This window comes from Corella eumyota, chromosome 7, assembly GCF_963082875.1.
Source record: "Corella eumyota chromosome 7, kaCorEumy4.1, whole genome shotgun sequence".
NCBI lineage: Eukaryota > Metazoa > Chordata > Ascidiacea > Phlebobranchia > Corellidae > Corella > Corella eumyota.
Window position 1 is genome coordinate 12,113,423 of NC_137496.1, and position 58,462 is coordinate 12,171,884.

The following is a 58,462-nucleotide window of genomic DNA, read 5'->3' on the forward strand; positions in this document are numbered from 1 at the left end:
GTGTTAAAAAGTTTAAATTATTTCTAACAGGCAGTAAACCCAAACTTTGCGGTACAAGATTTAAGAAACAAACCTAATGTTCAACCCGCACAAAACCACCGAAACCCTGAACCCCATATTGTTCAAAAGCAAGCTCCTAATGTTGTTCAAAATCGAGCTCCTAATGCTCAAAACCAAGGAAATGTAAACTATCAAAACCTAAACAACCAACCAGCAGCTAACATGGTACAAGACCATGTAAACATGAATGCTAACCCTAACATTAACGCCAACCAGAACTACAACCCACAGTTAAACCATGCTAGCAATGTTAACAGTCATCTTAATGAAAATGTAAACCCAAATGGAGCTTATTTAAACCAAAACAATGGTGTACCTAACAGGCCAAAAACAGTAGGTAAGTGTAAACTATGGTAAAATGAAAAATTTAATTATTTGGTTTATAAATTACAGCTTCTTTGGTTTATAAATTACAACGTAATCAAATATAATTGGTGGAAAATTTTTAATTTGCGGCAAACGAAATCAGTCTGTTTAAAGCATGACAGAAAATTTCTATTTTTAGCTTTTTTAAATCATTAAAACTTTGTGGAAAATCATAAAAACTTAAAAACTTTGTGTTTGTGGAAACATGAATGTCATCGAGTTATTGCTGATAGATTCACCAATCAACCTGATAAAGATTGGTTTGGAGTTGCTTTGGACAAGGTTGGTTTACATTGGACTAAAACCAAGCAATACATTGTTTGTATTTAAAATCAAAGTTAATTTACAAGATACATTTAAATATGGTTTATTAACTGTGGTATAAACTTAATGTAACATAATATTATTTACACACAGAATGTTAAAGACAATTTGTCGGAGATGGAAAGCAAACTCCCAGCCGAACCTTACTTTGTTGACTTTCTACGTGAAGCCCCAGAGCCTACAGGTGAGTGTTTATAACATTTTTATCTATTGAGATGTTTATTTATTTTAGCTAATGCTTATGTGATTATTTTTAATACAACTCGTTTACTTATGGTATTGCTTTAATTTAAACTTTCTAAATACAACAAGCTTCCTTTTCCTTATTACTACATCTATCTTACAACATTTAGTAAGTCTCTGCAGTAATTTTCGGTCACATTTTGATCTCTTACTGATAACGGTATTACAATAAATGGAATAACAATAATCACATAATGGCATGACAGTGATATTATTATGACATCATAGCAATATTATAAAGGCGACACACTACTATTAATATAAAACAGGTGAGGAGTGAGATGATGCGGAGTTAGAAGCCCCAAAAATTTATGAACCGATCGAGTCATTTGATCAACTGGAGGAGAAGTTAAAGATGTACGAGGAACAATATAACGAGACCATCCGAGGATCAAAAATGGACCTTGTCTTCTTTAAGGTATTTGTGTTTGTTTGTGATGTCATAAGAATGTAAATGTAGTTGAAACAATGGGCTTTTATGATAAAATTATCTTTAGGATGCTTTGGTCCACTTGGTGAAAATATCTCGAATTATTCGCACACCACGTGGCAACTGTTTATTGGTCGGCGTTGGAGGATCGGGAAAGCAATCTCTCACCCGATTGGCTACTTATATTGCTGGCTACAAGTGTTTCCAAATTACTCTAACAAGGACTTACAATGTGGGAAATCTCATAGAAGATCTAAAGGTAAAACATTTTCAAAATCTTAAAAGTTGTGTTAGGTTATAATCTTTATTAGAAATTTGTGGTGCTTGATACATTTGTTTCTGTGTTGTAACTAAGGGTATGGTAATGCTCTTATTATGTTCTGTTTAACACTTATGTTTGCATTAGATCCTGTACCGAATAGCTGGCAAGGAAGGCAAAGGAGTTACTTTCATTTTCACTGATAATGAAATCAAGGATGAAGGTTTCCTGGAGTATATGAACAACGTCCTTGCTTCAGGAGAGGTTGGTGTCTTTATTATGTTTTTGTGATTTGAACTATGATAATAAAAACATGATATTTTTATTGTTACCTCCGCTTCAAATTAACTTGTTTGTTTTGTAATTAAAATCCTTAAATTTGTTACTAATTTGGTCTTAAAATATTAATGAACACCACAGGTTTCCAACTTGTTTGCAAGAGATGAAATCGATGAAATCACTCAAGAGCTAATCTCTGTGATGAAGGAAGAATACCCCAGGAGGCCTCCAACTAACGAGAACTTGTACGAATATTTCTTGTCTCGAGTTCGATCCAACTTACACGTTGTTCTCTGTTTCTCTCCAGTCGGGGAAAAGTTCCAGAATCGTGCTCTCAAATTTCCTGGTGAGTTATGATGTCATAATTGCTCATTAGTATATTCTTTTAATTTTAGGTGTACACTCACGAACTTTTTGTTGTAGGTTGCTAACGATAATACTTTTATTTAAATGCTAATATTACCCTGTGCAGCTCTTATTTCTGGTTGTACAATGGATTGGTTTCTAAGATGGCCTCGTGATGCTCTTATACAAGTTGCTCAATATTTTCTTTCAAGTTTCAAGATTGAATGTGAGGACAACACCTGAGAAATGTGTTGAATACTTTGATAGATACAGGAGAGCGTGTCACGTCACTCCAAAGTCTTATCTCTCCTTTCTTTCTGGCTACAAAACTATCTACAGGTTGGTAGAAATGATGAAAAAGTGTATTGGCTCTTAGTTGTGTGGAACTTGTTTAAATTAAAATAATTTAAAATCATTTTTTAATCACCTGTCTTTTTAAAACTATAATGAAGGGTAATAAATCTATAAAACAACTGACAACATTTTTTTTAATTAGGACAAAACTGGATGAGATCTCTGTCCTAGCATCCAGGATGAAGACTGGATTACTGGAGTTGGTGGAGGCGGAGAAGTCGGTCAACGAGCTTTCCAAAGAGTTGGAAGTTAAGGAAAAGTATCTCGCTGTGGCTTCCAAGGAGGCTGATCAGGTTTTTTGTTGTTGTATTGACATAGATTTGTGTTTAAAAGCTTCAAGAACTAATTGTAAATGAAAAGGGGTTGCATATTGAATATATTTTATCGATTTAACTTTTCAAATCTAACCTAATAATTGTTAAAAACTGTTTTTAATTAGGATAAAACCAATTTATATTTGCTTTATTATGTTTTTAGGTGTTGAAAATTGTGACCTCGAAGGCATCAGCTGCCGAGAAGGTTAAAGCCGAGGTTCAAAAGGTCAAGGACAAAGCTCAACATATCGTCGATACAATCGCCGTTGACAAAACAGCTGCTGAGGCAAAACTTGAAGCAGCTAGACCGGCACTAGAGGCAGCAGAGTCTGCATTACAAACCATCAAACCGGCTGATATTGCGACTGTTCGTAAACTTGGAAAACCTCCTCATTTGATCATGAGGATCATGGATTGTGTGCTGATATTATTCCAGAAGAGAGTGAACCCAACGGAACAAGATCCAGATCGACCGTGTGTGAAACCTTCGTGGGCTGAAGCGCTAAAGATGATGAACAACTCTGGTTTCCTGGGCTCCCTACTTAACTTCTCCAAGGTTTACTTTAAATACTTTATTGTAGAACTTTGATAAGGTCAATACATCCCTTTATTCATTCTTCATTATATTAAACCTGATGAACTTAATTTTAATACCACTTATAGATTTAGAGTTTAATGACTACTTATTTGACTTGTTCATTTATTAAAAATCGATTTTTAAGTGTTATATCATTTAAAACCTTTATGACATCACAGGACTCCATCACAGAAGAAATGGTAGAGCTGTTAGCTCCATATTTGGACATGGACGATTACAACTTTGATTCGGCGAAGAAAGTTTGTGGAAACGTTGCCGGACTTTGCTCGTGGACTCAAGCTATGTCCTTCTTTTATGGGATTAACAAAGAGGTTTTGCCTCTGAAGGTACGATTATTATTGGGACTATTTGATGACTAAAAACACACTTAAAATAAGTAAAAATTCAATTGTAAACTTTTAAATTGGTTAACAATAGCGATTTTTATTTTTTTACTTTCTGCTTAACCTAATCAGTTATTAATGTTTTTAATTATGATTATAAAACAAACAACTACTGTTACTTGCAGGCTAACCTCGTGGTTCAAGAAGCAAGATTACAAACAGCAATGACAGATTTAAACGAGGCCCAGGCGACATTGGATGAGAAGGAGGCAGAGTTACAAGAAGTACAAGCTCAATATGATAAAGCAATCTCACACAAACAAGAACTCATTGACGATGCAGAGGCTTGTAAGAGAAAGATGGTGAATGCAAGCGCTCTTATTGAGGGTCTAGGTGGTGAGAAGGTAAGACATTGTTGTTATTTGTATTATAACATCACAATGCAACTCCATTATGGTCTTATAGGTTCGTTGGACGGCGGCAGGGAAGACATTCCAGGCACAGATCACAAGGTTGATTGGGGATGTCCTTCTAGCAACTGGGTTTCTCTCTTACTCTGGACCTTTTAATCAGGACTTCAGGAACCTCCTTCAGACTGCCTGGAAGAAGGAGATGTCAACAAATAAGATTCCTTACTCTGATGTGAGTGTTGTAGAAGTTGTAACCTACTCCTGTTTATTTACTTTAAACAAAATTTTAATACATTCAGGACATCAACCTGATTAGTATGCTGGTTGATAATGCCACGATTGGAGATTGGAACTTGCAAGGTTTACCCAACGATGATCTTTCTGTGCAGAACGGGATCATTGTAACCAGGGCAACAAGGTCAGTAAACATTGGAAACTTCATCTTGTTTATCAATTTGTTCAAATTATATTAAATGTGATTTAAATGATGTCGTTTTCATAGGTTTGAAATTTAGTTTTGTAAACTATTTTTATTTACTTTAGATATCCTCTGTTAATTGATCCACAAGGTCAAGGAAAGATCTGGATTCGAAACAAGGAGAAATCAAATGAGCTTCAAATTACGACTTTAAATCACAAATATTTCAGAACCCATCTTGAAGATGCTCTTTCACTTGGAAGGTTTAACTTTACGTTTGTTGTTTTAAATAGTTTTGTATTTGGGTCTTTACTCTGCATTGTATAAAACCAATAAAAACTTCACTCCTATGTTTTATGCTGAACTCTCTTTTTTTATTATTTTATTTAAACTAAAAGTTATAAGTGCAAATTTGCTATTTAGACCCCTCCTTATAGAAGATGTTGGCGAAGAATTGGACCCAGCTCTGGACAACGTTCTCGAGCAAAACTTTATTAAGTCTGGATCAACTTTTAAGGTAAATATTGGGTTATCTGGCTACATTGTGAATATATAACATGTAATTAATGTTCAACTTAATATGTTATAGGTGAAAGTAGGAGACAAAGAAGTCGATGTAATGAAGGGATTTAAACTTTACATCACAACCAAGCTGGCCAACCCTGTTTACACGCCAGAGATATATGCAAGAACCTCGATTATCGACTTCACTGTAACCATGAAAGGATTGGAGGATCAACTACTTGGAAGAGTCATTCTTACTGAGAAACAGGTTATTTTCACATGTCTTACAATATTGTGTAATAATATAAATTTGAGGTAAGATTTAAAATATAAGTAATAGAACATTTATTTCAATCTTTGTTTAGGAATTGGAGTCGGAGCGAGTAGCTCTTATGGAAGAGGTGACAGCCAATAAAAGGAAGATGAAGGAGTTGGAGGACAATCTTCTTTTTAGACTGACTTCAACCGAGGGATCGCTCGTCGAAGATGAATCTCTCATCCAAGTGCTCAAGGTAAGTGTAATGCTCTCAGCGATGATGTCATGAGGAATGACGTCATTGGTAAAATTATGAAGTTATGTTGCCTTTATGTTTTACTTAATTTGACCAATCTTTTCAGATCACCAAAACGACAGCAGAGGAAGTGTCAGACAAACTGACGATTGCAGCGGACACTGAGATCAAGATCAACACGGCTCGGGAGGAGTTTAGACCGGTGGCCACTAGAGGCTCTATACTCTACTTCCTCATTGTTGAGATGAGTTTGGTCAACGTCATGTACCAGGTATGTGATGTCATAATTACACAGAGTAACAAATGTTTTTTTTTTATTAACGTTTTGACATCACATTTACAGACATCTTTGAGGCAATTTCTTCAATTGTTTGACTTGGCGTTGGCACGATCGGGGAAATCCCCTATTCCGAGCAAGCGAATCATGAACATCATTGATTACCTGACATTTGATGTGTTTAAATACACGACCAGGGGCTTGTATGAAGAACACAAGTTTCTGTATGTCTTGTTGCTCACTTTAAAGGTGGCTCTCAACCTTAATCAGATCTCATATGTCGAGTTCCAATGCTTTATTAAAGGTAAGATCAAAGTATTAACATCATAATGCTTTAAATAATCGATATTGCTCACTAGGTGGAGCCTCACTGGAGTTAAACGCGGTTGAAGCCAAACCTAAGAAGTGGATTCTGGATATGACTTGGCTCAACTTGGTCCAACTCAGCAAACTCCCACAATTTTCACAAATTATCAACCAGATCAGTCGAAATGACAAGGTGAGTTTAGAACACATCAGTTCATTGAATTCAATACCTCAGTTCTAAATCGTCATTACTTATTGCTTTAATTATGACATCATACAGGGATGGAAGGCTTGGTTCGATGACGAGGCTCCTGAAGAAGCCACGATCCCTGAAGGTTACAGCTCCTCCTTGGACACGTTCCGGAAGTTGCTCCTCATCAGAGCCTGGTGTCCTGACCGTGTTACTGCTCAGGTTGGTATTGGTTAAGAATTGAAATATTGGCTTCCATGTAAAATGTTTTGTGCTTAACAGGCTCGCCACTTCATCGCCTCAACCATGGGCTTGAAATACACTGAAGCTGTGTTGTTGGATTATGAGATGCTGTTGGTAGAATCAGACAAAGCTTCCCCCATGGTTTGCTTCCTTACCATGGGATCTGATCCGACCGATAACATTGAGAGACTGGGCAGAGGAAAGGGAATACGTAAGTAAGATATTATATTCATCAATCAAATACAATCTAATTATATTGATTGACAGCTGTGCGAGCTTTATCGATGGGCCAAGGTCAAGAAGTTCATGCACGAAGGTTGTTGACTCAGAGTTTCCAAGATGGAGGTTGGTTGTTGTTACAAAACTGCCATCTTGGTATTCCTTCATGGAGGAACTACTTGAACAGGTATTATGACGTCATTATTGTGTGACGTATGACAGACAGCGTTATAATAACTTAATTGTGTTAATTTAGCTGCAAACAAACGAGAGCATCAACGATCAATACAGAACTTGGATCACAGCCGAAGTTCATCCCAAGTTCCCCATCAACTTGCTCCAATCTAGCATCAAGTACACCAACGAGCCTCCTCAGGGAGTTAAAGCTGGGTTGAAGAGGACATATGCTGCCATGACTCAGGTAAGGTGCTGACTCGGCATGAGTTCATACTGTTTATAGCGCCCAACTCTAAGGCGCTACAGCATGATATCACTGAGGATCGAACTCAGGACCTTATGTAGTGTAGGGAGTATTCTGACCACTACACCACGCTGCCGGTAAATCTAAATTTTAACTTTTTTAATCTAATTATTAACTCTCTATTTGATTGGTTACAGGAATTTCTTGATATCTCGAACATGCCACAGTGGAAGCCAATGTTGTACAACGTAGCATTCCTCTACACCACCGTCCAGGAACGTCGCAAGTTCGGACCTCTAGGTTGGAACATCCCGTACGAGTACAACCAGGCCGACTTCACCACCAGTGTTCAATTCGTACAAAACCACCTCGATGACCTCGACATCAAGAAGGTATTTATCTTATAATGACGTCATGTCGTGACGTAATATATGACGTGTTGTTATGTTAAAGGGAGTGTCGTGGAACACAGTTCGTTACATGCTTGGAGAGATTCAGTTTGGTGGAAGGGTGACTGACGACTTGGACAAACATTTACTCAACACTTACTGCAAGGTCTGGTTTGGGGATCATATCTTTACCGACAAGTTCTGCTTCTATAAAGGTTCGTGACGTCATACTGACGTAGTGGTGATTTAGTTTTAACTTTTAAATTTGAAATTCAGGTTACAATGTGCCGAAAGGAAAAACAATTCAAGAATTCCGAGATTACATCGATCATCTCCCTCTAGTGGACACTCCTGAAGTGATGGGACTTCATCCGAATGCTGACATCACTTACCAGGTACGTCATCAGCGTGACGTCAGTAACATTTTAGAATTACAAACAAATATTTAACTTGAAATGTTTTAGACAAATTTCTCGAACTTGGCGCTTGCTACGATTGTGAGCATCCAACCAAAGGAGTCGTCAGGTGGCGCTGGAGAGACAAGAGAGAGCGTGGTGTTCCGCCAGGCTGACGAGATGTTGGAGAAACTTCCCGCCAACTTCCTTCCTCATGAGGTCCGAGGAAGGTTGCAGAAGATGGGAGCCATCCAGCCGATGAACATCTTCCTCCGACAGGAACTGGATCGGATGCAGAAGGTTGGTGTGACCTTGGGGCTAATTAAGGGGTGAACGTCTGCTTGTTAAAGTTGATTGAGGATAAACGTTGAAACTTGTTGCAGGTGATAACGATCGTACGAACGACCTTGACTGACCTGAAACTTGCGATTGACGGGACGATCATCATGAGTGAAAACTTGAGGGATGCTTTGGATCAAATGTTTGATGCCAGGATCCCTAAAGCGTGGCAGAAGGTAAACTCCCTTATTTTAATTTATTTTTGGTCCAAATATTTGATGATGATTATTTCTCGTAGATCTCCTGGGAGTGTTCGACCTTGGGTTTCTGGTTCACTGAATTACTGGAACGCCACGCTCAATTCTTCTCCTGGATCTTTGATGGTCGACCCAACCAGTTCTGGATGACCGGCTTCTTCAATCCGCAGGTATTGTGACGTCATCTACATTGATGACGACATTTATTCGATAACATACTGGTCACATATGGCTTTAACGCCACTGACTCAGCAATTTTTTTGATGACGTAACCTTGAACAACAATTATGACGTAGGGTTTCTTGACGGCGATGAGACAGGAAGTGACGCGTGCTCACACAGCGAAAGGTTGGGCGCTGGATGGCGTTATTCTCTATAATGAGGTCACAAAGATGATGAAGGAAGACATCACTGGCCCTCCTCCAGCAGATATAGGTGACGTCATGGATTACTTTGATAACATCATATTTATCTATTACATTAGTGATATATATTAGTTAGTTTAGCAATTTTTATTTTAGAAATTTCTGACGTTATAACTAAGGTCAGACAATTATTTTCTAACTATATATTGGTTACTTAATGACGTAATTATGACGTCACAGGTGGAGTGTACGTGTACGGATTGTTCCTGGATGGAGCGGGATGGGATCGAAGAAACGTGAAGTTGGTGGAACCTCCTCCTAAAGTCCTCTTCACATCGATGCCAGTGGTTCACGTATACGCGATCAACACTAGCACGAGCAACCCGGTTAAAACAAATTTGTTCTCGTGTCCGGTCTACAAGAAGCCGAGAAGAACCGATCTGACGTATGTGTTCCCTCTCTTGTTGAGGACCACTCAACCCCCTGAACATTGGACGCTCAGGGGGGTCGCTATCCTCTGCGACACCAAGTAGAAGTGTGTTAACGGTGTCAGAATGTGTCAAAGTGTTACCACCTTTTGGCAAAATTGTGTTGCCTTGTAGTTGTGTTTAAATTGAATAAATTTTGTAGTTTTAGTAGTGTGTGTGTGGTTATATTTGTGTGTGTCATGGTTGTGTGAATGTGTGTGAATATGTGTGCCAGTAGAAGTGTTCTTATTTGAAGTTTTTATTTAGATATTAAGTGAAGTCGTTATTACTTGTGTATTTGATGAGTGGTTTGCTGTTTTCAGTAGTTAATAAAATTATATATTTTAAAACATTGTTCAATTCAGGTTTGTCTGAATCTTAGGTCGTTGAGGATAATATAATTTATAAAATTAAGAAAATAAAAACATCTATGGCTGTAAATTATAAATAACATTTTTAACGTTAATTTTCTTACCCCGTCTTTTTTCTTGCCATGTGCATGTGAGATCGCTATAGTAGACTTCTATTTTATTAACCCTGTGTTTTTCTTGCCCTGCGCTTGATACGCTACATTTAACTTGTTTACTTTTTGGTTGAGAACGATAAGTACAACCTGACAACACGATGTTATTCACAAATGTTTGAAAGGGTTGAATTACTTAGTATAATACATTTGACGCTATGTTAGAAACTTCTAGAATGCACATAGTTGTGATAAATAAGCAACAAAAATAGTTTTTTTAACTTGTATTAATTAGGCCTAATAATAATAAGCAATAAAATTGGAAATCGTAGTCAGATGATTTGGTTTCCTTTACTTCAACATTATTAAGACGTTCTGTGTGCTAATTCTTTATTAAATTTACAGAATTTAATATCACATACTATAATGTATTAGGGTTGTCCCTGTAAATTACTAACTTGTTTGTTCAGTACACAATAGATCTTGTGACTCTCGACAGCAATATTTGCTACCAGAGTTTATTGTATTTGTGAAAAGTTTAAGTTAAGTTTCTTAATATTGGAAGAAGGGAGATTTTTATAATTCAGATATCTTTAAATTTTAAAAATATTTAAGTTAATCAATTCGTATGCCAAAAGTGAATATTTTATGCAATGAAGTTTAAAGAAAAGGAAAACAAACTTGCTGCTGAGTTAAAAAAACTTTGTGTAGAAACACAAGATGGAAGGTGGAAGGAAAATAAACCACAAGAATCAGCAAAAATTCTCCACAAAATGGGGTTGCTTTATAAGAAGAAAAGTCCTGATAAATTGAGCTTGATCAGAAGTTGTGCACTTTTAAATTCAGCTATAGTAAGAAATCCTTCAAATGTTGAAATAATTAAGAATGATCTGGATAATCTTTGCTCACATTTGCTTAAAATATCAAAAGCAGATCAACCTTTGACAAGTTTAAGAAACCTTTCTGCAAAAGTTGCTGAAAAAGTTAAAAAACTGAGAGAAAATACTGAAAATAAATTGTCACAGTTAGAACATATTCCATTTGAAATATCAGAAGCAAAATTAAAACAACTAGAATGTGCTAAAATACAAACAGTTTGTGCTATACAAGATGATATAGCCAATCAATACACTTCTATCATGCAATTTATAGCTGAAAAGTGTGTCAAAATCATGGGAAAATCTCCATGTAAATTTGCCATAGCTGGAATGGGGTCTCTTGCACGAAAGGAAATAACTCCTTACTCTGATTTTGAGCACATTATTTTGCTGGATGACAACAAGAAATTGGATAACAACAGTCTGGAATATTTTAGATGGTTTTCTGTTATTTTTCATTGTGTTCTCATAAATTTAGGAGAAACTATTATTCCATGTGTTGCAATTCCATCTTTAAATGATTATTACAATATTAAAAATGGTGACTGGTTTTTTGACAATTTTACAAAACGAGGAATTTCTTTTGATGGAATGATGCCACATGCTTGCAAGTTTCCACTAGGAAGACAAGACGGTACCACAAACAAGCCATGGTTAACAGAACTAATTCAACCTGTTAGTGAAATGATCAAGTATCTTGACTCTGATGTGGATTTAAAGAATGGTTTTCACTTAGCTGATGTGTTGAAACGAACATGTTTTGTTTATGGAGATGAAGAAATTCACAAGCAATATTGTGATCTGGTCAAACAAAAACTTCAAATGAAAGATAGTTTCGAAATCAAATCAGTTTTAGTTCAAGAGTTAAATAAAATAGATTTTATGTCAAAAAATGGTGCATTGAGCATGAACAATCAAGAGTTTAAGATAAAACAAGCTCTGTATAGAACTTTACTAATATTTTTAACACTTATTTGTGATTATCACAAATTTCTTACCACTGGATTTGAAGCAATAAATGAGTTAGAAAAACTAGAAATAATTGATTTAAGGACTTTCCATCATCTTAAGTATGCTCTGTCTGTTGCTTGTGAAGCTAGACTAAAAATATATGGAAAAAAACTAGGTCAAGATGATTATATTAATAAAGGGAAAACTTTTCAAGGTTTAAATGACTTTAACCCAGCTCAAAATTTAATTACAACTGTTGGAGCAGCAAGTCTTGTTCGATATTTTGAAATTTTACTAAACTTACCAGCACAAATTCAAGTAAAACAAGCAGAAAATAAGTTTTTGAGTAAAATCCACATTTCAGATCATCAAATTTTAAGTTTAGAATATTGGTGCAGTTTACAAATTTTACGTCAAAACAAACAAATTATATCAGAATGGGAGAAAAGAAAATCTTTAAACTGGTTAAAAAATGACAACCATGGGCTTGAAATTAAATATTATGTTTGTAAAGCTTATGTTGGTGAAGAGAAGTTTAAAGTTGCACTAGAGTTGCTTGAACAAATAAGACCTCATCTTCAACCTGGACATAAGATATATCTTAATTGTTTTCAATTAACAATAGAATGTCTGTATTATTTAAAGGAATATGCACAAATAGAAACAATATCCCTACCATTTCTCCAACGATTCCCAATACCAAACCAGGATATCAGATTACAGCTTGTAATACTTGATAAATGTGCCCAATTACAACTTGAACTTAACAAACCAAAAGTTGCACTTTTAACTTTTTTACAACATTTAAAAATCGATAAAAACTCCCTTGTAGAATCGCTAGATGAAATGTCAAGTATTTATCGAGGTATGGGATTATGCTATTGGAGTCTTGGTAAATATGAACAAGCAATATTACAATTCAACAAAGCACAAACTCTACTCAACACACTAACGGTTAAGCCAACATTATCACAACATTATATTTATCTTGGTTTACACTTATGCTACAAAGCTTTGGGTAAACTAGATGAAGCCTTAAAGTATGGTAAACTAGCTAACGAAATATATCAACAATCTAGTGAAATTAAAGAACAGAATCGCCATGTAGTTGTTCCAAATGAGGGGAAAAAGCTAAAAACAACTGAATCACAAAAGAGTGAAATAGGAGTTGCTCAAAACGTATTCGAAGATAAACTAGATGTAAGTTTAATAACATTAAATGTTGTTATTTAAGGAAGCTACCTTGAAGTGTCTTGATGTTTACCATTTTATTGATTTGTATAACCCTTAGTAAAATATATTTTGTCAGTAATCCTTTTTGATATCTACCTTGACATTTACCCTTGCTTTTTATTGAATCTGCATTAAGCAACATTTTAATAACTTTATATTTTATTCCTAGATCAAAATATATGACAACGTATTTTTATCTCATACAAGGACTCATTTCCATGATTCAGATTTAGATAGTGGATATGCGAGTGTAAGTAAAATGTTTTTTAAGACAATTTAATTTGATTTTTTGTGTAGGTTAAACTTTTACTAGATAACGACATGCAAAAACTTTTACGCAAAAATATGCTTAAGTAATAACATAAAAAACTTTGTAAACTAATTTGATCACTAAACCTTGGTATTAAATTTTTTGTTTTGTTAAAGGAAGAAGAATTACCATGCGAAGAACTGGAAGATGAAGCAAAGAATAATTTGGGTTGGTTTGGTCAATATTAACTTTAGTTTTTAGATATAAAAAAATGACTTGACCTTGCAAAGATGTAGTTAATTTCTTTTTTAACGCATTTTTTGTTAATTCTGTTTTTAACTCAAATTATTCCAACCCATTTTTTTTATTACATCAATCAAATTGTATATAATATTGTTATAAAGACACTGCAAGCAAGGTGATTGGTGTAAAAGGAGGCAGAGTTGAAGTATCAGGATGTTACATTGATATTCCTGAAGGTGCACTTAATGAGGATGTTCAAATTACTGTGCATGTTGTTTATTGTAATGATGTTGTTCCCCCCACCAAGGTATCGCTTTTACAAAATATATTTATTTTTATATTGAGTTTATTATTGTTTGTTTGTTTAAATACCATGACATTTGTTTAGGAAAATGCAAAATATTTGTTGACTCCAGAATTTGCATGCTTGCCTCATGGATTAAAGTTTAAGGTCCCAGTTACTCTGTCTCTTTCCACCCCATTTTACTCAACAACTGGAACCTGTGTTGTTACGGTAATTTATTTATTTGGGTGTTTTCAATATTTATAATAACATATGTACTTGAGTAATTTTCCAATATACTAGTTGTAACTATTTCTTTATTATCATGTTTATTATTTTAGCCTCAAGTAAGTAAAGATGGACTAGGTTGGGAAAATCTTGCCGAAGTTATTTTAGGAGATTCTCGGTCAATTCAGTTTCAAGTTGACCATTTATCTTGGTAACTATTAAAAATATGTTATTTAACAAAACTATATTTGTTATACATTTTTTTGTGTTAACTTGTAATTTTTAATGTTTAAGGCACCAGGTCCTAAAATCTTGGATCAATGGATTGAGTCAGTATTTCAGAAATCCAGAAAAAAAACAAATATTTGAATGTTACCATGAACCACCAAAATTGAATTTAAGTTTGTTTGTTATGAACAGAGAAAAAGTGATGACATCAAATGGAAATCTTGTTTTTTTTGTACATGTCCCAGTAAGGTAAACCTTTTAACAAAATTTAAAACTTGACAAAAATTTGAATTCTGCATCTTTGTATTTAGACAAAAGGACGAAGTGTTGTTTGAAATTTCTTATGAAGATTATAAATCTTTCTCGAAAATCTATGAAAGTACAGACTGTCAATTTGATGTAATCAAAGCAAAGCCGAAACCAGGATTTGAAAATAAAAATCCATCGGGTGAAATATTTACTTATTCGGCCACAAATCTGACAACTCAAAAAGTTAAAAAAGGCGACTTTGAATTTCCTCAAATCCCAAATCGACCAGGTTGGTATCCCACTTTGCATAAAGATCACAAATGAATTTTCTAAAAATAATATTTTTGTTAATATTTGTTTGTTGCACAGCCAATGAAATGAATTTTCCTTTTCAGCTCTAAAATTTAACCAGCCAGAAAACTCGAATTCTGAGCCTAAAAAAGAAACTCAGGGTTTCGATAAATGGACCAGCCCTGTGGAAGTATTAGTTTATTTAAAAAAAATTATTTTTATATAAAACTGTACTTAAGTGTATCTCATAATGGAAGACTAATTGTTTTTATAGGTGCAAAAACAAGTTTTGACACTTTAATGCAAAGTTTTTAATGTTTAGGTTGAAAGTTTTCCATCTACTTCCGATGGATCCCCTCAAACCTCTCATAAATCTCCTCAAGGTATGTTTTGTGTTTAAAGTTTTGTGTTTTTTAAGTAAGTTTTTTCAATCAAGTAGTCCCTTGAGAATATAAATATACTGTTTTAAGCTTCAACATCTGATGGAGTCCAACCACAAAAAACTGAGCCTGGAACAGAAGCTCAAGCTCGAGGTTCTAAGGAACAGATCAGCGATGTGAAAGTCAAAGTAAATTTAAAAATAAACTTTTAAAGTTTAAAACTGTTCTCTAAAGAATCTGCTTATGAAAATTGGGCTGTGTACAGATGCAAATACATGCTTGCTAATTAAATATATATTTTCATGGATTTTAAAGATAATATCTTAATATTTAGGATGAAAATCTTCCATCTACTTCGACTGAACATTCTTATATTCATAAACCTGTCAAAGGTCAGTTTTGTGTTTAAACCATCTCCTTATTTTTGTTTTAAAAGATGCTTGTGCTTTACCGGCCGTGTGGTGTAGTGGTAAGAACACTTGCTACACCACACATGAAGTCGTGGGTTCAATCCCCACTGATTTCATGCTGTAGCGCCCTTGAGTAAGGTGCTATAAACGATATGAACTCCTGCTGAGCCAACACTTAATCAGCAGCTTAATTATGGGGCAATGATAATCTATAATATTTCATACTGCCACAGGCAACTCGAGACTGGGTCGGAGTAACTGTTGTTACTTTATGTTTAAGTTGGTCGACTTTCCCACATCGAGAATAAAGATTTAAACAAAAAAAAAATGAAAAACAGATTCTACTTAAGCCACTAAATAAATTGAATTTTATAAAAGTAATTAAAACATATTTGTACAATATTTATATGTATACTAATTAATTTACTTTATTTATATTGGTTGTTTAGAGGATCCCAATCAAATTATTCAGAATAATTATTATAATTTTGGGGACAATCCTACTTATGGATCAACAGCTAATGGTGGGTTTAAATATTTTTATGTAATTTTTATTTTATGTAAATGTAAGATTCATTAAATGTCTGTAAAAAAATACAAAATTGCTTATTAAGTTTTTTTTGTTGTAGCTCATGATTTTAAAGGCAGCAAGTTTGACAAATGTAAAATGTTGACCGACAAAGTTCAAGAATTGAGTATTCTTGAAGGCTCCAACACCAGCGAAGTTAAAAAACTATTAGAATAAAAAACATTTTTGTATATAAAGTTAAATTTGAAAGTTGTGTTATCAAGCACTTTGCCTTTATGCACTTTTTTATATAATAAAATTCCATAAAAAATACACAATTAAACTTTGTCCAAAAAACTGTAAGATATATAAAAAATCATTTGACAATATTGGCGGTATGGTAGAGCAAAGTTGGCTTTACAACATGGAGTTGTGGTTTCTATTCCCTACAGTTTAAACCTTATTGCGATTACTAACTAATTGCTCACTAACAGTGCTTGCACCTGCAGATAAACAATAGTATGCAAAGATTCACTTTTTACGTTTATGTTTAGTCTCGCTTTGGAACCGCCAAACATAAGGATAACAATTTGTTTTGTAAATAGATAAAACAAGTCTAAATGTACCAGCGGCATCTTTCTAAACAGGCTGTGTGCGATGTGTTAAATGATTCATAAATAATATTTTAGTCAGTTTTTAACTACCACATTAATGTTTATGGTGGTTGTATATTTCATTCTTGATTTTTAATGTAAAAATTGGTGAATTATTTTTGTTATCAAGATGAGGATAAAAGGTTTAGTGACGTAAGATTGTGTTTACTCATCCATAAAAGCCAAGTAAGCATTGTGACGTAGTTATTCCTCATGATTTGTTTATGTTTTAAGTGAACGCGTTTCTAAAATATTTCGTTTTATTTTTGTCAAAGCAGTTTGACAACTTTTTGATCAACTTTAAAGGGGTTTAATTGAAGTTGTAAGCAAATGGTTGTTTGAAGTCAGTTTTGTAGTAGTTATTTATTTTACTTTGAACTGTTGAAACATTTTTAGGAATAGGTTTTGTCAATCTGTTGGTTGATTAACTTTAAATAAAGATTATAGTTTAATTAGTTGGGCCTTAATGTGTTAAAATTAAACAAAAACTGTGCATTTTTGTCAGTTTTAGGATTCAATTTAAAGTAGTGTCGTGTAGTTGTCAGATCACTTTATACGTCACATTAGGTCCTGAGTTCAATCTCCAGTGATCTCATGCACATCGAGGATAAAGATAAATAAAAAAGTCAATTGCAAGATAATGTGCAGTAATCAGCGTGGTTTAATTTTTTCAATTAAATAAAATTTGAGTTTAGGTTTAATTGTCAGTGTAAAGTTATTGAACTAATTCAGCAATTCTTTGTCGGTGCTTATTGCTTAAAACTAATCAGTAATTTGATAAACTTTGTTGGACAATATTATTCCAAACTTTAAACTAAACAAGGAAAGTTACTTCTAAAAAAAATCAACTGACAATAAGTAAAACAATCTTGAATTAAAACTTATTTTTAACAGGAGTGCGACAATGTATTTAAGAATTAGTTTAATTTTAATAATTCCGATTTGTTTTGGAGCTCAGCAGCAAGGAAATGATTTGGCTCCCCAACAACCAATAGTAAGTATTTTAACTTTTGGTCAATCATTTATTGTGAGTTCAATCCCCACTGCTATCATGCTGAAGCACCCTCGAGTAAGGCACTATAAACACTATGAACTCCGCTGAATCAATACCTAATCAGCAGCTTAATATCGGGCAATTATAATCTGTAATATTCTAAACTACTAAAGTCAACTTGAGACTGGGTCGGAGTAACTGATGTTACTCTATGTTTAGGTCGCGCATTTGACCATCCCACATCGAGGATAAATATATATAAAAAAACATATGTATCAGGGTCTGTCTTGCTATAAACATTGTCGACTTGATGGCCATACTTGTTTTCTAACTTTAGTAATAGTTTAATAAACAGCATTATTATTGTGTTAAAAAGTTTAAATTATTTCTAACAGGCAGTAAACCCAAACTTTGCGGTACAAGATTTAAGAAACAAACCTAATGTTCAACCCGCACAAAACCACCGAAACCCTGAACCCCATATTGTTCAAAAGCAAGCTCCTAATGTTGTTCAAAATCGAGCTCCTAATGCTCAAAACCAAGGAAATGTAAACTATCAAAACCTAAACAACCAACCAGCAGCTAACATGGTACAAGACCATGTAAACATGAATGCTAACCCTAACATTAACGCCAACCAGAACTACAACCCACAGTTAAACCATGCTAGCAATGTTAACAGTCATCTTAATGAAAATGTAAACCCAAATGGAGCTTATTTAAACCAAAACAATGGTGTACCTAACAGGCCAAAAACAGTAGGTAAGTGTAAACTATGGTAAAATGAAAAATTTAATTATTTGGTTTATAAATTACAGCTTCTTTGGTTTATAAATTACAACGTAATCAAATATAATTGGTGGAAAATTTTTAATTTGCGGCAAACGAAATCAGTCTGTTTAAAGCATGACAGAAAATTTCTATTTTTAGCTTTTTTAAATCATTAAAACTTTGTGGAAAATCATAAAAACTTAAAAACTTTGTGTTTGTGGAAACATGAATGTCATCGAGTTATTGCTGATAGATTCACCAATCAACCTGATAAAGATTGGTTTGGAGTTGCTTTGGACAAGGTTGGTTTACATTGGACTAAAACCAAGCAATACATTGTTTGTATTTAAAATCAAAGTTAATTTACAAGATACATTTAAATATGGTTTATTAACTGTGGTATAAACTTAATGTAACATAATATTATTTACACACAGAATGTTAAAGACAATTTGTCGGAGATGGAAAGCAAACTCCCAGCCGAACCTTACTTTGTTGACTTTCTACGTGAAGCCCCAGAGCCTACAGGTGAGTGTTTATAACATTTTTATCTATTGAGATGTTTATTTATTTTAGCTAATGCTTATGTGATTATTTTTAATACAACTCGTTTACTTATGGTATTGCTTTAATTTAAACTTTCTAAATACAACAAGCTTCCTTTTCCTTATTACTACATCTATCTTACAACATTTAGTAAGTCTCTGCAGTAATTTTCGGTCACATTTTGATCTCTTACTGATAACGGTATTACAATAAATGGAATAACAATAATCACATAATGGCATGACAGTGATATTATTATGACATCATAGCAATATTATAAAGGCGACACACTACTATTAATATAAAACAGGTGAGGAGTGAGATGATGCGGAGTTAGAAGCCCCAAAAATTTATGAACCGATCGAGTCATTTGATCAACTGGAGGAGAAGTTAAAGATGTACGAGGAACAATATAACGAGACCATCCGAGGATCAAAAATGGACCTTGTCTTCTTTAAGGTATTTGTGTTTGTTTGTGATGTCATAAGAATGTAAATGTAGTTGAAACAATGGGCTTTTATGATAAAATTATCTTTAGGATGCTTTGGTCCACTTGGTGAAAATATCTCGAATTATTCGCACACCACGTGGCAACTGTTTATTGGTCGGCGTTGGAGGATCGGGAAAGCAATCTCTCACCCGATTGGCTACTTATATTGCTGGCTACAAGTGTTTCCAAATTACTCTAACAAGGACTTACAATGTGGGAAATCTCATAGAAGATCTAAAGGTAAAACATTTTCAAAATCTTAAAAGTTGTGTTAGGTTATAATCTTTATTAGAAATTTGTGGTGCTTGATACATTTGTTTCTGTGTTGTAACTAAGGGTATGGTAATGCTCTTATTATGTTCTGTTTAACACTTATGTTTGCATTAGATCCTGTACCGAATAGCTGGCAAGGAAGGCAAAGGAGTTACTTTCATTTTCACTGATAATGAAATCAAGGATGAAGGTTTCCTGGAGTATATGAACAACGTCCTTGCTTCAGGAGAGGTTGGTGTCTTTATTATGTTTTTGTGATTTGAACTATGATAATAAAAACATGATATTTTTATTGTTACCTCCGCTTCAAATTAACTTGTTTGTTTTGTAATTAAAATCCTTAAATTTGTTACTAATTTGGTCTTAAAATATTAATGAACACCACAGGTTTCCAACTTGTTTGCAAGAGATGAAATCGATGAAATCACTCAAGAGCTAATCTCTGTGATGAAGGAAGAATACCCCAGGAGGCCTCCAACTAACGAGAACTTGTACGAATATTTCTTGTCTCGAGTTCGATCCAACTTACACGTTGTTCTCTGTTTCTCTCCAGTCGGGGAAAAGTTCCAGAATCGTGCTCTCAAATTTCCTGGTGAGTTATGATGTCATAATTGCTCATTAGTATATTCTTTTAATTTTAGGTGTACACTCACGAACTTTTTGTTGTAGGTTGCTAACGATAATACTTTTATTTAAATGCTAATATTACCCTGTGCAGCTCTTATTTCTGGTTGTACAATGGATTGGTTTCTAAGATGGCCTCGTGATGCTCTTATACAAGTTGCTCAATATTTTCTTTCAAGTTTCAAGATTGAATGTGAGGACAACACCTGAGAAATGTGTTGAATACTTTGATAGATACAGGAGAGCGTGTCACGTCACTCCAAAGTCTTATCTCTCCTTTCTTTCTGGCTACAAAACTATCTACAGGTTGGTAGAAATGATGAAAAAGTGTATTGGCTCTTAGTTGTGTGGAACTTGTTTAAATTAAAATAATTTAAAATCATTTTTTAATCACCTGTCTTTTTAAAACTATAATGAAGGGTAATAAATCTATAAAACAACTGACAACATTTTTTTTAATTAGGACAAAACTGGATGAGATCTCTGTCCTAGCATCCAGGATGAAGACTGGATTACTGGAGTTGGTGGAGGCGGAGAAGTCGGTCAACGAGCTTTCCAAAGAGTTGGAAGTTAAGGAAAAGTATCTCGCTGTGGCTTCCAAGGAGGCTGATCAGGTTTTTTGTTGTTGTATTGACATAGATTTGTGTTTAAAAGCTTCAAGAACTAATTGTAAATGAAAAGGGGTTGCATATTGAATATATTTTATCGATTTAACTTTTCAAATCTAACCTAATAATTGTTAAAAACTGTTTTTAATTAGGATAAAACCAATTTATATTTGCTTTATTATGTTTTTAGGTGTTGAAAATTGTGACCTCGAAGGCATCAGCTGCCGAGAAGGTTAAAGCCGAGGTTCAAAAGGTCAAGGACAAAGCTCAACATATCGTCGATACAATCGCCGTTGACAAAACAGCTGCTGAGGCAAAACTTGAAGCAGCTAGACCGGCACTAGAGGCAGCAGAGTCTGCATTACAAACCATCAAACCGGCTGATATTGCGACTGTTCGTAAACTTGGAAAACCTCCTCATTTGATCATGAGGATCATGGATTGTGTGCTGATATTATTCCAGAAGAGAGTGAACCCAACGGAACAAGATCCAGATCGACCGTGTGTGAAACCTTCGTGGGCTGAAGCGCTAAAGATGATGAACAACTCTGGTTTCCTGGGCTCCCTACTTAACTTCTCCAAGGTTTACTTTAAATACTTTATTGTAGAACTTTGATAAGGTCAATACATCCCTTTATTCATTCTTCATTATATTAAACCTGATGAACTTAATTTTAATACCACTTATAGATTTAGAGTTTAATGACTACTTATTTGACTTGTTCATTTATTAAAAATCGATTTTTAAGTGTTATATCATTTAAAACCTTTATGACATCACAGGACTCCATCACAGAAGAAATGGTAGAGCTGTTAGCTCCATATTTGGACATGGACGATTACAACTTTGATTCGGCGAAGAAAGTTTGTGGAAACGTTGCCGGACTTTGCTCGTGGACTCAAGCTATGTCCTTCTTTTATGGGATTAACAAAGAGGTTTTGCCTCTGAAGGTACGATTATTATTGGGACTATTTGATGACTAAAAACACACTTAAAATAAGTAAAAATTCAATTGTAAACTTTTAAATTGGTTAACAATAGCGATTTTTATTTTTTTACTTTCTGCTTAACCTAATCAGTTATTAATGTTTTTAATTATGATTATAAAACAAACAACTACTGTTACTTGCAGGCTAACCTCGTGGTTCAAGAAGCAAGATTACAAACAGCAATGACAGATTTAAACGAGGCCCAGGCGACATTGGATGAGAAGGAGGCAGAGTTACAAGAAGTACAAGCTCAATATGATAAAGCAATCTCACACAAACAAGAACTCATTGACGATGCAGAGGCTTGTAAGAGAAAGATGGTGAATGCAAGCGCTCTTATTGAGGGTCTAGGTGGTGAGAAGGTAAGACATTGTTGTTATTTGTATTATAACATCACAATGCAACTCCATTATGCCCTTATAGGTTCGTTGGACGGCGGCAGGGAAGACATTCCAGGCACAGATCACAAGGTTGATTGGGGATGTCCTTCTAGCAACTGGGTTTCTCTCTTACTCTGGACCTTTTAATCAGGACTTCAGGAACCTCCTTCAGACTGCCTGGAAGAAAGAGATGTCAACAAATAAGATTCCTTACTCTGATGTGAGTGTTGTAGAAGTTGTAACCTACTCTTGTTTATTTACTTTAAACAAAATTGTAATACATTCAGGACATCAACCTGATTAGTATGCTGGTTGATAATGCCACGATTGGGGATTGGAACTTGCAAGGTTTACCCAACGATGATCTTTCTGTGCAGAACGGGATCATTGTAACCAGGGCAACAAGGTCAGTAAACATTGGAAACTTCATCTTGTTTATCAATTTGTTCAAATTATATTAAATGTGATTTAAATGATGTCGTTTTCATAGGTTTGAAATTTAGTTTTGTAAACTATTTTTATTTACTTTAGATATCCTCTGTTGATTGATCCACAAGGCCAAGGAAAGATCTGGATTCGAAACAAGGAGAAATCAAATGAGCTTCAAATTACGACTTTGAATCACAAATATTTCAGAACCCATCTTGAAGATGCTCTTTCACTTGGAAGGTTCAACTTTACGTTTGTTCTTTTAAACAGTTTTGTATTTAGGTCTTTATTCTACATTGTATAAAACCAGTAAAAACTTCACTCCTATGTTTTAAGCTGAACTCTCCTTTTTTATTATTTTATTTAAACTAAAAGTTATAAGTGCAAATTTGCTATTTAGACCCCTCCTTATAGAAGATGTTGGCGAAGAATTGGACCCAGCTCTGGACAACGTTCTCGAGCAAAACTTTATTAAGTCTGGGTCAACTTTTAAGGTAAATATTGGGTTATCTGGCTACATTGTGAATATATAACATGTAATTAATGTTCAACTTAATATGTTATAGGTGAAAGTAGGAGACAAAGAAGTCGATGTAATGAAGGGATTTAAACTTTACATCACAACCAAGCTGGCCAACCCTGTTTACACGCCAGAGATATATGCAAGGACCTCGATTATCGACTTTACTGTAACCATGAAAGGATTGGAGGATCAACTACTTGGAAGAGTCATTCTTACTGAAAAACAGGTTATTTTCACATGTCTTACAATATTGTGTAATGATATAAGTTTGAGGTAAGATTTAAAATATAAGTAATAGAACATTTATTTTAATCTTTGTTGTAGGAATTAGAGTCGGAGCGAGTAGCTCTTATGGAGGAGGTGACAGCCAATAAAAGGAAGATGAAGGAGTTGGAGGACAATCTTCTCTTCAGACTGACTTCAACCGAGGGATCGCTTGTCGAAGATGAATCTCTCATCCAAGTGCTCAAGGTAAGTGTAATGTTCTCAGCGATGATGTCATGAGGAATGATGTCATCAGTGATGACGTCATTGGTAAAATTATGAAGTTATGTTGCCGTTATGTTTTACTTAATGTGAACAATCTTTCCAGATCACCAAAACGACAGCAGAGGAAGTGTCAGACAAACTGACAATTGCAGCGGACACTGAGATCAAGATCAACACGGCTCGGGAGGAGTTTAGACCAGTGGCCACCAGAGGCTCTATACTCTACTTCCTCATTGTTGAGATGAGTTTGGTCAACGTCATGTACCAGGTATGTGATGTCATAATTACACAAAGTGACAAATGTTTTTTTTATTAACGTTTTGACATCAAATTTACAGACATCTTTGAGGCAATTTCTTCAATTGTTTGACTTGGCGTTGGCACGATCGGGGAAATCCCCTATTCCGAGCAAGCGAATCATGAACATCATTGATTACCTGACATTTGATGTGTTTAAATACACGACCAGGGGCTTGTATGAAGAACACAAGTTTCTGTATGTCTTGTTGCTCACTTTAAAGGTGGCTCTCAACCTTAATCAAATCTCATACGTCGAGTTCCAATGCTTTATTAAAGGTAAGATCAAAGTATTAACATCATCATGCTTTAAATAATCGGTATTGCTCACTAGGTGGAGCCTCACTGGAGTTGAACGCGGTTGAACCCAAACCTAAGAAGTGGATTCTGGATATGACTTGGCTCAACTTGGTCCAACTCAGCAAACTCCCACAATTTTCACAAATTATCAACCAGATCAGTCGAAATGACAAGGTGAGTTTAGAACACATCAGTTCATTGAATTCAATACCTCAGTTCTAAATCATCACTACTTATTGCTTTAATTATGACATCATACAGGGATGGAAGGCTTGGTTCGATGACGAGGCTCCTGAAGAAGCCACGATCCCAGAAGGTTACAGCTCCTCCTTGGACACGTTCCGGAAGTTGCTCCTCATCAGAGCCTGGTGTCCTGACCGTGTTACTGCTCAGGTTGGTATTGGTTAAGAATTGAAATATTGGCTTCCATGTAAAATGTTTTGTGCTTAACAGGCTCGCCACTTCATCGCCTCAACTATGGGCTTGAAATATACTGAAGCTGTGTTGTTGGATTATGAGATGCTGTTGGTAGAATCAGACAAAGCTTCCCCCATGGTTTGCTTCCTTACCATGGGATCTGATCCGACCGATAACATTGAGAGACTGGGCAGAGGAAAGGGAATACGTAAGTAAGATAATATATACATCAATCAAATACAATCTAATTATATTGATTGACAGCTGTGCGAGCTTTATCGATGGGCCAAGGTCAAGAAGTTCATGCACGAAGGTTGTTGACCCAGAGTTTCCAAGATGGAGGTTGGTTGTTGTTACAAAACTGCCATCTTGGTATTCCCTACATGGAGGAACTACTTGAACAGGTATTATGACGTCATTATTGTGTGACGTATGACAGACAGCGTTATAATAACTTAATTGTGTTAATTTAGCTGCAAACAAACGAGAGCATCAACGATCAATACAGGACTTGGATCACAGCCGAAGTTCATCCTAAGTTCCCCATCAACTTGCTCCAATCCAGCATCAAGTACACCAACGAGCCTCCTCAGGGAGTTAAAGCTGGGTTGAAGAGGACATATGCTGCCATGACTCAGGTAAGGTGCTGACTCAGCATTAGTTCATACTGTTTATAGCGCCCAACTTCAAGGCGCTACAGCATGATATCACTGAGGATCGAACTCAGTCAGGACCTTATGTAGTGTAGGGAGTATTCTGACCACTACACAACGCTGCCGGTAAATCTAAATTTTAACTTTTATTAATCTAGTTATTAATTCTCTATTTGTTTGGTTACAGGAGTTTCTTGATATCTCGAACATGCCACAGTGGAAGCCAATGTTGTACAACGTGGCATTCCTCTACACCACCGTCCAGGAACGTCGCAAGTTCGGACCTCTAGGTTGGAACATCCCGTACGAGTACAACCAGGCCGACTTCACCACCAGTGTTCAATTCGTACAAAACCATCTCGATGACCTCGACATCAAGAAGGTATTTATCTTATAATGACGTCATGTGGTGACGTAATATATGACGTGTTGTTATGTTAAAGGGAGTGTCGTGGAACACAGTTCGTTACATGCTTGGAGAGATCCAGTTTGGTGGAAGGGTGACTGACGACCTGGACAAACATTTACTCAACACTTACTGCAAGGTCTGGTTTGGGGATCATATCTTCACCGACAAGTTCTGCTTCTATAAAGGTTCGTTACGTCATACTGACGTAGTGGTGATTTAGTCTTAACTTATAAATTTTAAATTTAGGTTACAATGTCCCGAAAGGAAAAACAATTCAAGAATTCCGAGATTACATCGATCATCTCCCTCTAGTGGACACTCCCGAAGTGATGGGACTTCATCCGAATGCTGACATCACTTACCAGGTACGTCATCAGCGTGACGTCAGTATAACGTAGTAATTTTACATTCAATATTTTAACTTGAAATGTTTCAGACAAATTTCTCGAACTTGGCGCTTTCTACGATTGTGAGCATCCAACCTAAGGAGTCATCAGGTGGCGCTGGAGAGACAAGAGAGAGCGTGGTGTTCCGCATGGCTGACGAGATGTTGGAGAAACTTCCCGCCAACTTCCTTCCTCATGAGGTTCGAGGGAGGTTGCAGAAGATGGGAGCCATCCAGCCGATGAACATCTTCCTCCGACAGGAACTGGATCGGATGCAAAAGGTTGGTGTTGTTATTTTTTATATTCCTTTTTTTAGAGTTCTAAGACTTTGTCGATGTGTGTAATCGAACCCAAAACCTTGGGGCTAATTAAGGGGTGAACGTCTGCTTGTTAAAGTTGATTGAGGATAAACATTGAAACTTGTTGCAGGTGATAACGATCGTACGAACGACCTTGACTGACCTGAAACTTGCGATCGACGGGACGATCATCATGAGTGAAAACTTGAGGGATGCTTTGGATCAAATGTTTGATGCCAGGATCCCTAAAGCGTGGCAGAAGGTAAACTACCTTATTTTAATTTATGCTTGGTCCAAATATTTGATGGTGATTATTTTTCGTAGATCTCCTGGGAGTGTTCGACCTTGGGTTTCTGGTTCACTGAATTACTGGAACGCCACGCTCAATTCTTCTCCTGGATCTTTGATGGTCGACCCAACCAGTTCTGGATGACCGGATTCTTCAATCCGCAGGTATTGTGACGTCATCTACTTTAATGACGTCATCTACATTGATGACGTCATTTATTCGATAACATACTGGTCATATATGACTTTGACGCCACTGACTCAGCAATTTTTTTGATGACGTAACCTTGAACAACGATTATGACGTAGGGTTTCTTGACGGCGATGAGACAGGAAGTGACGCGTGCTCACACAGCGAAAGGTTGGGCGCTGGATGGCGTTATTCTCTATAATGAAGTCACAAAGATGATGAAGGAAGACATCACTGGCCCTCCTCCAGCAGATATAGGTGACGTCATAGATTACTTTGGTGACATCATATTTAACTATTACATTAGTAACGTCATATTTATCTATTACTTTAATGACGTCATATTTATCTATTAAATTAGTGGCTTCATATTTATCTATTACTTTAATGACGTCATATTTATTTATTACATTAGTGACGTCATATTAGTTAGTTTAGCAATTTTTTTTTTAGGAATTTCTGACGTTATAACAAAGGTCAGACAATTATTTTCTAACTATATATTGGTTACTTAATGACGTAATTATGACGTCACAGGTGGAGTGTACGTGTACGGATTGTTCCTGGATGGAGCGGGATGGGATCGGAGGAACGTGAAGTTGGTGGAACCTCCTCCTAAAGTCCTCTTCACATCGATGCCAGTGGTTCACGTATACGCGATCAACACGAGCACGAGCAACCCGGTGAAAACAAATTTGTTCTCGTGCCCGGTCTACAAGAAGCCGAGAAGAACCGATCTGACGTATGTGTTCCCTCTCTTGTTGAGGACCACTCAACCCCCTGAACATTGGACGCTCAGGGGGGTCGCTATCCTTTGCGACACCAAGTAGAAGTGTGTCAACGGTGTCAGAATGTGTCAAAGTGTTGCCACCTTTTGGCGAAATTGTGTTGCATTGTAGTTGTGTTTAAATTGAATAAATTTTGTAGTTTTAGTAGTGTGTGTATGTGGTTATATTTGTGTGTGCCATGGTTGACACAACTGTGTGAATGTGTGTGAACATGTGTGCCAGTAGAAGTGTTTTTATTTTAAGTTTGTTTTATTTTGATATTAAGTGAAGTCGTTATTACTTGTGTATTTGATGAGTGGTTTGCAGTTTTCAGTAATTAATAAAATTAGATATTTTAAAACATTGTTCAATTTAGGTTCGTCTGAATCTTAGGTCATTGAGGATAATACAATTTATAAAATTAAGAAAATAAAAACATCTATGGCTGCAAAATTATAAATAACATTTTTAACGTTAATTTTCTTACCCTGCCTTTTTTCTTGCCATGTGAAATCGCTATAGTAAACTTCTATTTTATTAACCCTGTGTTTTTCTTGCCCTGCGCTTGATACGCTACATTTAACTTGTTTACTTTTTGGTTGAGAACAATAAATACAACCTGACAACGACGATGTTATTCACAAATGTTTGAAAGGGTTGAATTAGTACAATACATTTGACGCTATGTCAGAAACTTCTAGAACGCACATAGTTGTAATAAATAAGCAACAAAAATGTTTTTTTTTTAACTTGTATTAATTAGGCCTAATAATTAGCAATAAAATTGGAAATCGTAGTCAGATGATTTGGTTTCCTTTACTTCAACATTTTTAAGACGTTCTGTGTGCTAATTCTTTATTAAATTTACAGAATTTAATATCACATGTTATAATGTATTGGGGTTGTCCCTGTAAATTACTAACTTGTTTGTTCAGTACACAATAGATCTTGTGACTCTCGACAGCAATATTTGCTACCAGAGTTTATTGTATTTGTGAAAAGTTTAAGTTAAGTTTCTTAATATTGGAAGAAGGGAGATTTTTATAATTCAGATATCTTTAAATTTTAAAAATATTTAAGTTAATTAATTCGTATGCCGAAAGTGAATATTTTATGCAATGGAGTTTAAAGAAAGGGAAAATAAACTTGCTGCTGAGTTAAAAAAACTTTGTGTAGAAACACAAGGTGGAAAGTGGAAGGAAAATGAACCACAAGAATCAGCAATAATTCTCCACAAAATGGGGTTGCTTTATAAGGAGAAAAGTCCTGATAAATTAAGCTTGATAAGAAGTTGTGCACTTTTAAATTCAGCTATAGTGAGAAATCCTTTAAAAGTTGAAAAAATTAAGAAAGATCTGGATAATCTTTGCTCACATTTGCTTAAAATATCAAAAGCAGATCAATCTTTAGCAAGTTTAAGAAATATTTCTGCAAAAGTTGCTGAAAAAATTAAAAAACTGAGAGAAAATACTGAAAATAAATTATCACAGTTAGAACATATTCCTTATGAAATATCAGAAGCAAAATTAAAACAACTAGAATATAATAAAATACAAACAGTTTGTGCTATACAAGATGATATAGCCAGCCAATACACTTCTATCATGCAATTTATAGCTGAAAAGTGTGAAGGAATTATAGGAAAACCTCCATGTAAATTTGCCATAGCTGGAATGGGGTCTCTTGCACGAAGAGAAATAACTCCTTACTCTGATTTTGAGCACATTATTTTGCTGGATGATAACAAGAAAGTGGATAACACCACTCTGGAATATTTTAGATGGTTTTCTGTCATTTTTCATTGTGTTCTTATAAATTTACAAGAAACTATTATTCCATGTGTTGCAATTCCATCCTTAAATGATTATTACAATAAAAGTGGAATTGATTGGTTTTTTGATGGTTTTACAAAACGAGGAATTTCTTTTGATGGAATGATGCCATATGCTTGTATTTTTCCACTAGGAAGACAAGAAGGTACCACGAACAAGCCATGGTCAACAGAACTAATTCAACCTGTCAGTAAAATGATTAAGTATCTTGACTCTGATGTGGATTTAAAGAATGGTTTTCACTTAGCTGATGTGTTAAAACGAACATGTTTTGTTTATGGAGATGAAGAAATTTACAACCAATATTGTAATCTGGTTAAACAAAAACTTGAAACAAAAAATTATTTCAAAACCAAATTAGTTTTAATTCAAGAGTTCAAAAAAATAGATTTTATGTCAAAAGTTGGTCCATTGAGCATGAACAACCAAGAGTTTAAGATAAAACAAGCTTTGTATAGAACTTTACTCATATTTTTAACAATTATTTGTGATTATCACAACTTTCTTACCACTGGATTTAAAGCAATAAATGAGTTAGAAAATTGGGAAATAATTGATTCAAGGAGTTCCCATCATCTTAAGTATGCTCTGTCTGTTGCTTGTGAAGTTAGACTAAAAATATATGGAAAAAAACAAGGCCAAGATGATTATATTGATAAAGGGAAAACTTTCCGAGGTTTAAATGATTTTAACCCAGCTCAAATTTTAATTACAACTGTTGGAGCAGCAAGTCTTGTTCGATATTTTGAAATTTTACTAAATTTACCAGCACAAATTCAAGTAAAACAGGCAAAGAAAGAGTTTTTAAATAAAATCAACATTTCAGATCATCAATCTTCAAGTTTAGAATATTGGATGAGTTTACAAATTTTACATCAGAGCAAACAAATTATATCAGAATGGAAGAAAAAAAAATCTTTGAACTGGTTAAAAAATGACAACCACGGACTTGAAATTAAAGCTTTCGTTTGTAATGCTTATTTTGAGAAAAAGAACTTTAAAGTTGCATTAAAGTTGCTTGAACAAATAAAACCTCATCTTCAACCTGGACATAAGTTATATGTTAATTGTTTACAACTAACAATAGAATGTCTCTTTGCATTAAAAGAATTTGAGCAAATAGAAACAATATCTCAATCATTTCTCCAACGATTCCCAATACCAAACCAGGATATCAGATTACAGCTTATAATACTTGATAAATGTGCTCTATCACAACTTAAACTTAACAAGCCAAAAGTTGCACTTTTAACTTTTTTACAACATTTTAAAATCGATGGAAACACACTTCTAAATTGGCCCTATGCAATATCAGATATTTATCGAGGTATGGGAGGATGTTATTGGAGTCTTGGTAAATATGAACAAGCAATATTTCAATACAACAAAGCACAAACTTTACTAAACAAACTAACAGTTAAACCAACAATAATACAATATGATATTTATAATGGTTTACACTTATGCTACAAAGCATTGGGTAAACAAGACGAAGCTTTAAAGTATAGCAAACTAGCTAACGAAACATACCAACAATTTAGTAAAACTGAAAAACAGAATTGCCATGTAGTTGTTCCAAATGAGGGGAAAAAGCTAAAAACAACTGAATCACAAAAGAGTGAAATTGGAATTGCTGAAAACGTATTCGAAGATAAACTAGATGTAAGTTTAATAACATTATATGTTGTTATTTAAGGAAGCTACCTTAAAGTGTCTTGATGTTTACCATTTTATTAATTTTTATAAACCTTAGTAAAATATATTTTGTCAGTAATCCTGTTTAATATCTACCATGACATCTACCCTTGCTTTTTATTGAATCTACATTAAACAACATTTTAATAACTTTGTACTTCATCTGTAGATCAAAGTATATGACAACGTATTTTTATCTTATACAAGGACTCAGATCCATGATTCAGATTTAGATAGTGGATATGAGAGTGTAAGTAAAATGATTTTTAAAACAATTTAATGTGATTTTTGTGTTGGTTAAACTTTTACTAGATTAATTTATATTTAAAAAATTGAAAACATAGTAATAAAAGTAATTACATAACAAACTTTGTAAACTAATTTGATTTCTTAACCATATAGTCTTTGTTTTGTTAAAGAAAGGAGAATTACCATGGGAAGAACTGGAAGATGAACCAAAGAATAATTTGGGTTGGTTTGGTCAATATTAACTTTAGTTTTCAGATATAAAAAAATGACTTGACCTTGCAAAGATGTAGTTAATTTCTTTTTTAACCCATTTTTTGTTAATTCTGTTTTTAACTCAAATTATTCCAACCCATTTTTTTTATTACATTCAATCAAATTGTATATAATATTGTTATAAAGACACTGCAAGCAAGGTGATTGGTGTAAAAGGAGGCAGAGTTGAAGCATCAGGATGTTACATTGATATTCCTGAAGGTGCACTTGATGAGGATGTTCAACTTACTGTGCATGTAGTTCATTGTAATGATTTTACTCTTCCCACCAAGGTATCGCTTTTACAAAATATATTTATTTTTATATTGAGTTTATTATTGTTTGTTTGTTTAAATACCATGACATTTGTTTAGGAAAATGCAAAATATTTGTTGACCCCACAATTTGCATGCTTGCCACATGGATTAAAGTTTAAGGTCCCAGTTACTCTGTCTCTTTCCACCCCATTTTACTCAACCTCTGGAACCTGTGTTGTTACGGTAATTTATTTATTTGGGTGTTTTCAATATTTATAATAACATATGTACTAAAGTAATTTTCCAATATGCTACTCGTAACTATTTCTTTATTATCATGTTTATTATTTTAGCCTCAAGTAAGTGAAGATGGAATAGTTTGGAGAGATCTTGCCGAAGTTATTTTAGGAGATTCTCGGTCAATTCAGTTTCAAGTTGATCATTTATCTTGGTAACTATTAAAAATATGTTATTTAACAAAACTATATCTGTTATACAATTTTTTGTGTAAACTTGTAATTTTTAATGTTTAAGGTTCGAGGTCGTAAAATCTTGGATCAATGGATTGAGTCAATATTTCGCAAATCCAGAAAAAAAACAAATATTTGAATGTTACCATGAACCACTAAAATTGAATTTAAATTTGTTTGTTATGGACAGAGAAAAAGTGATGACACCTAATGGAAATCTTGTTTTTTTTGTACATGTCCCAGTAAGGTAAACCTTTTAACAAAATTTAAAACTTAACATATATTTGAATTCTGCATCTTTGTATTTAGACAAAAGGACGAAGTGTTGTTTGAAATTTCTCATGAAGATTATGAATCTTTCTCGAAAACCTATGAAAGTACAGATTGTCACTCTGGTGTAATCACAGCAAAGCCGAAACCAGGATTTGAAAATAAAAATCCATCGGGAGAAATATTTACTTATTCGGCCACAAATCTGACAACTCAAAAAGTTAAAAAAAGCGAATTTGAATTTCCTCAAATCCCAAATCGACCAGGTTGGTATCCCACTTTGCATAAAGATTACAAATGAATTTCCTAAAAATAATATTTTTTTTAATATTTGCTTGTTGCACAACCAATGAAATGAATTTTTTTTTTCAGCTTTAACATTTAAGGAAAACCAGCCAGAAAACTCGAATTCTGAGCCTAAAAAAGAGCCTGGAAAAGAAGCTCAAGCTCGAGGTTCTAAGGAACAGATCAGCGATGTAGAAGTTAAAGTAAATTTAAAAATAAACTTTTATTAATGTTTAAAACTGTTCTGCTAATGAAAATTGGGCTGTGTACAGATCCAAATACAGGCTTGCTAATTGAAATATATATTTTCGAAGATTTTAAAGATAATAACTTAATGTTTAGGATGAAAGTCTTCCATCTACTTTAACTGAACATTCTTCAAATACTCATAAACCTGATAAAGGTCAGTTTTGTGTTTAAACCATCTCCTTATTTTTTAAAGTTTTTTTTTATTTTTTTTCATTTTAATTTTTCGCGCATTGATAAAAGTAAATAATAATTACGATATACAATTAATATTACAACAATGCGACGGGAAAAAATGACAAAATCAATTTAAAGATTTAAAACATGCCAAAAATATTAATGTTTACATAAAAATTTTAAGTATGTTATGGCATTTTAACAATACATGACTTACAAAAAAAATTTATGCCAACTCATAATTTTCTATAATAGTAATTAAAACATATTTGTTTAACATGCCTGTTTATACGGATTTATTTACTACCTTATTAAATGGTTGTTTAGAAAATTTTGGACCAAATTTTCAGTTAAATATTGGAGACAACGCTATAATTCACCTTACTGGTAAATTTTAAAAGTTTTTTTGTAATTTAGTAATAAGTATACTTTTTTATTAAAATTGTTTTTGTATTATTATGGTAAAATGTTACCGATTAACTTTTATGTAATTTTATTGTAGATGTCAAAATGAAAGATTGCACGTTGGACGGTTGTGACGTATTGATCAAAGAAAATAAAAAAGTGAATATGCTTCCTGGTTCTGATAGCAGCGAGGTGAAACAAATATTGAACTAAAAAAATTGATTTTGTTGATTTTGTAAACTTAAATTTTTATTTTCAGTTAAATTGTGTAAATTTATTAAATACTTACATTTAATACACTTGATAATACTTAGTGATTGCCAAATATAATGCAAAAACAGAAACATTGAAAATGTTTAAAAAGCATGTAGGCGCTATTATTATACAAGTTAGCATAAACCCAGCTTCTAGTAATCAGTTTATTTAAAACTGGACTTTATTCTACCTGCTAATAAATTACTGTGTATAGCTGTAAAAAATACTTGTTAATTATTTTATATAATTTTAGTTCACAAAAATTTTTAACGTTTTAAAGCCAAATTTTCAATATTTAGGTTGAAAGTTTTCCATCTACTTCCGATGGATCCCCTCAAACCTCTCATAAATCTCCTCAAGGTATGTTTTGTGTTTAAAGCTTTGTGTTTTTTAAGTGAGTTATCTCAATCAAGTAGTCCCTTGAGAATATAAATATACTGTTTTAAGCTTCAACATCTGAAGAAGTCCAACCACAAAACTTGAAACCTGGAAAACTGAACCTGGAAAAGAAGCTCAAGCTCGAGGTTCTAAGGAACAGATCAGCGATGTGAAAGTCAAAGTAAATTTAAAAATAAACTTTAATGTTTATTAATGTTTAAAACTGTTCTCTAAAGAATCTGCTAATGAAAATCGGGCTGTGTACAGATGCAAATACATGCTTGCTAATTGAAATATATATTTTCAAAGATTTTAAAGAAAATAACTTAATGTTTAGGATGAAAATCTTCCATTTACTTCGACTGATTCTTCAAATACTCATAAACCTGTTAAAGGTGAGTTTTGTGTTTAAACCATCTCCATATTTTTGTTTTAAAAGATGCTTGTGCTTAACCGGCAGCGTGGTGTAGTGGTAAGAACACTTGCTACACCACACATGAAGTCGTGAGTTCAATCCCCACTGATTTCATGCTGTAATTGTTATGAACTTCTGCTAAGCCAGCACTTAATCAGCAGCATAATTATGAGGCAATTATAACCTATATATTATCCCAAACAGCCACAGGCAACTCGAGACTGGGTCGGAGTAACTGATGTTGCTTTTTGTTCATTCGACTTTCCCACATCGAGAATAAAAATATAAACAAAAAAAATGAAAAACAAATTCTACTTAAGCCCACTAAATAAATTGAATTTTATAAAAGTAATTAAAACATATTTGTACAAAATTTATATGTATATTAACTAATTTACTTTATTTATATTGGTTGTTTAGAGTTTCCAAATCAAATTATCCAGAATTTTTTTTACAATTCTGGGGACAATCCTACTTATGGATCAACAGCTAATGGTAGGTTTAAATATTTTTATGTAAATTTGGTTTTATGTAAATGTATGATTAATTAAATAACCTAAGTCTGTAAAAAAATACATAATTGCTTATTAAGTTTTTTTTGTTGTAGCTCATGATTTTAAAGGCAGCAAGTTTGACAAATGTAATATGTTGACCGACAGAGTTCAAGAATTAGATATTCTTGAAGGATCCAACACCAGCGAAGTTAAAAAACTATTAGAATAAAAAACATTTTTGTATATAAAGTTAAATTTGAAAGTTGTGTTATCAAGCACTTTGCCTTTATGCACTTTTTATATAGTAAAATTCCATAAAAAATACACAATTAAACTTGGTCCAAAAAACTGTAAGATATATAAAAAATCAAGTGTCAATATTGGCGGTATGGTAAAGCATAGTTGGCTTTACAACATGGAGTTGTGGTTTCTATTCCCTACAGTTTAAACCTTATTGATTACTAACTAGTTGCTCACTAACAGTGCTTGCATCTGCAGATAAACAATAGTATGCAAAGATTCGCTTTTTACGTTTATGATTAGCCTCGCCTTCGAACCGCCAAATTTAATGCCCGTACATAAGGATAATATTTTGTTTTTGTAAATAGAGAAAACAGGTCTAGTTGTACCAGTCATAGAGATACTAATATATACACTAGAGTGGGCTTCGCATCCATTTTGTGTCGCAAATTGAAGACCGATTTGCCATACTCGCCAGAGTTGCCAAAGCAAAATTTAAACTTTTAGATTGTTTTTAGGAAACTAAAATAAACATTTTTTTACGTTTAATTTAATCTATTTAAATCATTGATCAATAAAAAAATGTTATCTTTTTATTAAAAAGCGAATTTTCTTGATTTTTTATCATTTTAAAGTGGTCTTGCAAACCTGTGCCATAGAGGTTGACTGTTTAATAACTATTTGTAAGAATCGAAGTGTTTTACTTGTATAGTGCTATTTTATACATTTTTTTGGAATTTTTGTATTAACTTTGCTAGATAATTTTTAAATTTTAAAATAAAAATAATAAGTAAATTGTTCAAAAATTGCAAATGGCAACTCTGGCCAGTATGGCAAATCGGGCTTTAATTTGCGACAATTTGCAGTGAACAACTGCCTAGCAACACCTACTCTAGTGTATATATTAGTATCTCTATCGTACCAGTGGCATCTTTCTAAACAGGCTGTGTGCGATGTGTTAAATGATTCATAAATAATATTTTAGTCAGTTTAACTACCACATTAATGTTTATGGTGTTTGTATATTTCTTTCTTGTTTTTTAATGTAAAAATTGGTGAATTATTCTGTTATCAGGATGAGGATAAAAGGTTTAGTGACGTAAAATTGTGTTTACTCATCCATAAAAGCCAAGTAAGCATTGTGACGTAGTTATTCCTCATGATTTGTTTATGTTTTAAGTGAACGCGTTTCTAAAATATTATGTTTTATTTTTGTCAAAGCAGTTCGACAACTTTTGGTTGAAAATTTTTTTAGGGGTTTAATTGAAGTTGTAAGCAAATGGTTGTTTGAAGTCAGTTTTGTAGTAGTAATTTATTTTACTTTGAACTGTTGAAACATTTTGTCAGTCTGTTGGTTAATTAACTTTAAATAAAGATAATAGTTTAACTAGTTGGCCCTTAATGTGTTAAAATTAAACAAAAAACTGTGCGTTTTTGTCAGTTTTAGGATTCAATTTAAAGTAGTGTCGTGTAGTTGTCAGATCACTTTATACACCACATTAGGCAGTTAGGTCCTGAGTTCGACACGCAGTGATCTCATGCTGTAGCGCCCTTGAGTAAGGGGCAATAATAAGAACGAACTTCTGCTAAGCTAGCACTTAATTAACAGCATAATTATCAGGCAATAATAATCTATAATATTCTAAACTGCTAAAGACAACTTAAGACTGGGTCTGAGTAGCTGATGTTACTCTAGGTTTAGGTTGTGAAGTCAACCTTCCACATCAAGGATAAAGATAAATAAAAAAGTCAATTACAAGATAATGTGCAGTAATCAGCATGGTTTAATTTTTTCGATTAAATAAAATTTGAGTTTAGGTTTAATTGTCAGTTTGTTAAGTTATTGAACTAATTCAGCAATTCTTTGTCGGTGCTTATTGCTTAAAACTAATCAGTAATTTGATAAACTTTTTTGGACAATATTATTCCAAACTTTAAACTAAACAAGGAAAGTTACTTCTAAAAAAATTAACTGACAATAAGTAAAACAATCTTGAATTAAAACTTATTTTTAAAAGGAGTACGACAATGTATTTAAGAATTAGTTTAATTTTAATAATTCCGATTTGTTTTGGAGCTCAGCAGCAAGGAAATGATTTGGCTCCCCAACAACCAATAGTAAGTATTTTAACTTGGTCAATCATCATGGTGTAGCGCCCTCAAGTAAGACGCTATTAACGGTATAAACTCCTGCTGAGCCAGCACCTAATCAGTCATTTAATTATTGAGCAATTATAATCCATAATATTTCAAACTGCCAAAGTCAACTCGAGACTGGGTCGGAGTAACTGATGTTACTCTATGTTTAAGTCGCGCGTTTGACCTTCCCACATCGAGGATAAAGATATATACAAAAAAAACATTTGTATTGGTTTCTGTCTTGCTATAAACATCGTCGACTTGATGGCCATACTTGTTTTCTAACTTTAGTAATAGTTTAATAAACAGCATTATTATTGTGTTAAAAAGTTCAAATTATTTCTAACAGGCAGTAAACCCAAATGTTGCGGTACAAGATTTAAGAAACAAACCTAATGTTCAACCCGCACAAAACCACCGAAACCCTGAACCCCATATTGTTCAAAAGCAAGCTCCTAATGTTGTTCAAAATCGAGCTCCTAATGTTCAAAATCAAGGAAATGTAAACTATCAAAACCTAAACAACCAACCAGCAGCTAACATGGTACAAGACCATGTAAACATGAATGCTAACCCTAACATGAACGCCAACCAGAACTACAACCCACAGTTAAACCATGCTAGCAATGTTAACAGTCATCTTAATGAAAATGTAAACCCAAATGGAGCTTATTTAAACCAAAATAATGGTGTACCTAACAGGCCAAAAACAGGAGGTAAGTGTAAACTATGGTAAAATGGAATATTTAATTATTTGGTTTATAAATTACAGCTTCTTGCAACGTAATCAAATATAATTGGTGGAAAATTTTTAATTTGCGGCAAACGAAATCAGTCTGTTTAAAGCATGACAGAAAATTTCTATTTTTAGCTTTTTTAAATCATTAAAACTGTAACCCAATGTTAATTAATAGTTGCAGCTAATTAAAATATTAATTATATGACAAATTAAAGAAAAATCATTAAGTTTTTATTTTTTAGATCGAATGACGACGTTGATCTCAGAGAGTAAGGAATGTCGCGAAGATGTTCGAAGACTTTGTGGCCACAACAGACAACTTAGCAACAATTTTGAGGTCATTTCCTGTCTCAATAACGACCGTGATGTAAGTTCTGTGATGTCATAATTATAATTATTCTTGAGATGTTATAACAATATTATAAAATCTAGATTAGGATCTAACAAGACACTAAGTAGAATGTATAAGTTAGAACTGTTGTTAAATAAAGTTAAGACTTGATGTTAGACAACTTTTGATGTTTTTGATTGTTTTTAAAGTGTAATTAGGTGATGTTTTAAGAACATAATTTGATGTCAGACACTCATTTAAATTCTAATTGCTTCAAACCTGCCTTTAAGCTAATTATTTTAAAAAGTATTTAAGTGTTCAACTTTTCAAAACTTTAACTTTTTTTTAGGACGATGATCTTTCTGATGACTGTCATCAGGTTAGTTTGATATTTTAATTTATTTTGAATCAGACTTGTAGGTGAACACGTAGTTTAACATGTATTTATGTTTGTTTAAGTTTTGTTCATTAATATTTAATTTTGAATTTAATTTGGTTTAAATAAAACTTTAATTTTTATTGATTTCAATTTAAAATTTGTTCAATCCAATTTTTTAACTTTTAAATTTAACAAAACAGCGGTGTGAACAGGTCTGTACCACTTTCTTTACCTTTCTTTTGTTAAAACTTTTTCTAATGTTTAGTTTATTTGGAATTACAAACTGGAAATCACAAAAAATCCCAAGTTTCACTCGATAGCTTTTCAAGTTTGTCAATCAACCATCTCACAATCCAGTGTAAGTTTTGTTTTATTTCAAATTTTTGGCATAAAAAAAGGAATTCAAAATAAATGTTTTTTGACAACCCAAAATATTTAATTTTTGTCATTCTTCTGTACTAGAAACAATATTTGAATAATTTTAACTAAACCTTTATAGTTGGTATAGTTAATAAATAAAATGTTTTTATTTAGTTTCCTTACTGCCAAGAAGAGTCGTTAAACGTGACGTCGGGATATTTTATTCCGTGTTTGTTGGAACACAAAGATGAAATCCACAACAAAATGTGCAACAACTTCCTCGTTAAAATTGGAGCCATTATTTTCAGTGATTACAGGTAAGGTTTTATGTCACAAATTTTAATGTTTATCAGTTTAATAAAAATTCGCTAATACTAGTGCTTTAATATTTACAAACATAATATTACTGGGGTTACGGTGGGGATCAAACCCAAGGAGTAATTTTTAAGACTTTTAAAACTTACTTTTCTTTAACTCTATTTTTTAACCATTATTTCATAACTTAAACTTTTTAATTATTGCCTAATTATTTCATTTCTACTGACTTAGTCTGTAAGCATTTATCTTACCCACTTACTTTTTATTTTGTTCCTCTATCTTTTAAGTAAAAAGAGACATCCAACCACAAAAGGGGCCCTTTTTACTTGTCCAGCAATTACAACAAGATAAATATATAAAATATGAATTATAATCAATATAAGTGACATAATCCATTAATAGTGAGCAGTAAAGTTAAAGATACAAGCTGAAGAACTAACATGTTATTACTTACATTATCAACAATCTGTTCTAACCATCTTATGTTCAGGTTGATCTGCAACTTCATGGAGGATTGCCAGCAGTCGATCACTTGGTTGAAATGTGGGAGGGCCGATAGTTCAGCGAGGGACGATAATGTAAGTTGAAAGGTTTAATGTTAGGGTAAATAATACTTTAAGCAGAGGTGTTAAAGTGGATACCAGCTTGTTTTGTTTTTTGTGGAATTCTGTTTTTTACGACAAACACTTTAATAAAAAAGAGACCAATTTTACAAATTTATTTTCTTTTTTTAGACTCCCCACTCTCAAGGTCAAGTGATTGCTTGTTTAGAGGACAGAATAGAAGATGGCAGCCACGTCGAGGCCAAATGTGAGAAGCAGATTTTACGCTTGGCCGAACTGTCGTCCGACGACTTTCATCTGGATAGAAATCTTTATTTTAAATGTCGAGCGGACCGTGAAACTCTGTGTGGCGAGGTTAGTGATGTCATAATTAGTTTATAGTGATGTCATACTTGGTATATTTAACCTTGTGCTTAACAGGTTCTATCAGGAGAAGGTCAAGTTTACAAATGTTTGTACGACAACAAATTTGATCGAAGGATGACAGAAAGTTGCAGGGAAGCCCTGACCACTCGACAAAAACTAATCGCTGAGGATTATAAGGTGATTGTGATGTCATAACTGTGTTATTTCTCTACTGTGTGATGTCATAAATAGAAAAAAAAAAGTTAAATCAAAAATTAATGTCAATATTGTGATTTAATTTAAACAAAGTAAACGTGGAATGCCTCGAGGCTCTGTAATTTTTAAAGATAAAATTAAGTCTTTATAAATAGATTTAAATATATTTGGAATTTTGTAAATCATAATTATAGATTGTAATTTACATTTAACATATTATTTTATGAATTTAAATTAAATAATGAATTTGCCACTTTTGAAATACAACTTTTTTAAAAAAATTTTTTATTTAATTATTTTGTTGCAGGCAAGTTATGGAATAGCGACCTCATGTGGTGAGGATATTAAAGCTCACGGATGCGCTAAAAACATCGACCCGAGCAAGCACGAGTATCACGGACTCTCCTCCATTCTTCTCTGTCTCGAGGACGTCAAGTTTTCAGGAAGTGAGTTGTTGTTAAAGTTTGAGTGGTCTTGAATTGTTTTTAGTATTAGGACCACACTTGAAAGTTTGTTTAGAGGGCTCCATAGTTAAGTTATTTAGAAAAAAGAATTAAAAACAAATTGTGCACAGCAATTAAAAGTGGAATTATGGCAGTCTTACTGATATAGTTAGTATACTTGCTGGTTTATTAGTAATTGGCTGTAACCATATTAAAAGTTTAGTCAATGGTGGATATTGTTATGTTGTGAGAACAAAATAATCTAAGTAGATTTTAATAAGGGCTTCCAAAAGGACTAAGAAAAGTAGTTGAAAATAAGTAATTTATTTAAAATTTGAAATAATTTTATGTTCAGGATACTTATATAGTGAAACAATCTTTATTGGACATTTTAAAATAAACTTAAATCAGGTTTTTACACCAGGAATTAAACTTATAATTATTTTGATTCCAGTTAAACTGAAGCCTCAGTGTGTTGACGAGCTGATGACATTTCGTCGCGCTCTGCTCGAAGACTACGAGCTGTCTCCGGAGATTGTTCACTCATGTGCGGGGGAGATAACCAATCACTGTGAGGGGGTGAAAAAGGGGGGTGGAACGATCAACTGTTTGTTGGATCTCACCCAGGATGAGAGTAAACCTCTGGGGCAAAGTTGTGAGAAGGCGGTGAGTGTTAAGATTCCTCTTCACATATCACCTTAAGGTTTTATTAAATTTGCTGTCGTGATGTGTTTAAGCTACTCACAAACACCTCAAGGGTGAATAGTGATTTTTATTGGGTTAGCACTAATGTGATATTTTTAATGGGTTTAGGCACAAAATTGTTTGGCTTATAACCTGATGCCATTATCGGTATACCAGATTAAAGGGCAACTACTCTAATACTATTGTTATTGTCCAACTTAATTAATAATGTGTAGTTATATATATATTTCAAATTATGGGCCTTAAAAAAATGCTAATTTTGATTCGTAAGCTATTAGTAGCAACCATATTATAAAAAGCGATAAAAACCTGACTATTAAGTATAAGTTTACCCAGCGTTAAACTGGTTTAATTAATGGATAAAATTGAATTTCAATTGAACGATTAATCTAAAAGAAAGTTGATCCAACGTTGAAAGTTATTCAGATTAATTGCTTAAGTTTTATACAGAAGGAAATAATCTCATTGTATTAATACTTCGTATAACCGCTATAAAAACTATTAAAACGTTTATTATAAAAAGTTGACTGCTTTTTAAACTGTGTTAAAATATAAAAAGTTTTTAACTTTAAAATAAAAATAAATTTTAATTTGTTAAAAAACACAAAAATGTATTTTTTATTTCATAGTTGGGAGATTTAATCAAGGAAACCGAAGTGATCACAGATTACAGAATGGATCAAGCTCTAGCTCACTCATGCCACCTAGCGGTCACTATTTATTGCTCCGAGTTCAAGGAAGGTGACCCCATGTAAGTATTAGGAGGTCATAAGACGTCTTATTATTTTGTAAAGCAAGATTAAAATATAGGTTAGCATTATTTCTTTAACATGTGTCAAAGCCCACCTTGTGGTCAAGATTTTTAATTGTTATAATATGGTCGCTACTCTTAACTAATATTTGCTTGCGATAATTTACCAACACACCACAAACAACAGTTTTAAAAAACAATCCAGATTGTCCACTTATCTCCATTATCCATAGATTGAATAACTAACTTTGTTCTTCCAGGGTTTTATCTTGTCTGATGGAAAACATTCACAAACCAAAAGTTAGTTCAGATTGCCACAAGAAGATGTTGGATCTTCAATATTTCATCAGCCGGGATTTCAAGTAAGTTTCGACCATTTTTCTTTAATTTAAAAACCTTGATATTTGATATTTGCTTAATTTGAAATGTGTTATGATGAATAATTTTATAAAGGTGATATTTTTATTTTAGTTTGGACCCAAACTTTAGGGAAGCTTGTCGTCAAGAATCGACCGATTTGTGCAACAGTGACATAGGTAAGTTACAACCTTTGTTGTTATAAATTAGCACATAAGTTGGTTACAACCTTTGTTGTTATAAATTAGAACATAAGTGGGTTATAACTCTTGTTGTTATTAAGTAATTAATGTTCGTTAACTTAAAGGTGGGGGCCAGGGTGAGAACGAGGACGTTGAGAAGATCCCGTATCAACTCGTGATGTCCTGTTTGTATCGACACACACCTAGAATGATCAAGGTAAAAATTCCATCATAATAAACATCACAAAATTGTATTATGACATCACGAATCTTAATTTTTAAATACAAAATTGTATTATGACATCACAAGCCATAGTTTGTACTCAAAACTTGTATTATGACATCATTAATCGTAATTGTTGTTATGGCAGGAAACAATGATAGCCGAGGGAAGAAAACTCGCCATCACGAAGTTAACGGAGCGTTGTGAAGCGGAAGTGATGCGAATCCTCCACGAGAGGGCGCTAGATTTTGAGTTGAACCCTGACCTTGAAGCAAAATGTCGAACTGAGCTCGGAAGACTTTGCTCCAATGAGATGGCAGAGAAGGGAAAGGTGAGTAATGATTGGGGCACTCAACTTAGTGCCATGTTGGAGCGTTTTAAACCTTTTTGGCTTGTTTGGCATAATATCCTTCATAACATTATTTAGTTAAAATATTTAAGAACTTTTAAGGCTTAGGCCATGAACTCCTGCTGAGCCAGCACTTAATCAGCAGCATAATTATCAGGTAATTATAATATCCCAAACTGCCACAGGCAACTTGAGACTGGGTCGGAGTAACTTATGTTACTCTATGTCTAGGTCGCACATTCGACCTTCCCACATCGAGGATAAAGATATATACAAAAAAAGTTGGACAAAGTGGTTTAAATAAAGTTAATTCTTGAACCTGTAAAGCTGAGATTTTTACTCAATTCTTCCTATTTGAAAACTCTAAAATTTTGTTTAATGTTTTCAGGAACTGATTTGCCTCCAGGATCATTATGAGAACATAACATCCAAGGACTGCCAGGAGATGATCGTGAAGCTAACCTCCTTGGAGGAGGAGGATGTTGGGGAGTTATTGGAGGAAGGGAATCTTGAGAATTTGTTGGTTGCCGAGTGTGAACCCATGTTGCAGAAGTTTTGCAAGGTAAACTTTAACCCCAAAATAACCCCAGTTGAGTATCATCTTAGAGTAATTACCCTTGCCCTTGTGGGTCAATTACCTATTGGTAAACGCCATTTTAGGGGGGTAGTATAACCCACAGCTACCAATCAAACTTTCTTTGGTTCAATGTTTTTATCAGAGACATTTTAAGATTTAGATGTTGTTGTTAGCACTCACATGAGGTTCTTTTGTGATATTTATTCATCCTCGATGTGGAAGGTTGAATGCGCGACTTAAACATAGAGTAACAACTGTTACTCCAACCCAGTCTCGAATTCAGTTTGGGATATTATAGATAATAATTGCCCGATAATTATGCTGCTGATTAAGTGCTGGCTTTGCAGTAGTTTATTATGTTTATAGCACCTTACTTTTGGGTGCCACAGTATGAGTGCAGTGGGAATTAAACCCACGACCTCATGTAGTATAGAAAGTATTCTGACTACTACATCACGCTGTCGGTCTGAATTAATTGCTGTTAAACACAATTCTATTTGTTGTTATGATTATTAAGAAGGGATTCATTTTGTTATCTGGTTTATTTTTCATCCTCGAAAGTTTATGTTAAATTATTTGAAGTTTACCAACATTATCGGTGTAAATATAACTCCCTCGTGTGTAAATATTAATTGTTTATCCTCACAGAACAAACTCGATAGTGCGGACGAGGGGGAGGTTATGGCATGCTTAATTGACCACAAGGAGGAGATGGAGAGCAAGAAATGTGCCGCTGGTGTGACACATTTTCAACTTGTAAGTCACAACCTTTATTTTTAAACAAGATTTGTTTTATTTTAAATACTTGAAATGTTTATTCTGTTGTTTTAGATTGAAATGAAGGATTATCATTTTAATTTCAAGTTTATCAAAAGCTGTAAAGACGACGTAGAAGATCTTTGTGGAAATCTCGGCAACTCTAAGTAAGTGTGATGTCATAGTTGTGTGATGTTATGAATATGTGATGTCATAGTTGTGTGATGTCATAGTTGTGTGATGTCATAGATGTGTGATGTCATAGATGTGTGATGTCATAGATATGTGATGTCATAGATATGTGATGTCATAGTTGTGTGATGTCATAGATGTGTGATGTCATAGATATGTGATGTCATAGATATTGTTGTGTGATGTCATAGATATGTGATGTCATAGTTGTGTGATGTCATAGATGTGTGATGTCATAGATATGTGATGTCATAGATATTGTTGTGTGATGTCATAGATATGTGATGTCATAGTTGTGTGATGTCATAGATGTGTGATGTCATAGATATGTGATGTCATAGATATGTGATGTCATAGTTGTGTGATGTCATAGTTGTGTGATGTCATAGATGTGTGATGTCATAGATATGTGATGTCATAGTTGTGTGATGTCATAGATGTGTGATGTCATAGATATTGTTGTATTATTAGTATTTTTTACTGGATATTAAAGTGAAACCTTTTATTAAAATTTGAAACATTGTTCAGGGCCGATGTTGTAAATTGTTTGAGTAAAAAAATTCGCGACAGCACACTGAGGGATCAAGACCACGAGGTGTCAGCAAAGTGCCGGGAACAACTGACTTTTGAGAAATTGCAGATGGTGAGTTTGTGGGTTTGATTCCCACTGAGGGCTAATGTTGAATAACAAAAAGTTTTAATCTAATTAAAGGGAAGAGCATTTAAGTTTTACATGGCGTAGTTTTTCTGATTAATTGTTTTATTAAAAGCACAAAACCATCGAAAGTTTGATGAACTTAAGTTTAATTCTGGTTAAATATTTTGGCTGCATTTTTTGGGCAGCATTTTTACTCAGTTATCAATTAATCACTTCATGTAGAAGTGTCAGAACAATAATTTGCCTGCACACTACTAACAAAAAGTTTTAGTTTAAGGGCCTATAAATTGGGCATACAAAGATATAAACTGTTTACTTGGCTCTATTATGTATGAATATAACAGATTTTCTTGTTTTAACAGCACAAGAATATTGACTTAAACCCGAAGTTGAAGGGAGCGTGCGATGCTGATTACTTGAAATATTGCAGCCACATCAACCCTGGCAAAGCTAAAGTGGTCGAATGTTTAAGAACTCAGCATAAGTTATCAAAATCGTGCAGGAAAATGATCATGCAGTTTGAAGTGAGTGTTAAACCATCTATAACCTCAAATTTTGTGCTGCTAAAATTCTGTTTTATTCAATAACTAACTTAATATATATTTATTTCTATAAATCATTGTCAACTTTTGCTACTGTGCTGTGGTGGTAAGAGCACTTGGCTTTACTATCTCAGGTCCCGGGTTTGATTCCCACTTCTTCTATGCTGTAGTCTCTTTCAGTAAAGCACTATATATAATTAAAAACTCCTGCATATCTTAAACTACCAAAGTCAACTTAAGACTGGGTCGGGGTAGCTGTTGTTACTCTATGTTTAGGTCCCGCATTTGACCTTTTTAGTTTGAGGATATTAAGAATAAATAAATACTACAAAATTGTAATAAAAATGAATAAAATTTTTGTTTCTCAGCAAGAAGAAATTAATGACCCTGACCTTGATTACAACTTGATGAAGATCTGCAAAAGTGATATTAAGACTTTCTGTTTGGAACACACGGGTAACAATGGGTTAGTTGATAAGACAACACTGATCAATTGTCTCATGGAACACAAATCCAAACTAAGAAGAGAGTGAGTTTTTGTAGTGATTTTTGCAAATTTTTGATTAAATTTTTTTTGTCATTCTAATGCTTACGCTTATAACAGTTCAACATTTGTTAAATTTGTATTTACTTTAACCTCTAACTACCTGTATCAATATAATTCAACTAAATGTCAGTACCATATTCAAACACTGGCTTTATTGATATTGATTTTTTGCCGAATATGAAAAGTAAAAAAAAATTGTTTTCAGTTGCAGGGAAGTTGTGAGATCGAGGGAGGAGGAGATCTTCAGTGACATCAACTTCAATCCGGATCTGCTGGAGCACTGCAAGAAAGATATTTCAAAACATTGCAAGGAAGAGATGGAGACAGCTAAACAGCTCCATAAAGATGGCGAGGATCCTCACGGGATTGTTTACGATTGTTTGAAAGATAAATTTAACGATGACAACAATGTAAGTTTGTGACATCATAGAGAGGTTGTAACTTGTGATGTCGTAACATGACAGTGATTGTGATGTCGTAAGTTCATTGTTATGTAAATAGTTTAAACATCTCTCTTTATTCTCCAGGAGTTGCGAGGTTCGTGCCAGGAGCATATTTTGTTTGTGATCCAGGAGGAGCAGAAGGATTATCGACTCGACCCCCAAGTTATGCTCAACTGCATCGATGTTGTAAGTTGTTGGTTTGTTGTATGCTCAACTGCATCGATGTTGTAAGTTGTTGGTTTGTTGTATGCTCAACTGCATCGACGTTGTAAGTTGTTGGTTTGTTGTATGCTCAACTGCATCGATGTTGTAAGTTGTTGGTTTGTTGTATGCTCAACTGCATCGATGTTGTAAGTTGTTGGTTTGTTGTATGCTCAACTGCATCGACGTTGTAAGTTGTTGATTTGTTGTATGCTCAACTGCATCGATGTTGTAAGTTGTTGGTTTGTTGTATGCTCAACTGCATCGATGTTGTAAGTTGTTGGTTTGTTGTATGCTCAACTGCATCGATGTTGTAAGTTGTTGGTTTGTTGTATGCTCAACTGCATCGACGTTGTAAGTTGTTGGTTTGTTGTATGCTCAACTGCATCGATGTTGTAAGTTGTTGGTTTGTTGTATGCTCAACTGCATCGATGTTGTAAGTTGTTGGTTTGTTGTATGCTCAACTGCATCGACGTTGTAAGTTGTTGATTTGTTGTATGCTCAACTGCATCGATGTTGTAAGTTGTTGGTTTGTTGTATGCTCAACTGCATCGATGTTGTAAGTTGTTGGTTTGTTGTATGCTCAACTGCATCGATGTTGTAAGTTGTTGGTTTGTTGTATGCTCAACTGCATCGATGTTGTAAGTTGTTGGTTTGTTGTATGCTCAACTGCATCGATGTTGTAAGTTGTTGGTTTGTTGTATGCTCAACTGCATCGACGTTGTAAGTTGTTGATTTGTTGTATGCTCAACTGCATCGACGTTGTAAGTTGTTGATTTGTTGTATGCTCAACTGCATCGATGTTGTAAGTTGTTGGTTTGTTGTATGCTCAACTGCATCGATGTTGTAAGTTGTTGGTTTGTTGTATGCTCAACTGCATCGATGTTGTAAGTTGTTGGTTTGTTGTATGCTCAACTGCATCGACGTTGTAAGTTGTTGGTTTGTTGTATGCTCAACTGCATCGATGTTGTAAGTTGTTGGTTTGTTGTATGCTCAACTGCATCGATGTTGTTAGTTGTTGGTTTGTTGTATGCTCAACTGCATCGATGTTGTAAGTTGTTGGTTTGTTGTATGCTCAACTGCATCGATGTTGTAAGTTGTTGGTTTGTTGTATGCTCAACTGCATCGATGTTGTAAGTTGTTGGTTTGTTGTATGCTCAACTGCATCGATGTTGTAAGTTGTTGGTTTGTTGTATGCTCAACTGCATCGACGTTGTAAGTTGTTGGTTTGTTGTATGCTCAACTGCATCGATGTTGTAAGTTGTTGGTTTGTTGTATGCTCAACTGCATCGACGTTGTAAGTTGTTGGTTTGTTGTATGCTCAACTGCATCGATGTTGTAAGTTGTTGATTTGTTGTATGCTCAACTGCATCGATGTTGTAAGTTGTTGGTTTGTTGTATGCTCAACTGCATCGATGTTGTAAGTTGTTGGTTTGTTGTATGCTCAACTGCATCGATGTTGTAAGTTGTTGGTTTGTTGTATGCTCAACTGCATCGATGTTGTAAGTTGTTGGTTTGTTGTATGCTCAACTGCATCGATGTTGTAAGTTGTTGGTTTGTTGTATGCTCAACTGCATCGATGTTGTTAGTTGTTGGTTTGTTGTATGCTCAACTGCATCGATGTTGTAAGTTGTTGGTTTGTTGTATGCTCAACTGCATCGATGTTGTAAGTTGTTGGTTTGTTGTATGCTCAACTGCATCGATGTTGTAAGTTGTTGGTTTGTTGTATGCTCAACTGCATCGATGTTGTAAGTTGTTGGTTTGTTGTATGCTCAACTGCATCGATGTTGTAAGTTGTTGGTTTGTTGTATGCTCAACTGCATCGACGTTGTAAGTTGTTGGTTTGTTGTATGCTCAACTGCATCGATGTTGTAAGTTGTTGGTTTGTTGTATGCTCAACTGCATCGATGTTGTAAGTTGTTGTTTTGTTGTATGCTCAACTGCATCGATGTTGTAAGTTGTTGTTTTGTTGTATGCTCAACTGCATCGATGTTGTAAGTTGTTGGTTTGTTGTATGCTCAACTGCATCGATATTGTAAGTTGTTGTTTTGTTGTATGCTCAACTGCATCGATGTTGTAAGTTGTTGTTTTGTTGTATGCTCAACTGCATCGACGTTGTAAGTTGTTGGTTTGTTGTATGCTCAACTGCATCGATGTTGTAAGTTGTTGGTTTGTTGTATGCTCAACTGCATCGATGTTGTAAGTTGTTGTTTTGTTGTATGCTCAACTGCATCGATGTTGTAAGTTGTTGGTTTGTTGTAAGTTCTTAGTTTGTTTTTCTAGAATATTTAACCAAATTTTTAACAACTTTTCATATTTAAGATTGATTCGAAATGCAAACCTGATGATCACCCGAACGTGATGGAATGTTTAAAGGAAGCTTACTTCACCAACGATCTAGAATCCAGTCCCAAGTGTATGGTGGTAAGTGTGACGTCATAATCGTTGGTTGTGTGATGTCATAATTTAAAGTGTAATGTCATATAAATATGGTGTTAAAAAGGCGTCATAATCGTAGCTGAATGATGTCATAAGAATATCGTGGCAAATGTGATCTTATATTCATTGGTGTGTGACGTCATAATTAAATGTTAATTCAGCTTTTTCTCTGTAGGATGTAGCGAGGTTATTGAGAGATGGACGAAGCGATATTTACGCTGATCCCATCCTGCACCAAGCTTGTGCCAACGACCTTGACGCTCTGTGCTCCCACACACCTGAAGGTCACGGAAGACGTAAGTTTGTCAATTCAACTAATTAGAAACAACACTTACATTATTTTATGACAGTGATCAAGTGTCTGATGCAACAATCGAAGGATGAGAGTTCGAAGATCACCCAGGAGTGCAAGGATCAACTTTTAACGCGGGAGCAAATGTGGAGCGAGGCTGGAAAGGTAGGAAAATAAATTAATTTTAAATTTCTGACATTCTTTAAATTTGTTTTCTTTTTCAGCGCAAAATGACTGGATTCGTCGATTTCAAACAGATGATTATGACGTCACAAAACTCTTCTTATATTTTATCTGTGATGACTTTTGTCCTCGTTTCGTTCTTAATCGTCGGCGTCATGTGCGGTCGCGTCACTAAAAGAGTTAATCGGGAGCGTAAAATACTGTGACGTCATAACTGATGATGTCACTGTGACGTCACAACCCAAATACACAAGTGCCCTTTTATTACCGGTCGCAGTTTCTGTGAGATTTTAAATTTTTTAAGATTTTTTTTACGACGAAATTAAAAATAAAAATAGTTTTTTGCATTTTCAGTATTTTTTAAAGAGATTATCGAATTTAATTAAAAACAAAATTACATTTTTAGTGTTTTACGTTGATCGCAGCATTTTTCTTTCGTTTTATGACGTCATTTACACATTTGTTTGGTAATAATATTATCTGTAAATTTGTTTTATTACATCACTGAACTAACTGTTAATATGCATTGAATATTTCATCTTTATTACGTCACAGATCATTGTTTAAATGATCATTGTTACGTCGTAATGATCATTGTTGTGTTAGAATCTAAGAATAGTTAATTTAATTTGTAAATAGAGTTGCAATATTGGAATAAATTATAAAGTTTGGGTGAATTGTTTAATCATTAAAATGCTTTTTTTTTGTATATATGTTTATCCTCAATGTGGGAAGGTCGACTTTACTTAATATAGAGTAACATCAGTTACCCCCACTCGGTCTTGAGTTGCCTGTTCCAGTTCGGGATATTATAGATTATAATTGCCCGATAATTATGCTGCTGATTTAGTGTTGGCTAAGCAGGAGTTTATACCGTTTATAGCGCCTTACTCAAGGGCGCTACAGCATGAGAGCAGTGGGGATTGAACCCACGACCTCATGTAATGTAGCAAGTGTTTTTACCACTACTCCACTTTAGGTTTGTGAATCGATTCCCGCTGCTAGCGTGTTCATGTAAACGATATTTAACCGAAGTTTAGGTTGAATATTTGTCGAAAATTAAAAATATTTCGCTTGGGTTAAAGATCAAGTAATTTCGTCGGGAAATGGATTTTAGTTTCATAATTTACTCAGCAAGTTTGGTCAGTTGGTTAAAACTTAATATTTGTTGAGTTGTATCTTTAAAGAAAGGCAAAAAGTGTCGAAAACAAAGATTTAACACAATGGCAACTTTCCTTGTTTAATTACCGGGTTCGAATTAGAACAAAATAGCTCGCGGAACGACTCGGCGCCGCTTCGAACAATAACTTTTAACAGTCTGACAGTTTTAGTGAATTTTTTTTGAGGTTTCCAACATTTTGGGTGGTCTGACAATAATTTTGGAAATTAAATGGCAGCACTAGGAGAAAATATTTGGAAACTCTGCAGTGTAAAAACCTTATTTGTGACGTCACAACGTCAAATAAATAATGGTTTTGTAGAAAATCAATTCAGGAAATTTGATTGTTTCCTGATTGTTGTGACTAAGGTAGTTGTTAGTTTTATGTTACGTCATAAGCGCTATTTTTCAGTTTAAAATAAATTTTAATAACTTGTTTTACGTTTTGGACAAAATACTTTAAAGTGTCAGTCTGTGTCAGCTTGCAGGTTGTGTCTGCGTGTTAGATTTTTTAAAATAAAATTTTAATTAATTTCTAGTTTAAGTCAAAAAGAACCAGTTTTAATTTAAAGATGACATTTCGTTTGCAAGTTGGTTGTTTTTCTGGTTTAATATCTTCTGACAACTTAAAGTTGTGGAAACTTGAGATTTGCGCAAAAACATTAATTAAATACCAAACCGACATTTTTAAATTTGAATTGCTACTTGTCAGCTTGTCAGCTTGTCACAGAAAAATATTTCGTTTTATTGCTATCAGACTGTCAAAAACAGTTTTAAATTTTAAATATTTAATTTTTTGTTAATTTTTAAATTTTTTATTTTAATTCTAAACCGCTGAACACTAAAATTTTGGAAGTCATTGTGCATGATTGTGATGTCATAACCAACAAACAAGAAAAGTGGAAATTATTGGTTAAGATGCCCTCGGGCGTTTTTATTCTTCTCACGCGAATCAAATTATTTTGCACATTGGACAATTTTTAAGAATTTTTTCGATGTTTTAAAATATGTTTTTGAAGTTGAACCAAAAAGTGGAAATAGATAAAAAGAGCAATTTATTGTTTTTAGTTTAAATTAAGAATAATTTTAACAAGGAGAGAGGTTATAAAAATAAAATATTTATTATCTTAAACTTTGTTTTATATTAAGGATAATATTAATTAAATAATTAATTCTGAATTTAGGAATAATTTGGTTAAAATAGTTGAAGTTATGATGTAAAGTAGTTTCATGCGACAAAAGTTTTGTTGAAATATTTTCATGGGTTGCGGAAGCACAAAGATCCTGCCCGAGTCTCCTTATGATAAAGGTCATTATGATGTCATAATTATAGATTTGTGATGTAAATTAAAAAGTTCACTTTTTTTCATTTAAAAAAGTTTTTTTTTTAATTTTTTCGCAATCAGACAGTATCAAAATTAATTTCATTGAGAATAAATTTTATTTTTATAGAAAAACAGTTCACGATCGATTCCACAAACAAAGCTGATTCTAAAAATGCTTTTCTTAATGGAGATGATAAACAATCAAACAACAATAAGTAATTGTTTACACATAATTTTTAAATTTTTATGTAAAACTTATTTTTTTCAATTTTTTTTCACTTTATCCTCAGACAAAAATATCGGACGAAATGTGACCCTCGAGTGGTAGCCAAGTACGAGATCCACGCTCTGATTGGTCGGGGAAGTTTTAGTCATGTGTTCCGCGTGGGACATCGGGGAACTAAACAAGTTTACGCAATTAAGATGATCGATGTAAGTTGTGTTGTCATAATGTTCTGTTGTAAGTTGTGATGTCATAATGCTTAATTGTAAATCCTTAGAAGACCAAACTTTGGTGACTAAGACCTATGGTTTGATTCCCACTGCTTACACTTAAAAAAAAACTTTTGTTTACAAATTTAGAGTTCAATAAAAAACAATTTCATTTTCAAGCGGATGATATTATTTGTAATTAACACCAATTATAATTAATTAAAAAGTAATCTCAGTTTTATATAAATATATTTTAACAATCTCTTAGGTAAAGAAGAAGGAAGGTCGAGATGCTTGCGACTCGGAACTCCGGGTGCTGAGGAGAGTTCGACATCAATACATCGTCCAACTCATCGAGGTTTTTGAGGTAACTACTTTTATCCCCATTAGAACATTATTATGACATCAGATTGTTTACACACAACTATTATGACATCACAGGCTCCCGACAAGATCTACATGGTGATGGAACTGGCCACTGGAGGGGAGTTATTCGACCGTATCATCGCACGAGGAAGTTTTAGTGAGCGAGACGCTGTCAAAGTTTTGCTTATGATATTGGAAGCTGTTCGGTAAGTGAATAAAGTTCTCAATAGCCCACCCTACGGTCAGCTTTTTAATTGTTATTACTCTCAACTTAGGACAATTCACCTGCACACTACTGAAACCAGTTTTATTTATTTTGTAGGCCTATTAATTAAACATATATATGTATTGTACACTTAGCTTCATTATATGTAGATTTAATTAATTAATGATTCTTCTAGTTACCTCCACACACTTGGCATCACCCACCGGGATTTGAAACCGGAGAATTTGTTATATTACCATCCGGGCCACGACTCCAAACTTTTAATTACAGACTTTGGTCTCGCTTCAACGAGGAAATCTGGTGATGATGTCACAATGGCAACCACTTGTGGCACTCCTGAGTACATCGCACCTGAGGTGAGTGTGATGTCATAACCTGTGTATGTGATGTCATAAAAGTTGCTTTATTTGTATTTTTAAAGTTGTAGTATGAGGTTACATTCACTTTTAATAAATATTTAAAATTTTAGGCTTATAATTTTAAACATATTTAGTTACAACCCCTGTTTAATATAAGTGTGAAAAAGAGTTTTAACTTTCGGCAAAAGTGTGAAAACAGGTTTTAAGTTACCACGTTGTATTAAGTGCTTTATTGTTTTGTCATCATGGTATAACAATGGGCTTTGTTCGCTTATTCACTACGTTGGTTAAATTATTAATTTATTCGAGCCAGTTAAATTTTAATTGGTTGATTTGTAAAAATTTTTTGTAATTAATTTAAAATTTTTTTGATTTAATTTTTTTTGTTTATTTTTTCCAAAACAAAATTTTGACATTTTTGTTTAAAATTTTAACTGAAACTTCGAGGCATAAACATCAAATAAAAGTAAATATTTATTTAAGCTTGAACTGAGAAGCATTTTAATCGTGATTAGGAATTATTTTTGTTCGAAATTTTTTTTAATCTGATTTTTCAAGAGTTGTTGTTGAATTTAATTCTTAACTGGTTTAAAATTTATTTCCGTGTTTTTTGAATACTCAGTGTTAAATTTTGTTTAATGGCTTTTAGAATTCTATGTTGTTGCTAATATTTGAATTAACTGAAAATTTTATTTTTTACATTTATTTATCCTCGATGTGGAAAGGTCGAATGCACGACCTAAACATTATTTAACATCAGTTACCCCGGCCCAAGTTGCCTTTGGCAGTTTAGAATATTAAAATTGACTGATAATTAAGAACTTTAATTTAGTTGTTTTTATGCCAACAGTTACAAATATTAGTTCCTCCTGTTTTAAGGTTCTCCAAAAGAAGCCGTACACCAGTGCAGTGGATGGATGGGCACTGGGTGTCATCACCTACATTCTGTTGAGCGGAACGATGCCGTTCGACGATGAAAACAAAGTGAAACTCTACAAGATGATCATAAAAGCTGAGTACAACTTTAACGGGGAGGTAAACTATTTGTTGATGTTTTGAAATCTTTTTTGTTTTTTGATAATTATAATTTCGGGGTTAAATTCCTATAAAAAGATTTAAGTTTAAATTGGTTTATATAAGCAGGTTAGTTCCAAGCTATTATTAAAGTTTATTTTGTTAAAAGCTTTTAAGTTTTTGTTGTTTTAAAGATTAAGCGTCGTGTGTTGTGAAAAGCTCAATTTTCGACAATTTTAAAACTTTAAATTTTTGACATTTACAATATTTATTAAATCTTGATTTTGATGGTTGTTATTATCTGTGATGTCACAATAGTTAAACAATGAACCTATTGTTAAGTTTTGTAATCCTTTTGTTTTAGGATGTAGATTAAGAGATTAAATTTATCAAAAATTTTCGCTGTTCCCAGATACTTTAAATTAATGTTTTATTCGCTTTTTGGTGATAATTATATTTAATTCATAATTTTTATTCAAATTTGTTTTCTTGTAGCTACGGAGGTTTAAAAAGTCGAAAAATATTTGTTTAAAATACTTTTTTATCATCTTAATCTCCTGATATTTTGATATTTATTTTTGCCCTTTTAGCTGCTTCATAATGGCCCGGTTGTGATGTCATAAACGTGTTGTATGACGGTTTATTAAATTTAAAACAAATTATTTGAAATTTCATTATTATGAAGTCATGTGTGACCCAATAATAGCGCAACAGAGGCAGTTTGTGACGTCATAGAACGTTGTTTAACGTGAATAGAAAACTAGATTAAATAGAAAGTTTTTTTAATTTTAAATTTTACAAATAAATTTTTTTTTACCGTTCAGTAAAAGTTTCACTTTAAGATTAAACTTATTAAAAAAAATATTTTCACAGCCATGGCCCCAAGTTTCCCAACCTGCCAAGGATTTTGTGGCCGGCTTTCTAACAATTAACCCCGAAGAAAGATTGACCCCATCCCGGGCCCTTAAACACCCCTGGCTCATCAACCACTCAAAACAATCTAACAAGAACCTGCACAGGTGTGTGTGACGTCATATTACGTTGTTATGACGTCATTTGCTTTAATTTTATTGGTTGACTGTTAGTGATTCACAAATATTGACACAATTTCAATTATCTTTTTAATTATCATTGTTCCACCAACAATTACCATTGTCATTGTTTTAATTTAATTTCTATTGTCTTCGTAACAATCACTTAAGTTCACGTCGCGTAAATCGTGCGGAACGAATCACGTGACAAGTTATTCCCCGCGGCAGATTTCGCGGAAAAGTCGTTTGAAGGAAACCGATTAAAATTGAGATTGTGACGTCACAAAAAAGCAATGCAATCGCGTTACTGCGCGAATGTTAATGACGTCACAATATAAATAATTAGCAAGATATTGTTCTTTATTTTATTTTTTGTTTCAGGTCAATTTCTCAGAACTTGCTCAAGCGCGCCTCCTCGCGGAACAGCAACAAATCCGCGCAATCCGGAAGATCCTCAAAGTCAAACCGATCCCTGAGGTCACAACATCGAAAGGTAATTACGTCACATAGATTACGTCAAATTTATGACGTCATATTAAAATTAAATATTTTTCAGGTCAAAGCGAAAGAATTGGACGAAATTTTAAGAAAATATAATTACTATCAATGACGTAGTTGATTTCCCCGTGACGTCATTATAGTAGAAGTTTGTGTTGGGATTCTACTAAAATCACTTTTAATGTGATGTGTTAACTACCTTTATGACGTCATAATTGCCTCTTTGTTGATTTAAACCAAACTCGAGGTTTTACCGTTGACGTCACAATCACCATATTGTCCGCTACATTCCGCTTTGTTGCACTTTTATAAACTTCGTGCAATTTATCTGTTTAATTAGTTAAATATTTGTGACGTCATAATACTTAATTATTACGTAGCTTTTCGACGTCGCTTCCAACCTAAATACGAAGTTTAAGTCACTGTGATCTTTTATTGTTGTATGACGTCATAGTTATCATTGTTGTCATTTGTTTATAGTTACGTCATAATTTGCGACCTTCGGTGCCTTAATACAGAGTACCTTATAACCAGTTTGTTTTCTTAAAAAAAGTTGTTGACTGAATATGTCTTCCACAAAATCTGAGTTCCAGGGTTCGATTCCCAATGATGGCAAGTTGTGGCATATTCCACTAAATCTAAGGTCCAAGGTTCGACTCCTAATGTTGGCAAGTTGTGGCATATTCCACTAAATCTAAGGTCTAGGGTTCGATTCCCAATGATGGCAAGTTGTGGCATATTCCACTAAATCTAAGGTCCAAGGTTCGACTCCTAATGTTGGCAAGTTGTGGCATATTCCACTAAATCTAAGGTCCAGGGTTCGATTCCCAATGATGGCAAGTTGTGGCATATTCCACTAAATCTAAGGTCCAAGGTTCGACTCCTAATGTTGGCAAGTTGTGGCATATTCCACTAAATCTAAGGTCTAGGGTTCGATTCCCAATGATGGCAAGTTGTCAACTTTTACTAAATCTAAAGTCCAGG

The 58,462-nt window shown here is 33.8% G+C and overlaps 4 protein-coding genes, 1 long non-coding RNA gene and 2 pseudogenes across 7 annotated transcripts; 6 read left to right on the forward strand and 1 right to left on the reverse strand.

Annotated features, from left to right (window-relative positions):
* Window positions 1–620: 620 nt before the first annotated feature.
* LOC145759043 (dynein axonemal heavy chain 8-like) lies at window positions 621–10,341 on the forward strand (annotated as a pseudogene).
* Window positions 10,342–10,387: 46 nt separating this feature from the next.
* Window positions 10,388–16,459, forward strand: LOC145759046 (uncharacterized). Its single transcript, XM_082572777.1, has 14 exons — window positions 10,388–13,039; window positions 13,242–13,322; window positions 13,499–13,550; window positions 13,727–13,872; window positions 13,954–14,079; window positions 14,190–14,287; window positions 14,371–14,553; window positions 14,616–14,842; window positions 14,949–15,034; window positions 15,167–15,227; window positions 15,315–15,412; window positions 15,559–15,616; window positions 16,084–16,158; window positions 16,264–16,459. Exons 1-14 carry the CDS (start codon window positions 10,664–10,666, stop codon window positions 16,377–16,379), a joined length of 3,783 nt encoding a protein of 1,260 aa, XP_082428903.1. The 5' UTR covers window positions 10,388–10,663; the 3' UTR covers window positions 16,380–16,459.
* Window positions 16,460–18,774: 2,315 nt separating this feature from the next.
* On the forward strand, window positions 18,775–28,513 carry LOC145759044 (dynein axonemal heavy chain 8-like; annotated as a pseudogene). Its single transcript, XR_014286507.1, has 32 exons — window positions 18,775–18,862; window positions 18,998–19,088; window positions 19,417–19,565; window positions 19,645–19,836; window positions 19,984–20,100; window positions 20,257–20,461; window positions 20,588–20,799; window positions 20,957–21,107; window positions 21,292–21,684; window positions 21,885–22,052; window positions 22,235–22,453; window positions 22,515–22,691; window positions 22,759–22,877; window positions 23,003–23,140; window positions 23,301–23,394; window positions 23,467–23,649; window positions 23,748–23,894; window positions 24,016–24,180; window positions 24,251–24,488; window positions 24,544–24,683; window positions 24,771–24,902; window positions 24,963–25,134; window positions 25,191–25,330; window positions 25,400–25,564; window positions 25,767–25,961; window positions 26,023–26,173; window positions 26,235–26,353; window positions 26,425–26,655; window positions 26,804–26,935; window positions 26,998–27,126; window positions 27,271–27,409; window positions 27,689–28,513. The product of XR_014286507.1 is annotated as a dynein axonemal heavy chain 8-like (transcript).
* A 165-nt stretch (window positions 28,514–28,678) lies between these two features.
* Window positions 28,679–35,599, forward strand: LOC145759045 (uncharacterized). 2 transcript variants are annotated; one of them, XM_082572775.1, is made up of 16 exons: window positions 28,679–31,412; window positions 31,615–31,695; window positions 31,865–31,916; window positions 32,094–32,239; window positions 32,321–32,446; window positions 32,557–32,654; window positions 32,738–32,920; window positions 32,983–33,209; window positions 33,316–33,431; window positions 33,571–33,631; window positions 33,979–34,038; window positions 34,154–34,248; window positions 34,611–34,671; window positions 34,759–34,870; window positions 35,027–35,084; window positions 35,525–35,599. In XM_082572775.1, exons 1-14 carry the CDS (start codon window positions 29,037–29,039, stop codon window positions 34,860–34,862), a joined length of 3,786 nt encoding a protein of 1,261 aa, XP_082428901.1. In that variant the 5' UTR covers window positions 28,679–29,036; the 3' UTR covers window positions 34,863–34,870; window positions 35,027–35,084; window positions 35,525–35,599. The 2 variants fall into 2 exon arrangements, with proteins under 2 accessions (XP_082428901.1, XP_082428902.1); XM_082572776.1 differs by lacking the exons at window positions 33,316–33,431; window positions 33,571–33,631; window positions 33,979–34,038; ... (3 more) ...; window positions 35,027–35,084; window positions 35,525–35,599 and having other exon boundaries at window positions 32,738–32,915; window positions 32,983–33,137.
* On the reverse strand, window positions 34,017–35,662 carry LOC145759048 (uncharacterized). Its single transcript, XR_014286508.1, has 3 exons — window positions 35,503–35,662; window positions 34,346–35,075; window positions 34,017–34,265 (listed from the first exon to the last, which is right to left on the reverse strand). It is a non-coding gene; the product is annotated as an uncharacterized LOC145759048 (long non-coding RNA).
* Window positions 35,663–37,859: 2,197 nt separating this feature from the next.
* LOC145760550 (Golgi apparatus protein 1-like) lies at window positions 37,860–51,735 on the forward strand. Its single transcript, XM_082574465.1, has 28 exons — window positions 37,860–37,956; window positions 38,327–38,693; window positions 38,959–39,083; window positions 39,397–39,426; window positions 39,692–39,784; window positions 39,961–40,103; window positions 40,595–40,682; window positions 40,839–41,021; window positions 41,088–41,210; window positions 41,536–41,674; window positions 42,126–42,337; window positions 43,006–43,127; window positions 43,388–43,489; window positions 43,599–43,663; window positions 43,792–43,883; window positions 44,038–44,220; window positions 44,627–44,800; window positions 45,464–45,571; window positions 45,647–45,738; window positions 46,292–46,406; window positions 46,784–46,945; window positions 47,332–47,492; window positions 47,716–47,920; window positions 48,038–48,139; window positions 50,477–50,578; window positions 50,769–50,889; window positions 50,944–51,050; window positions 51,110–51,735. The coding sequence occupies exons 1-28, from the start codon at window positions 37,867–37,869 to the stop codon at window positions 51,272–51,274; spliced, it is 3,771 nt and encodes a 1,256-aa protein (XP_082430591.1). The 5' UTR covers window positions 37,860–37,866; the 3' UTR covers window positions 51,275–51,735.
* Window positions 51,736–53,395: 1,660 nt separating this feature from the next.
* LOC145759093 (serine/threonine-protein kinase H1 homolog) lies at window positions 53,396–58,002 on the forward strand. The gene is made up of 10 exons (XM_082572835.1): window positions 53,396–53,536; window positions 53,680–53,767; window positions 53,843–53,984; window positions 54,253–54,351; window positions 54,426–54,556; window positions 54,752–54,932; window positions 55,815–55,970; window positions 56,823–56,968; window positions 57,362–57,473; window positions 57,537–58,002. The coding sequence occupies exons 1-10, from the start codon at window positions 53,488–53,490 to the stop codon at window positions 57,588–57,590; spliced, it is 1,158 nt and encodes a 385-aa protein (XP_082428961.1). The 5' UTR covers window positions 53,396–53,487; the 3' UTR covers window positions 57,591–58,002.
* Window positions 58,003–58,462: the final 460 nt, after the last annotated feature.

Excerpts from the sequence above, each read along its gene's own strand:
- LOC145759046 (XM_082572777.1), top strand. The coding sequence starts at position 10,664 with ATGAAGTTTAAAGAAAAGGAAAACAAACTTGCTGCTGAGTTAAAAAAA. Across the intron at positions 14,554-14,615 it reads TTTGTACATGTCCCAGTAAG|ACAAAAGGACGAAGTGTTGT; the intron begins GTAAACCTTTTA and ends CTTTGTATTTAG. Across the intron at positions 15,617-16,083 it reads TATTCATAAACCTGTCAAAG|AGGATCCCAATCAAATTATT; the intron begins GTCAGTTTTGTG and ends TTGGTTGTTTAG.
- LOC145759045 (XM_082572775.1), top strand. The coding sequence starts at position 29,037 with ATGGAGTTTAAAGAAAGGGAAAATAAACTTGCTGCTGAGTTAAAAAAA. Across the intron at positions 31,696-31,864 it reads TAGATAGTGGATATGAGAGT|AAAGGAGAATTACCATGGGA; the intron begins GTAAGTAAAATG and ends GTTTTGTTAAAG. Across the intron at positions 34,249-34,610 it reads CTGGTTCTGATAGCAGCGAG|GTTGAAAGTTTTCCATCTAC; the intron begins GTGAAACAAATA and ends TTCAATATTTAG.
- LOC145760550 (XM_082574465.1), top strand. The coding sequence starts at position 37,867 with ATGTATTTAAGAATTAGTTTAATTTTAATAATTCCGATTTGTTTTGGA. Across the intron at positions 39,427-39,691 it reads TTTCTGATGACTGTCATCAG|TTTATTTGGAATTACAAACT; the intron begins GTTAGTTTGATA and ends TCTAATGTTTAG. Across the intron at positions 51,051-51,109 it reads TGTGGAGCGAGGCTGGAAAG|CGCAAAATGACTGGATTCGT; the intron begins GTAGGAAAATAA and ends TTTCTTTTTCAG.
- LOC145759093 (XM_082572835.1), top strand. The coding sequence starts at position 53,488 with ATGGGTTGCGGAAGCACAAAGATCCTGCCCGAGTCTCCTTATGATAAA. Across the intron at positions 53,768-53,842 it reads AAACAATCAAACAACAATAA|ACAAAAATATCGGACGAAAT; the intron begins GTAATTGTTTAC and ends CTTTATCCTCAG. Across the intron at positions 54,352-54,425 it reads AACTCATCGAGGTTTTTGAG|GCTCCCGACAAGATCTACAT; the intron begins GTAACTACTTTT and ends ATGACATCACAG.